Below are 72,089 nucleotides of genomic sequence, written 5' to 3'. Positions count from 1 at the left end.
GATCACATAACTATAGAGATAATGTGTAGGCCTACTGATTTGTGTGATTTTTGGAACAAATCTGAAGGAGTAATATCAAAAAATGTGTTTTACATAAGTCGGCCTCCTGGTGGCGCTATAAAAAGCAGATGTGAACAATGCAGGGCAAAGGTTTTTCCTTGGCCTCTAGGGAGTGCGCATAAAAAGTTTTACACTGATCAGTGGAGTTATTAGTAAAAACACTAATTACTATTTTGAAGGCATTTCTTCCTCTGCCTAGTGTGTGTAAAATTTCACAGATATCGCACTCTGTGTTAATGATTTGAGGCATTTTGTTTAAACTCTTGCAAACTTTGGAAGCCAATATGAAAAATCTGAAAGACCCGTTTCATTTAATGTCTATAGAGATACTGTGTACTGATTTCCGTGATTTTAGGACGAAATCTGTAGGTGTACTGTCGTAAATTTGTTTTTCACAAATCTGCCTCCTGGTGGTGCTATAACATGCCCATGCAAAAGATTGGGGCAGAGGTTCTGCTCTGGCAACAATGCGGGAGTGTGCGTGAACAGTTTCGCTGCCATCGTGCCAACGGTGCCGGAGATTAGCTGTCCACAAACAGACGGAAGAACATGCACGCGGACGGACAGGGGTGGAATCATAGTCTTAGCCATGCCTTTCGGCCTGGCGGAGACAATAAAGTGAAATAGCAAGGTATGTACATTAGTGATAGCACAGCTTGTGAGCTGAGCTAGTGAGCTCCACCATGCTCCACCTCGACTACATCCCTGGCTAATGTGGCTGCATGTGAGTGAGTTGAGTTCAATGATTGGTATTTTACAGCTGCCATTCACCATGTTTCTTGTCACTGTTGTCATGTCTTTCGATCTGCTGGAAAGAGGCTCTGGGGAGACTGTTGATACATTTGAAAACATGTGAGGATATTGAGGATATAAGGGACAGTGAACCACATAGTCTACTTCGCCCCAAGTGAGTGACACTCACAGCCATGATCTGGCATCCCTCACATTTAACACAAACGTGAAAATATTAATTCTACTACTCTACTACTATTTGAGACAGGCTGTTAATTCGAAAAAAAATGCGGTCAGACCCCTGGCCGATATATGAGACCCGGCAGCAGTTTGCCACCGGGCTACTAATTGGTAATATATGGTAGGTAGGTAGGTAGGTAGGTAGGTAGGTAGGTAGGTAGGTACGTAGGTAGGTACGTAGGTAGATAGATAGATAGATAGATAGATAGATAGATAGATAGATAGATAGATAGATAGATAGATAGATAGATGTAAAAAATGCATTCAAATGGACCTGTAAAGGTCCTTGTGTACACTCTCAGAGTTACAGACCCATAACTCCTCAAGGACCCCTGGGTGTCCCCAGACCCCACTGTGAAAACCACTTTTCATGTGGCCAACTGACACAGCATTACTTCAGCTATTATCATATCCCTTGCTATACCCTAATAGAATTAACTGTTATTGGAAGAAAAACAAATCGAATCTAAATCTTTAGGTCACTCTCACAAAAAACTGCAAGCAGTAAGATCTTCTGTATTTGTCTTAAAATAAACACCAACAATGATGATATAATACTGTCCAATACTAGCAGTAAGAGTTCAGTGGCGTTTTCTCCAGTGGGCTCAGGATTGTTTTATCAGCCGTGTGAAATCAAACACGTATACAGTACACTTTAGCAGACATGTTAATTGCTCTGACTATAACGAGGAACAAAAGTTGTCCAAAAATAGCCTAGTTACAGCATAATGTCAGTTACGTAGTCTGTCAGCTGACTGAAATATTTGCCATATGCTGCAAGGCAAATGAGCAATTTTATATATTTTCAGCAACTTATTCCCAATCCCAAAACTACCAAAATGTATGGTAGTTGTAGCATTGTGAGCATGGAGGGTTGACAATTTCTCAAAATATTTGCCAATTTTTGCCTAATGGTCACATTTATTGTGTATTATGACATGCCCAGGATAGGGACGCCAGGGTTCATGTGGTCAATTAATACATGAATACCTTGTATTAATCTCATTAACATGTGGTAATACAACATGTGTCATTCTACAGTTGTCATGTTGTAAATGGTAACCCACTATAGTGCGGGGCCTTAAGGTAGAAAATGTCCAAAAATGTCCAAAAATGGCCTAACAAAACAATGTTTTAGTGATGAGTCAACACTTTTCACAAGTTTTATGGGCATTTTGTGGGACCATTTTTAGCCCAAGGAATGTTTTCTGTGCAAAACAAATGCTTGCAATGGATTCAGAATCATGACAAACCCCTAGTTAGACCCCTCACATCCTACTTTTTTTCTGTGTATTTTCCTCCTGTATAGAACGTCGATGGGAGCCCAACTTGATTTGGCTGCTGTGGTGACCCCGAAGGTTGCAAACTCGGGCACCCTAGCTAAATCAGTAGAGCAAGCCCTGGGCTACATCTGTGCAAAATTTGGCGCTTTTAAACTGATTTGCAGGAAATTACCTTTTTTTTCCCCTTAATGCCTCACACTACTAGCTTGACAGTCATTCTTATTTGGAAGCATTTACCACCACAACTATCCCCCCCTTTTTGTTTTACTCTTGTGATTAACTACTTACATTTCACTGCTCATACACATATGAGTCTGCCGCCTCGTCTGCCGCGCCGATACGCTGCTGTTCTATTTTTCCAGTGTTGGCGCGTGGTGAACATGTTCTCCCATGGTTCTCCCCACCGGGGGAAATGGATGTGCTGTGTGGCAGCGTGCCGCATCCAGTTGGGGTTACCGCGCGGCACTTCACTGCGTCGATAGCGCGACGCGGCGCTGCGCAGCCGCCCGCGTCCAGTGTGTGCTCCCCTGATACCTGTTTGTTTTGGGTTAAAGCATAGGTAACTTAAAATAAACCACTGTACTTTTGGCTTTTAAACTGACGTTGGCTGGATATGTTTGGGGACTGTCTGGGAAGGAGGGAGTCCATTATTGAGTTGCGCCTGGTAACCTCTAGGCTGGGTCGTACAAGTCTTTGAATCATTGAACGAGAGAGTACAAACGTAATGCAATGTGAGAGACAAATCTAACCAAATGCTACACGGTTGGGGTTGAAGGATTGTGCACCCATTCTCTCTGTATACTGTATCACTGCAATCTGAATACAAACCTCTTACTCCAGAAATGTCTCATTTAAAATTCAGATGTTGACCTATGATATCAAGGCATTTATTAACATTTGAAAAAAGAATCCCAATATCAGCCTAGGATAAATTTCGTACACTTCCTTTTTATAGCATCAAGGCTCTTTTAGTGACAGTCAGGTGTCACATTTGCCACAGATTATGTTTGCTTTGGTTGGTAGTGTTGAGAGGAGGGACAATTTACTGATGTTAATGATGGGATCAATGAGTAGGCGTGGTATTTCCGTCTTTGCAAATTACGATTGCATGCATAATATTTGCATCTGTTATTCAAACATGACAGATTTCTCTATACCCGAAGTGGAGTTCAAGTAAACCCAAACCCACTGCACTAGTAGAATATTGGATAGTCCTTTTTATTTTTCTCCCTTTACTTATACTGAATTAAATAATTTTGTATTCTGAATATGATTTTCAGACTTCTGATATATTTTTGTTTGTTTCTGGACTGAAAGGGGAATTTAGTTTGTGATAACATTATTACTAGAAAAAAATTGTTCCTCGGAGCATATGTTCTCCACCAGGCCAGGTAGTAGACGTTAATATAGCCATCAGGACAAAATATGAAAAATCAGACAGGTCTGCCTTGATGACATGACTATAAAGATAATGTGTACCGATTTGCGCGTCAAAATCTGCAGAAGTAATATATATATATATATACTAGTGGCACTATAAAAGGCTGATATGAAAAATCTGGGGCAAAGGTTTTTCATTGGCCTCTAGTGAGTGAGCACACAGCATTTCATGCCGATCAGTCCATTGCAAGGTACAAACTTGAATAGACCTGTTATAACAATAATGCAGGTTTGAAATATCCCACGCAGTGGAAGTGAGTGATGCCTTAGGCTGCTCAACAGCGCCACTTGAGGCCGCACTCGTATACATATGGACCAGAGGCAGATTAATGCACATACTTTACGTGCTGAAGCACAGGGCACTATGCTTGGGGGGGCACCAAACTGGGGAGAAAGTGAAAGCAGACTATCGCCGCAAAAGTGCCAAAATCTATAGCAAAGGCTGCTGAAGGAGCGCTAAAACGTCCTCGAAGCATCTATTTTCCGCGCTGCACCATGAATCTATTGATAAATATGTCCTCATTATGTCCATGCGTGGGTAGTACCCACTGGGTACGCTCACACTGACACTCTGCTAATCATTCAAGCCACCTCTGCATTAACTCCCTTCTCCACCCCAAACATCTCCTGAGATTATTTGTACATGGATGCTGTGCAGGCTATTTCTGAATTTGTGCTATTGTTTCATATTTTTTCATTATTTGAGTGAGTTGATTGAGCTCCCAGTAGACTCAAGAAACAAGATCAAGACGGATTTACTGTATTTGTCACTTAAGTTATGCAGGCACAAGGTACAAGTGTGGGTAACTCATACAGAAAGTTTGCTAAGTTTGCTAACATAGAACACTAAAATATAATAAAAAATCAAACCAAGTTTGAAGTGAGCAGTGTGCGTGCGTGCGTGTGTGTGTGCATGCGTGCGTGCGTGCGTGCGTGCGTGCGTGGTGTGTACTGTGAAGCAGTTCATTTCAGCGTTTTTTGCAGCTCATGCTACGGACATGGTAACATAGATAGCACTCTAACCTAACGCGGAATCGCGGACCTGTTTGTGTAGGCAGATGGGCGGGCGCGGTGAGTCTCTCCGCAAGTCTCCAGCCAATAGCATGTGTTCTCCTCCCCCCTCTGCTCAGCGCAGAGAACGCTGCTGCGTCATGACGTCAACACATTCGGTGTGACGTTCTCTGCACTCTGATTGGTTAGGGAAATTCTACACTTCCTCCAACAGTGATCATAACGCGATCGCCCAGGCTTCTTTTTCTTCCGATCGCCTAAAGAAGTCTGGGTTTCCGAGGCTGCATAGATAGTAACATACGAACAAAGTAACTCTGAGGAGACAGTGTGACCACTGCTCTAAAATAGGAACTTTTCTATGTACATTGTGCAAGTAACATTTTTGAGAAGCTTCTCAAGGATTCTCAAAGTTGTTTTTATTAGTTTTTTGAACATATCCTTGTTCAGAGCTCTAACAACCGCAGGGGGGAAAACAATCTTTCCAAGCCTTTGAGCCCTAGGCTACACCATCACAAACAGATCGTTACTGGGATGTGGTTTGTTCTTCATAATAATTTTTGCCCTACGCAAGCACCTGTTGTCTTATGCATCCTGCATAGTTGGGAGAGAGCTCTCCCTGTGGTGCGCTCAACTGACCTAATCACCTTTCACAGCACTCTTTCCATTGCATATATGGCCCTTGTCAGGATGCTGGGTTGTAGCAGAGTAGAAAGGTTTCAGGACTATCTCCAAGACCTTGAATTTCCTCAGCTGCCTAAGGTGGTACAGCCGTACGTTTGCCACAGTCTGTACGTGCATTCTCCAAGATGATGTGCACCACGAGAATCTCAAGCATGCAGCTGCTAAGATTCATGAGGGACCATACACAGCTAGAGCCTGACAAACACAAGTATAACCATTTTTTGCAAATACATAAATCCTCTGATGTATACATCTCTCTGACTGAACTGTAATAAATATATTTTGCGGGGCTCAAAGGATGGCAGTGTAATGTTAATCTATTTATTAAATTAAAGCCTTGGTCAAATTCTCTATTTTCGCATAGTCTTTGTGAATAAAAAAGGCCAGGAGCGAGTGATAAACGAATGATCACCCAGCATTTTTCATTGCACGACATTATCCAACCAATTGCCTGGTGTATTAGCCTGAGCCATAAGGTGATCTATATACCACTTCCATATACTGCTGTAAAGGCAGTCGATAGAATTCCTTGCTAGTATTCAGAAGGCAAAACAATTAGGCTCTGAATAATTTCTATATGGTCAGAGAGCATGTGATCATGATCACCACAATTCTTTGATTTATGATAGATATCAATTTAGCCACTCGTTCACCACAAAACATGCAAATTCATATGCATTTTCTCTGAGGATGATTGCCCCTAAGCATGCATTTCTGATTAGCATACACTTTCCATAAACTAACATAAAACATTTGGATGGAAATGCTTAAAACTAGTGCAAGACTGGTCGCCCAAGGGCAATTTCATCCATCGTGAGCATTCAGCTGCTCTTCCTATTCCCTTCTGACAAATGTGAATAGAAAAACAAACAGATGATGATAGTACGCTGAAAGTAGAGCGTCTGACTCTGCCAGACTTTGTGAACATTGAAATTAACTAATGTCTGTGGTTGCTCACCATGAATGCTGACCTTGTTTTGTGTTCTGTATCACAGTAGCTATAATGCAGCCCTGCTCCCATGGGTTGAAAACAAGTGAAAATACCTCGCTGTCTCACAGCAGGGACTCTGTGGGTTGCCTCCAATACAGCCATGGCTGCACTGTACTTATTTTTCTGTTGAACAAAATCACATGCGCTTTGCCTATTATAGTGTGGTTGCTTAACCCTGGTTTTTGACATTATCGAAACGAAGCGGATAAAAGCGCCAAACTTTTTTTGAGGCTTCTTTAGGATCTAACAATGGATTTTAGCCTTGGGTACCAAACTTTATTTTGAAGTTTACCCATAAAATTATCCATATCAAGTTGGGCTCCCATCGACTTTCTATACAGGAGGAAAATACCCAGAAAAATATCTGCTTCAAGTGTGAGGGGTCTAACTAGGGGTTTGTCATGATTCTGAATCCATTGCAAGCATTTGTTTTGCACAAAAAACTTTCCTTGGGCTAGAAATGGCCCCCCAAAACACCTAAAAAACTGTGAAAAATTATGACTCATCACTAAACCATCGTTTTGTGGGGCCATTTCTAGCCCAATGAAGTTTTTTTGTGCAAAACAAATGCTTGCAATGGATTCAGAATAATGACAAATCCCTAGTTAGACCCCTCACATCCTACTTAAAGTTATACTATGTAACTTTTTTATAAAACATATCTTAAAATTGTCCTAACTATTAAATCGCTAAAGTTTTAGAACCCCCACTCCGTTAATTTCAGCCCCAAAAGCCTTTTCTTTATATGTTTTCTACTTAGCCTTGACAGGGGCGGGATTTCCCGGCAAAATGACGTCATCTGCATCATCCGTATACGTTGTGTATACGTTGGCCAATCACATTGCAAATCATACACACATGATACACTACCGGCCAATCACAGCGCAGATCATACACTGCCGGGCTCTCTGGTGGGTTTAGGAAACACGCCTTCAGGAAGTACACTGCAGTGTTTACACTTGGAGTCTAGCATGTAACTCCCCAACCGCTGCTCGTAGAGGGACACGGGAGACCTCATTGAAATCGTCTCGGCGAGGCGAGGCGGACGCGGTGGTCTGACGGCCCGGTCCGCGGCGAAAAACGGACGAAAAAAGCAGACGCGACCGCGGTTTACTCTACCGCTACTGACCACTAGTTGAGCAACTTACACAGTATAGCTTTAAAGCAGTTTTCTTTTCTGGGTATTTTCCTACTGTATAGAAAGTCGACGGGAGCCCAACTTGATATGGATAATTCTATGGGTAAACTTCAAAATAAAGTTTGGTACCCAGGCCAAAATCCATCGTTAGGTCCTAAAGAAGCCTCAAAAAAGGTTTGGTGCTTTTATCCACTTCGTTTCGATAGTTTTGTTAAGCCAACCCACTATTAGTGCATGTGTGGTATTGAAGCAACCACCGATCCCAACCGTTTTTGAGCTGAATACAGTTTCACACATTTTATACAGCAGACCCAGAACATGCGTTGAATATGTTTCTCTCTCTTCTTTTTTTTCTTTTTTTTCTACTCACTAATATTTCATGCATTTTCGTATACTAATTATGTATTCACAGTCTGCCTGCTGGGAAAATACCAGCACACATAATTGTTTCATTCTCTTGGCCACTTCAGTTAATATAGGCCCTGGAGGAAAATGTTCGGACCAAGGCAACGAACAGTGAAAAGTCATTTTGTGGATGAGCTCTTTGAAAGCAATGTAATGCACCATTGCCGTATACAGTCCTGTACAGGGTTTATCCTTAATTGCTATCAGCTGCTGTTGACACTGAGGGGAGATGAGAGTTTCACTTTGTTACTGTCAGGATAAGTGGAGCAGCAAATAGCTGAGCCTACAGAATAGAAAACCAATTCCTGCATAATGATATAACAAAACAGATTGTCACTTCGCTGAGAAGGAACAACAGCCTGCTGGTAAACAGAGTAGGGACAATAGGTTGGCAGTGCCTATGCACTGATTAATTGCAATATGATGCACAGGCATAATGCTGGGAATTAATTCATTATTCCTTAATTATGAGTGTTCTCGGTGTTTCACAAAGCAATGTGTAATTTCTTTCAATTTACCAATAGATATAGATTATATCATACATCATATCATACATAATAGTGCGTATGTATACAGTATAGTCTTGCTTGGCAGCTTAGCCTTGATTACTGAATGCTCGCTTACTGAGGTGTTGTTACAGCAGTATATTAATGGAAATAAATTGTATTTAATTTATGACTTCTCCCACTCAGAGTCACTTTGGGGAAATCTAATGTCTGCCTTCTGTCAATAAATATAGACGGTCTAATTTTCTGGTTGGATATAACGCATACTTTTGGGGTTAGGAGGATATCAATAGTTAATTACAGTCTGGCAACAGAGATTGGAGATAGCTCCAGCTAATTTCTCTGTGCAGCAGTGGCCAACAAGTCAAATGTCCCATCCCAGGAGCGCAGAGATAAAATCTCTGAGCATGCTTCAGACCTTTTCATAGTATTTCCATCTCTCCAATTTGACCTTTAATATTTTGACATTCAATCGCACCGAGAAGGACGGGCAAAGCCAATAACGTTGAGCTCATCCCCTCCACAGAGAGACTGACATCACCCAGTTCCAATCATGCAGATCACAGTGGAGAGCTGCAGCCTAGCTCATCTCATCTACCGCTGCCTGACTGTTCTATAGCAGCAGCAAAGCAACGGAAACTCTCAGGTGATAAAATGATTTGTGAGCTGAGCTGAGGCTGCCACAGATGCAAGTTAATGGGGATAAGGGAATGAAGCAGGTGCCACCAGATGTTGGAGAGAGCAGCGTCTGCTTCTCTCTCCGTCCTGTCAGAGCTACAACTGGCGAAGGAATTGCCACTACACTCACGGAAAGGTCCTTCAGGAACTTTATTTAATGGGTTCGGGTGTAGCAAGCAATCATCGTACGGATTTCAGCACAAAGCCTTATTCAGCGTTATACAATACCAGAACGGGAGGGTCTCTTATATATTCTATAAGATCCATAAGGCACCTTAACCATATGAATCAAAAGGAATTGTTGTTATGCACATCCATATCAACACTGGCGAAGGACAAAAAATACGTATCAAGAATAAAAGAAGTCCACACAGATAGCTGCTGCTCCGATAAAACTTTAAATTACAACGTTGTTGTTTTTTTTACAACAAGGGTTCATGTTTTAGATTGTAATAAGAGAAAAGAAAAGATGAGTGTTAAAATGTTTTCATTTACTGCTTTCTATAGTTTTAGCCATTTAGATTTCAGTGGGTGGGGGCATGTGTACAAGCGGCTAAATATGTATTTTTAGACTCAACAAGGCAGCGATTTCTTTATTACGATTTACAGTAACACTACCAGCCCCCATAAGTCACATTTGCCAGATTGTGTTGCATCTTGGGAATGGGCTTATTGTGCCTAAAAATACATATTTAGCCACTTGTACGCATGCCCCCACCCACAGAAATCAAAATCATTAAAGTGGATAAAATGATAGAAAGCAGTAAATGAAAACATTTTAACACTCATCTTTTCTTTTCTCTAATTACTTTCCTTTAATGTACACCTTTTGACAAGCGAATGGTCTTTCGCAGCCAGGTACTCTGGTACTGAGAAAGACCATTTGCTGGACAAAACGTTGTGAGTTGCACGTTACAGTTTACTCTGAGCAGCTGTCATATGCCACATGAACCCTAGCATCCCCATTCTGGACATGGCATAGTAGGTGAACATACAACAAAACCAATTGAACATTCAGTGAAAATAGTTGATATACAAGCTCACAACAGATCGCAACACGATTAAATTCTATTGATATATAATTATGACTACAAAAAAGAATGAAGAAAAGTGACTGTAGTGTATAACAATAATATAGTATATAGAATTTATTTTAAAAATATCTCCACACTACCCCAATTTTCCAATGAGATAAAATCGTCACAATGATACGGCAATTTCATGTAGGCTACAGTAAATATAACTTGCAGATGCACAGCCTATATCCAGCCTCGCTTGGAGAGAACAACACCCCATCCCTTAGGGTGTAAAATCTAATGGTCAGTGGAAAGCTGCAGTTTTGGGGTATGCACTCAGATATGCATGTACTGTATAGTAAATGCCCCAACATTATACATAATATTATTACTTTAATTGCGACCGTCAGGTCGCAAGTTACTATGAAAAGCTCCACCGGCTGTCCGTCTGTCTGTCCGTCACGTCACACATTAGGCCCTACTCTTATCTCCGGCACCGTTGGCCCTATCAATGCCAAACTTTGCACACACACTCCTTGGCTGGCAAACCACAACCTCTGCCTCTGATTTCTCACATGGCCCTCTTCTAGCGCCACCATCAGGCCGATTTTTGCAAAACACATTTTTGGACACTGCTCCTACAGATTTTCCCCCAAAACACGCAAAGTGGTACACAGTCATGTCATCAACATGGATCTGTCCCATTTCCCATATTCCCTCCTGATTGGCTACGATTGCCTTCTAAAGTTTGTGTATGTGACGTGATGGTCGCTTATCTCCCGATTAGGGAGTCTTACTGGTGTTCAGATATCATGATATTAAGCTTACTCATTTACCAGCATAACACAACCCACATAGTCAAAATAGACACATGATGTCTATACAGAATTTTATCACCATCAACTCAGAGAGCTGTTTATACATGGCAATCAAATCAGTGCATTGCAGGATACTTCAACGTATTTTGTTTCAGCCTTCATTTCGTTCTTCAAATGAGTCATTTCCGTCAAGGTCTTAAAGATGAGCTCTCGTTTACATATTCTAATACCAGCAGACCAAGGATCAATTTAAAGTTGTACTATGTAACTTTTTTTATAAAACAAATCTTAAAATTCTCCTAACTATTAAATCACAAAAGTTTTAGAAGATCCGCGCCGTGAATTTCAGCCTGTAAAGCCTTCTCTGTATGTAAACTGAGATCCTTGCCGTGGACCGGATCTCGCGCCAAAATTGCGTCATCACACTACCGGCCAATCAGAGCGAGGGTTATACAACTGCCGGCCAATCACAGCGCATCTTGAAGTGGGGTCGCTATGGCAGCCATATTTGTTGTCGCCCGTTTGTACCATCCCTTCTCTAGGTAATTTCGCCTACCAGGCAGGGTGAAGGAGTCCGTATCTCTGGAATTACTGAACGCACAGGAACAAGGGACCCCTTAAAAGATAGATCTCAGCGAGGTGGAGGCAGACGCGGGGGTCTGAAGGTACGAAAAACGTCCGAAAGACGCGGACGCGACCGCGGTTTGCTATAGGGCTAATGACCACTAGTTGGGCATCTTACACAGTATGGCTTTAACATATCACCATTTCCTATACTAAAGTAAAGTCACTATAGTTTTTTCTAACAGTGGATTCTCTGTAAATCCGGAGACCTCTCGTAATCTGTTTACTTCATGATAAGGTGTTCTTTTTGCACTTTTTTTATGATAAGGTGGAGCCCTGCAGGTCCATGCAAGCCTCTTTCTACAAATATTGTAACACATGTTTAGACACAAACAAAACAGCATCCACTATCAGATGGGAAGCATCTAATGGGAAACGTTTCTCTGAAACAGGTCAAGGTAAAAGCCGTTTAACGTCTACAAAGGTTCTTTTACAGTCAAAGGAGTTGCCAACACTCACAGAAATGTCCTTCAGTTTCTGCATTTAATGGAACGTGGGCAGCAAACAACCAAAGTACACTTTTCAGCACAAAGCCTTTTACAGCTGTATATACAACTGGCCCTGTTCCTGAGCAGTTTAGAGTCTAGCCCAACCACGTACCATAAATGGGAATTGATCTGTACATATGCTATTACGAATACTTAGGTATAACATTTATATTTATTGTAAAGATATATTTTTTACATGATTCTTTCTCTTGTTATTTTATATATTTCCCTTTTATGCCCATATATGAAGATCCCTGATGTCATCGATATATATCACTGGCCAGATGGCCAAGAAATCGAACCGCCAAACTATCTCAAATTGTGATGTAGTAGGCCTATCTGACCCGAGGCCAGATACCATTATACATTTACACCATACCTTCCCCCGAAAACATCACTATTGAACTCCATAATGTTTATGGATATATATTATTATTAATAAAGGATTCTGGCATTCCCGGAAACAAAATCCCTTTTATGCCCATATATGGAGATTGCTGATGTCATTAATGCCAGGCCCTAACTGGTCCAAGTGGTCCAAGAGCCTGCTTTACTCTGATTTAAACCCTACATTCACCCAAAATGTTAAAGACCCAATGAAATTACTATTTTGGGTATTTTATTTTGAAGTTTCAGTTTGAAAAGGAAGCCTGTGTGTTTCTGAACCTATCCGAGGTGACCAGCCCTTCAGGCGATGGGATTTAAAATCTGAGTAATGGGAGTAATGGGAGCCAGCAATGGGAAACAAACAGGTGAATGTAATCAAAGGTTCATTTATATTCAATTTCAAAAGCTCTATCTATGTCATCACTTTTTGAATTTCTGTTCACAGGAAGTAATTAAGAATGGCCTATTTAGGGACCTTTGATATAAATATACACAAAAATTGTTTATTTTCTATTTTCTTGGCATCTAGTGTTAGGTATGGCCATATTATCACTACAGATATGCTCTAAAAGTGTGAAAAACATGTTTTTGATTTCACCCCGTCTTTAATATTAAGTCCATATATGTATTTATATATATTAATAAAGGATAAAATAAATAAAATGTCCATATACTGTATGGGCATTCCCAGATGATGCCCTGTTAGGGTACCCCCTTATGCCCATATATGGAGATCCCCAGGCATCAAACCTAGGCCCTAACTCGCCATGGCCCTGATTGGCTTTACTAGTAATTAACATGTGTTTTATGCCCATACATGGAGATCCCAATGTCCCAATGTCATCAATATTAAGGACATACTGTATGTGGGAATGCCCATATTTGGTAATGCCCATATATGGGCATGTTTTGACATAACATTGTTGACTATCATGCAGGGGTCTCCATATATGGGTAACTGGTCCGATATACATCACTGGCCAGATGGCCAAGGATTCACGCGACCTCACCCTTTAGGGCGAGGTCGCATGTCGCCCTGAGGCGTCTTATTAGTATATTTCGATTTTATTATACAGTATATTAAAATGTCTTTGTTAGATACATCAAGCTTGACATACTGTATTGAGCAGCCCAGGCTGGGCTTAACAGTGTCTGTGTAATGGTGTGTGTGTGTGTGTGTGTGTGTGTGTGTGTGTGTGTGTGTGTGTGTGTGTGTGTGTGTGTGTGTGTGTGTGTGTGTGTGTGTGCTTGTGCGTGCGTGCTTGCGTGCGTGCGTGCATACACACACACAAACGCACATACAAGGGTTTAGTTAGAAGCTGCTCTGCTATTGATTTATTGGTCTCACTTTTGCTTTACATGCTCAGAGTCTCGAGAGTATGTAATCACTTGATGTTGGCTAAGATAAATGAGAAACAACAGGATGCATGTTACATTCTGTACATTCAATCATTCAATTGTTGCACTTCTCTTTAGATTACATGAGCAAACCTTTTTCCCATGCAAACTCAAAATATTAGTGACAATAGATTGTAATCTCTTGGGTGGACCCGAAAAGAATTGCCAGGAGTCATGACTTTGTGCTACAAAAGAAGTTATCAGGAAAATAGCTTTTAGAATGGCATCACTATTTAGTGGAGAACTGTATCAAGATTTGCTCAAGGAATTTTACAGAGACCAATGAGTGTAATTAAGATATCAAATTGTGTCATTATTTTTTCCATTATCCTGATTTTGGACTATGAATGACTGCAATGCTACAGTACATTCAGATATACTGGCCTAATAATATAGTACTTTGAATTGTCTTTGCTGTAATACACATATAAACTGGATACCAATGAAATGCCCCACAAAAGTTCATACAAAATAGATGAAACAATACAACAAATCTGACAAAAAAAAAAAAAAAGTTTATTAGCAAATGTACATTTTAGTAGGTCCAAGCTGGCATGTCAAATAAGATTTAGCTATTAGTCAGGATTTTGATTTAGGGGTTTTCATTCTGTTGATATTAGGGTGAACACATCTCACATTTCTCCATATATAATAGCACCATATATGAGTCACAACATTCCAAGGCATTTACTAACTAATGATTCATTACCAACGTCAGTCACATTTTGTAATGTTGAGTATGATCAACACGGCCTCGGGTCAAGGAGCCAACTGCCATGGAAAATTACTACAAGCTGATGTCATTGGATTTTAATCAAGTTAATGTAACATATCTGTTTAACCTTGAAGATATTGCATTGACCCACTTGGGCTACTTTTGATTGTTTTTAAGTGCAAGTGATTTTTATTCCAAAGTGATTTTCAAAGCTTTTTCCCCCGTTGGGATGCAATCATATCTGTGGAGATATGTGGCCTCATCAAATGCTGGTGCCTTTGATAGTTGTGTGCAGATGAAAGTGTTTAAAATAATAGTTTGTTTGCCAGTGGCATGATGTATGATACAGCTTTCTTCACAGCACTGAAGCTGAGCAAGATGTCAGCTTTGGTCCAGTGGTCACAGGTCAGACCACCTCAGGGCAGGGGTCAGTACTACTGGATAGTGGATACTATTCGCCAGAAAGAAAACAAGACCATAAAGGCCCTACAGTATTTTGGGGGAACAGGTAAACTGTGAAGTGCAGTCAACCACATCACATGGCGGGTGGGGAGAGGAGATGGACTTTTGGCATTTTCTGGACTGGAGAAGGGCGGAGCACCCGATGGGAAGTGGCATGGGTGGTTGGTTAGGCTGAATATATTATCAGTGGGTGCGCTTGCAGGTGGATTCATGACCAATCAAATGATCACTTTTCATTATCTTTAATTACCTTTAATGCACTTAGTGACATCTGCTCAGAGGTGGTCTGCCCAGCTGTCATTTGTTGTGGGTTGGTATACGCTCTGAGGATGCTTCATGCACACTGGACTATGAAAGGCGAAAGTATGCAGACAGTGTGCTGGACTCTCCATTTATCTACAGCTTGTGTCTTCATTTAAACAATGCCTACTATAAGAACCATAAGAGATTGTTCGATGAAGTTCAGCAAATAGCCAAACAGAACCTGGCAGTATGTGTAATAATCTATCTACAGTAGTTGACAGTATTGTGGGTGGGGGCTGATTTAAGCAGTCACACCTGACTTGAGTCAAACTAATTGGGCTCTGGACTGGGTGTAACTGCGCACCTGTTGTGCATCAATCTAATTGATGCACAACAGTTGCGCTGTCACACAAAACCCAGAGCCCAATTAGTGTGATTAAAGCCAGGTGTGACAGCCTAAATCAGCCTCCAGCACATTGACCAACCAGTTTTATGAAATGAATAATGGATATTATGTCTTCAATATTCTCCACATGTCATGACACACACAACCGTTTTGTTGGATAGAGCATTTACTGATTGTCACTTGTGGGTTTTGGAGAGCTCTGTTTGGCTGCGCCTCCACCAACATAGCTAGATTAAGTATTATATTGATATGTATTGATAAATATTATATTTTAGCCTGAGAGTGGCACTAGAAGATCATGTGGCTACTCAAATAGTCAGGGTTCATCTTCCTGGGAGTTTGAATGCACTAGGTTTCAACATGGACATTTAGGTGGTGCTCACGGACAATAGGGATCATCCTCTAGGGATCATAAAGGTGCACAGAAAGGTCCACGGCAATGAATCAGTAGTTTTTGAGCTATGTTGTTTATTGTACCCAAAGTGAGGAACAGATTGGAGGACAGAAGGACTGACCGACCGACTGGCTGATACACCCACTGACTGACCAACATAGCCATCCTTACAGTCCAAAATCCTTTGGCTAAGTGAGTGGTTTTCAACCACCATTGAGACCACCATTTGATGAGATTTAGGGCGAGTTCAAAAATACAGCACTGCTCAGCACTGGCCAATACAAACTAATACATGAGTTTTTGAACGCGCCCATAGACTCTCAGACCCACAAGTCCATGCTATATTGATGTTGGTGTGGGAGAGACAACAGGCAAACATTGATCAAAATAACAATCCCTCTATACACTCTCTAATCGTGTAGACGTCTTCTTAATAATGCAGATGTTTAACAATAATTTTACTCTTGAGACTGTAAAATGAGACCAAATGGACCCGTAATGTTTCATTTTACACTCTCAAGAGTTAAATATCTATAAGGGTCCATTTGGTATATACCAGTAAGCTACCTAATCTGGAGATAAGCGACCGCCAGGTCGCAGCGTGATTTTAGGGCAAAATGTCCAAAAATGTGTTTGAATAAATCGGCCTGATGGTGGCGCTATATGGGACAGATCCATGCTGATGACATACTGTGTACCGATTTGCGTGATTTTAGGGCAAACATTTTAGGAGCTGTGTCCATAAATGTGTTTTGCAAGAATCGGCCTCATGGTGGCGCTAGAAGTGGGTCATGTAAGAATTGAATTGGTGGAGGTTGTGGTTTGGCAGGCAAGGAGTGTGTATGCATAATTTGGCATGGATTTGCGGAGATATGAGCAGGGCAAAAGTGTGACGTGTGACAGAGAGACTGACGGACTGACGGACAGCTGGTCGAGGTTTTGATAGTAACTGCGACCTGACGGTCGGAATAATATAAAGTTCATTTTCAAATGTATCATCATTGTACTTTAGAGCATGTGTGTGTTTAACATACTATAATTATTCATCCACATCAAAGCAGGAAAATGGACACCAGGCCAGCCATGCCCTTTAGTCAGTGTCCTCCTCCTCCTCCTCCTCCTCCTCCTCCTCCCCAACACACATATGGGTTTCCTCTGTTGTGCATGGCTGGTCAGCTACCGCTGCCTCAGCAACATGGATCCTTCTGTTGAGACGTCTTCATGGCCCGTGGGCTATGAGAACAAGACAGCAAAGCTGCAAGGCAGCAGAGGCACATTACTCCCACTAACATGTACAACAGGCTGTGGCACATCACCACCGTTGATCCCATATAGAGGTGTTGAAAAGCCTAGATTAAAAAGTGTGCAAACTTCATCACATCTGCCAGGTCCTTTAGCTATAACAAGGAGAAAGTGAAGGTGGCGTGGGAAGGTGGCGTGGGTTGAAAACAAATGCATAATCATAGCAGCCATTTGAATTAAGTCCTCAAGAACACTTTTTGGCTTGGGAGAATCCACTGCCAACAGTCCTCAGTTCTTCATGGCGGGCGGGCAGACGTAGCAAGCTAGTGGGATGACACAGTATTTTAAAAGACTGGTAGATTACTGTAGGCCACAACAAATAAATGAATTAATCTTCAAAGCAAAATAAAGAAAGAGAGGAATTGAATGTCAGCCTGGCCACCACAACAATCCACCACACACACATGCATAAGCAAGACACCTGCAAGTGTTCCTTATTGCCCCCGGACCAAATCCAACATGTTATAATTCATTAAATTAGTATTCTAATAAAAGTGCCACAATGTTATCACTACCAAACCACCAATGGGATTGTACAACTGGGATTGGAGTAACAGGTGGAAGCAATTTGTTAAAGGAGCCAAGTAGGACCATATTATCCTCCAACTAGGTTGACCAAAAACCCTCTAGGGAATAGTTTTCACAATCACTCACCCATTAAGTGCCTTTAGTTGCTAATCCCATTTTTCTCAAAGACCTTATTTAGGAAAGTCTTGTGTAAAACCCAGACACTGAGCAAAGAGCATCCTAGGGGTGTCATGAGAGACTAGTAGTATCATAACGCAATACAATACACAATACTAAGTTCACAGTAACGACACAATATGATATTTTATTGTTTTTTGTTAATTCATAAACATTGCCCATCCTCTTCTGTTTGCTGTGTTGGAATTAAAGACGGGGTGCCGTGAAAATTGGCCTGAGGGGGGTGGCGCAGTTCTGCCCGTTGTGTGCACCCCAGCCTCCGAGATCCTGGACAGGGCTGAAATTCTTGCCGTCACTGTACAATAGCAGGGTTGTCACGATACACTGTGTTTTCGGTGCAAGCACAACGCACGTAACACAACATTGTCTGCACGGCACTGCATGTCTGTCCCGTCGGCAGTAGAGATGAGACGTTCGGGAACGATTCGGTTCTCTTGAACGGCTCTTTTAAAAGAACGATGCGATCCGGTTCGCAGTCGCGAGACACAGAGTACTGACTGAGTAGTGAGTCAGTGTCGCGAACAGATTCAAAATCAACGGATCATCCACTTGGGGAGGCACAACTCATGCTGGGGAGGCACAGCTAATGCACGATCCAGCTAGTAGCAGTGTGAATGGAAGTGTTGCGACTAGTCGTCAACAGACAAACACAGCGCATAAACGGCATGGATTACACTGACACAAACACACTGGAACAATTCAGAAGCACCTACGGTAATTAGAAAATATAACTAGTACACTTGTGTATGTTAATCTGACATTAGTAGATTATTTACTTCTTGGACATGCATTTGTGGCAGGTTATTTAATATGGGATTTTGACAGCTTGCTTCTTCTGGTTTGGACCTGAAGGGCGGGGAGGGCAAATGCAAGTAGAGTGTCGTAGCTGACGTCAGCGACGACAGCAATTCAGGACAGCCTGTTCTGAGAACCCGTGAAAAGCTTTTAACCTCTGCCTTCCCTTTAACAGAGAAAGACACAATGGTCAGAAATGGGACTTTGTGAGGATAGAAGGTGCTAGTGGGACCCCAAAAAAAGGTTTTAAAATAGGAAAAGTGGAAATTCATGGTGTATCACCTTTAAAATTAAGCAATAAGCCACAAGAGGCATGTGGTTACCTGGTATGTTATAACGGCTGAGAGGATTGGAGACACTTGGCTTCACCTCGTGTCTCACCACGCCTCTCAGCCGTTATAAAATACAGGTAACCACATGCCTCGCGTGGCTTATTGCTTTTCTAAAACGGTTACAATATGGCAACATGAAAAATGATAGACATGTACCAATTAAAACTGTTCTATTTCACTAATTCACTACAAGGTGTGCAAGAAAGTAGTTCCCAGCTACAAGAAAGTAGTTCCCAGCTTTTTTGCCAACAACACAGGTGCAGACTAGAAGCAGTGCTCTTCCGAGCACAGGTCTCCACCAGGCCAGGCGTCCTGGTGGTGCTACTGTATAATAGGCCAATGTAAAAAGGGTGGCATATGTTCGTCACCTTAGATCTTTCATGGCAATCGGACACTGCATGCATGATTTGAAGCATTGTGTTCCAGAAATGTGTTTTGCTAAAGTCTACCTGCTGGTGTCGCTATAACAGCCCAATGTGAAAAAGGTAGCATTTGTTCCTTGACCTAGTGGGAATATGTGTGGCAAATGTCACGGTAATCGCAAGCTGCGTTGATGATTTGAGGCATTTTGTTCAAAAACGGAGCAATCCTGCAAACTTTGGAAGCTAATATTAGCCAATCAGGATGGAATATGAAATATCAGACAGATCCGACTTGATCACATGACTATAAAGATATTGTGTACCGATTTGCGTGATTTTTGGATAAAATCTCAAGGAGTAATATCCAAAAATGTGTTTTACATAAGTCGGCCCAAAGGTGGCGCTATAAAAGGCTGATGTGAAAAATGCAGGGCAAAGGTTTATCCTTAGCCTCTAGGGAGTGCGCTTACAAAGTTTGAAACTGATTGGTGGAGTTATAGGTAAAACCACAAATGGGCCTGTTATAGCGCCACCATGAGGCTGATTTAAAAAATTTGAAGTGGCATTTCTTCTTCGACCTAGTGGGAATGTGTGTGCGCGATTTCATGATAATTGCACTTTGCGTTTGGGATTTGAGGCATTTTGTTCCAAACGGCTCAATCCTACAAACTTTGGAAGCCAATCTTAGCCAATCAGGATGGAATATGAAAAATCGGACAGATCCGTGTCGATCACATGACTGTCGAGATACTGCCTACCGATTTGTAGGATTTTTGGACAAAATCTGTAAGAGTAGTGCACAGAAATGTGTCTTGCGAACATCGGCCACTAGGTGGCGCTAGAAAAGGCCCATTTGAAAAATTTAGGGCAGAGGTTCTAGATTGGCATCCAGGGAATGTGTGTGCTCACTTTGGCAGCGACCGGGCCAACGGCGACTGAGATTAGCTGCACACAAACTGCGAGGACACACACACGGACGGACGCACGGACACACGGACGGACGGAGGGGAAAACATACTCTCCCCCATGCCTTCGGCTGGTGGAGACAATAATTGGTGCACTGTGGAACATTGTGGAAAGAAATAACGCACCTGGGTTTTATATAAACTGATAGTGTGGGGATTTAAGGGGAGCAAATGCTAATTTCGTGCAAATTTGTCTTAAAGCGCAACATTTTGCAGAGATGTAGCCCAGGGCTTGCTCTAATGATTTAGCTAGGGCGCCCGAGCCGATGACCTTCTGGGTCGCCACAGCGGCCAAATCAAGTTGGGCTCCCATTGACTTTCTATACAGGAGGAAAATACCCAGAAAAACATTTTTTTTCTGGGTATTCAAGTAGGATCTGAGGGGTCTAACTAGGGGTTTGTCATGATGCTGAATCCATTGTAGGCATTTGTTTTGCACAAAAAACATTCCTTGGGCTAGAAATGGCCTCAGAAAATTCTACTGCTTGGTACTTTACAGATGGTTCCATAAAAACGAGAGAAAAAAACTAAAAAAAAGGAATAGCATTGGAATGCTGCAGCATGCTTCGCTCAGTCACACTGCTGTGCGGTGTAAGTTAAACAAGCTACAACCTGATATTCTTCTTCTACTACTCAAGAAGGAAGTTGAACCAAAATACAGGAAATACAAAGATAAGAGTCAACCACTGTAAGCCCAGGGTTATAGATAGAGAGAGAGAGAGAGAGAGAGAGAGAGAGAGAGAGAGAGAGAGAGAGAGAGAGAGAGAGAGAGAGAGTAGCGTCACGCTCTGATCTCACAGCAAAGCGGGATGTTGCCTCCTGTGGTTCCAAACATTGGAACTTCTACGCATGCCATTATGTAAGCCTACTCAATACTGACACCTGTTGGTGAATCTACTATCTGTAAGGGAAAATAAATAACACCAATTGGTTCTCAAACATTTTCATTTCAAGGACCCCTACATTTATATGCATATAGGCAGAGATTATGTTTTCACCCAGGTCTGTCTGTCTATCTGTCTGTCTGTCTGTCTGTCTGTCTGTCTGTCTGTCTGTCTGTCTGTCTGTCTGTCTGTCTGCCACTAATCTAGGACACAGCTGAACTGATTGGTGACAGATTATGCATGCACACTCCCAATAGTCCAAGGAAGACAAATCACCCTCATAGTGTTGCTATAACAGGCCGCTTTAGGTTTTGGCCCATATAACTCTTGACCCGTAGATTATACACTCAAAAAACATTTCCCCAGATTGGATCATGAGGCCCCATACATGCCATGCCCATTTCCACCAAACTAGATTTTCTGGGTTTTAATCATTTTATTCAATCTGTGTAACCATTAAATGCTCAAAACAAAGTCATAATATGAGAGAAGATTCTTTTGGAACTGTCTAACCTAAACCCCACCCCTGGGTCTGTAGAATGGTTTGCACTTATTTGTTAATTGAAGATAAATTAGAGGAGCAAGAATAAATCTTCATCGTATGTCTATTATGCAAGATGCTGATGGAAGCAGGTCTGTGTTTGTTAACAATATCCCCATGGAGCTGGCAAAGCCAAGAAAGATGCAGTGAAGAGAACTGGGGGTAAAAAAATGATGGAAAGGAACTGCAGACTTCGGTGCATTTCGGAACAATATCTTTTTTTTTACACACTGCTGTAACTATGACTTCAAAAAGTGATATCCTGCTTTATTTTTGATTGTTGTAATGAAGTAGTAGATAGGGGGAGAAAGGAATACTGCAGAAGGTTTCTCTTACACACACAAAAAACCAACTGTCATACAAAGGGAAAACAAAATAAATATATCACTAATTCTGCGACAGTGGAATCAGACTAATCAAGGGATCATAGGGATGTATATAGTGAACGTACAGTGCAGTGTAACCCAGAATAGAATAAAGTGAGTAGTCTGAGGCAGATCTGTTTGTAAATGCGTTGATGATCGCTGTCACCCTTCCATTTACACATGCCACTCATCTGTCTGTTCAATCAAGTAGAAAACCACTGGCCATGCATTGTCATTCATGATCTGTCCCTTTTCTGTCTGTTTCTCCAGCTGCAAAAGCTCAAGGCTACCACATGTGTTTAGAATGAAACTTGGAAAGCGTGCTTCTTCAATGACTTTGCCCCTGTTGCTTTCTCTCTGTTGTTTAATGAATAAACGACTCAATTATTGATGATCTGCGGGTCCATTCATTATTAAAATGTGCCTCTAGTTGAAAGCAGTGCTGGGGTTAATGTGAGGGATATATCGGTTGGGAAGGAAAAACATCTCATGCTTAATTGTGGTGATTAGCAACAACTGCCCACCAATTTATATTGTGATGTCAGAGGGACAGCATGTGAAGGAAAAGCACAAAGTGTGTGTGTGTGTGTGTGTGTGTGTGTGTGTGTGTGTGTGTGTGTGTGTGTGTGTGTGTGTGTGTGTGTGTGTGTGTGTGTGTGTGTGTGTGTGTGTGTGTGTGTGTGTGTGTGTGTGTGCAAACTATGTGTGTGTGTGCATGTGTGTCTGTAGTTCATGTAGATTGCTGCGTCGACGAGGACCTGAGGGAGTGTGGTACCCTGCGTCGAGTCAGATGCGTGGTTCAAACATATGCCCATGTGGGCATATATGGAGATTGGATTGCAGTAGCAGTACTAGTACTACAGAACTTGTACGTTGCACCGCTGATCCGACCAATATGTCTGAGTCATAATGACAGGGGCCTTGTCAGAGTAAACCCATCTGTCTGTGTCCCTTTTGTGCACATACTGTATATGGAGTTCTCTATCGTATCTCTCCACCCAACATAAGGCGCTTTTCCACTGCAAGGTGGAACCAGAACTTTCAGGAACCAGAACCTATTTTTTTGGTTCTGGTTTTGTTTCCATTGCAAACGGCCCGGTTCCATACAAGGTTCCTGGAACCTCCTGGAACCTTTTTTCGGTCCTGCTCCTGAGGTAGAACTAAACTTGAGTTCTGGGAACCTATGGGCGGGGCTAGCAGCGCTACTGCTCTTGATTGGTTGAGCCGCTTGAGCGGAGACTACGCCAGGGAGAACTGGGAGAAATCTCTCACAACACAACCCCGTCATTTTTAAAATACTATTCTGACAGGCAGAAACACTATGGACGCGACGCCAGACGACAGCCACGACACATAAGTGAATGTGATGATACAGGCTCTTATTTGTGTCTGGGCGGGAGAAGAAAATATCCAGGAGTTAGAAGTATCCGTTCTAAATGAAGGAGTTTCAAACAAATTCCGTCGCCGTCGTCTTTCTGAAATGGGCGTTGAGTGCACAAGCAGACAGACACGGTGCCAAGCAAAAATAAAGAAAATGTACGTCAATAGACAGACAACAAACTACGGTGGAGATACGCATTTCTACATTCGCTGGCGTCCATTGGTGACTCCCGAGTCGCGAGGCAGCGTGTGTGTGTGTGTGTGTGTGTGTGTGTGTGTGTGTGTGTGTGCGCGTGCGTGCGCGCCGCGTGTGTGTGTGTGTGAGAGAGGGAGACGCTTTTTTTCCCTCCCTAGAGCAAAGGCAGCGTACCGACCAAACGCTCAGTAGCCTACAGTATAGCAGCTTGTTTGAACGTTCTATTGTTTTTTTATTTTTTTATATTCAGAAAGTAGTAACTAATAATATACGTATTTACATACAGCTGTTATTTTAAATTTTAGATTCCCGAATGTGCTGCTGTTAAAATGACCAGCTGGAGCTTCCCGGTTGGGTCTGGTTATATGGAAACAAAAGCAGAACTTGGTTCTGGAACTTCACAGGTTCTTGAAAGTTCTTGGTTCTGGAAAGTTCTGGTTCTGGTTCTGGCTTGGCCCTACAGTGGAAATGCCCCTATATTTTACATATGTATGACCCCATCTCGCTTATTGTGACTCCAGGGGTCACCTGACCCTGGCACGCACAGGTATATAAGGCCCAGGTGTGCGTGATCTCACAGATCTACACCGAGCAGTCCAAGACATGGGTCTTGACGGAAATGTAACCTATGTTCTATGAGTGAAGAGACTATCTCTCCACCGGTAGGTCGCTCAGAAGCAGCGTTGTCGATCAAGTTATTTAAAGGTGACACTGGAGTGTCTTAAAGAAATATCCACGTCAGAAGCGAGGTGGGGTCATTCCCCATACATATGTAAAATATGTTGGGTGGAGAGATAGTCTCTTCACTTAGAGAACATAGGTTACAACGTAACCACACAATCTCTGTATCTGTCTGTCTGTCTATCTGTGTCCCTTTCATGCCCATATGAAGATATCTGTTTTGTTTATGGTTATGTCTGTGTCATAGTGATGGACCCATGGGCGTATCAGTTTTTTTATTATTATTATATGTCTGAGTCATAATGACGGGCTAGTAGCTGCCAGCCTTTCCTCCCATTAGCCTATTTTAATATAGGATTTGTATTCACTTCAACATAGTGCAAAAGTGAATTAGTACTTATAGGCATTAACTAGCCTATAGTTTGCAAAGTCATTTTGGAATAAAATACACATTGTTCTATGTCACAGTGCAATGCCAGTACAATACCGGAGCAGTAATGTTTAGGGGCATATCACACACGCATACACATGCATGCACGCACATACGTACGCACACACACACACAACTCAACACACACACACACACACACACACACACACACACACACACACACACACACACACACACACACACACACACACACACACACACACGTAAAGACATTTGGGCATTATATTACTGGCAATATTTTGAATAGAAGGCTGGCAGGTTGGTGTGGAGTAATACTTTACACTGATATGTATTTTTCCATCAGAATAATCTATACACTATAGCATACGCAGTATTGCACACGACAGGCTTGGGACACAATGACAGGTAATGAGATTAACTGCCACCGTATGCAACAATTCATATTCACTGGGTCGCCATGTTCAGTCAGAGAGCAGATGGAGAGAGACAAAGACATTTGCAGACTGCAACCAACCGCCATGAGGCAATGGCAACCACAGAAAGAACAACCTGCCTCAGAATGGTGGATTTGGAGGGTGGATTTATCATGCTCTTGACTTGAAATACACAAGTCCCTTTGATTGCTTCAGCCCCCCCTGACATGAGCTTTCAATCAGGCTGTTTCAGAGCAATTCCCCAGCTGGGCTTTTGTCATCTATATTTTCACAATTGTTTGGACTCTAAGGAGGTCTCAGAGGCTGATCGTTTTCACCTTGCCTGACCTCTTTTTTTTTGTCTCAGATGGCAGAGACCAGGAGACATTCCAATACCTGGTCAAATAATCATATGCTGAACTCAATTACATAAATTGAGAGCTAACCTCATTGCTATTTAGTTGAAGGACCCATTTGGTTGGACCCATTTGGTTACCTTCTTACAGTGTAGGCTACTACATATACTGCGTCTATTGTTACTTATCCTTGTTATTGGCTACAGAATGCTCCTCCAGTGTTACACTATATCACGATGAATTTATGTTTTATGCCATCATAATGCAGCCACCATTAATAAATAAATGTACAGCCCTTTAACTTTTGATTAATGATGTTGTGCAGGTGCCCTCTTTTTATTTTGACTCAGTTTCATGTCTTCATTATATAACCCAGTTTGACGATTTCATTAATTTACTAATTTATTTATGGGCCTAAGCTGAGGGAGCAGGAGGTAAGAAAAAACTAAACAGAACAAAGACAACTGCATGGGGGGAAAGAATTGAAATGGGAAGAGGCATTGAGTCAGCAGAGGCATGTTTAAGTTAGATAAGGTGAAACCAATTGACAGTCACTGCTCCATCCTGGTGGCAGCAGACATTTTATTGGCAGTAGTAAAGCCTGCACGAAAATATCCAACCTACAAGCTCACAACGCGTCATATCCGCAATGCGTCGTGAGTTTGTAGGTCTACTATTTGCAGCTACTACACTGTCGTGGGACTGAGCATAAATTAGGCATAAGGCAGTAGATAGTCTTCCCAACCCTGAGAATGAGCCAGAGAACTGCAACAGCTGGAGAAAATGCTATTAGTCATTGAAGTCATTGAAAATGGATGTCTCTTGAGTTGTGAACCTCTTACATGAAATGCTGTTTTTCCAAATTCCCAATACAGGAAGGTGCAGGCTCTTCATCTTTCTAATGGCACCCTCTTCTGCCCTGCTTCTTAGAACTTACAGAGGTGATTAACACATTATGAGTCAGAGAGACTCTGCAGTAACTTAAGACAAAGTGTTCCATTCTATGCTTTTCCTAAAGTATTATAGTCTGTGTGTGAAATTCATTGTGACAGGCAAGGACAAGAGTTTTGATGAAAATTTTGAGCGTGTGATTTCAGAGGTGTCCTCAAGGAGCTATTAAAAAAAGAAGCTAATTAGCATTTGCTCGTTCTCTGTGGATGTCACGCACAGGCAGAGAGAGATAGAGGCCTCAAGTAAGCTGGGGCAACATCTCCTGCTTTTGTGAGAAGGCTAGGAGTGTGTGTGTGGGTGTGGGTGGGGGTGGGGGGGTATTGGTGGTTCTGGGGTTGGGCTACACAAAATCTGTCACGCAAACCCTCAAATAGCCCTGAGAATGAGTTCCCTAGAGACATTCCATCTCCGCCATTTGTCCCTTGATCAGCGTACTCGGGCATCCGGGCACATGGTTGAAGGGGGATTGACAGCTTACAGCTTGCTCTCAGGCCGGCTGAGTGGCCGTTTTAAACAGCCTTATTGGGTGTCTTTGAAGCACACACAGTCTCACGGGGAACCGGCAAGCGACTTCCCGCCACGACCGCAGACTCAGATTTGCTTGCGTCTCTCACAGAGATACCCACGACTAATTAGATGTGACGGACAGATGAAAACGAGTTAAAATGTAATATACTCATAATCATGACAGCGAAAAGTGAATACTATGGTAGATTTCACACGTTACAGTGGATTCAGTCACATTTTAGAAACATGAATTGAGGACACCAACGGGCCTGTGACGTCACCCACCACCAGGGGTGTCACAAGGGGGGGGGGAGTGGGACTGAGTTACTAGGGCCCAAGGTGGAGGGGCCTTAATTATTTTATACTTTAGCTATTGAAAAATAGCAGATATACAAGCTCACGGCAAGCTTGTAGATCTGCAAGCTTGTAGATCTGCTATTTTTGAAGTCTTGAAAATGTGTGTAAATCTTTGAATATATGTATTTTTTAAACAAACATTTGTAACTCAAATTTTGCTTCTGAGGGTCCCTGGAACTAAATATTTTGAGATGGGGGTCCCATGGCCAAATACATATCATGTTGGGGGTCCTTCACATGAAAAGGTTTTAGCACCACTGACATAGACCTTAGAAGGATTTGAAATATTCAAAGACAAATTTTCATGATTTTTCAAAAATAGCAGATCTACAAGCTTGCAGCACGCTGTGAGCTTGTTTATCTGCTATTGATCAATAGTTAAAGCACAAAATAATGCGTCCCCAGTCTGAATTGGTTAAACCCCCTCCCCCTATGAAGAACATTCATGGGGGGCCCGCAGTGAATCCTTGTACCCAGGGCCCAGAATTTGGTGCGACACCCCTGCCCACCACTGTAGTTGCCCGGGGCTGCTCTCCATTCCGACATGCTGCAATTCCGACATTGACTTCAAATTGTCTGAGTGGCGTCACGTCCATAGAAGTTAGGGTTCCATAGAGGTTAGGGTTAGGGTTAGGGTTTGGTATAGGGTTAGTGTCGGAATGGGGGGGTGCAACCGTAGTTGCCACAGCACTTGCCTAGCCTCGACGACCTTGCAGGCTTATGCAAAGGCTAAAATGTAATTTAGATAGCATGTTGTGTAGACCAGGGGTTACCAAACTTTTTTGTTTCAGGGCACCCCATACATTATAATTTTCACTCCCAGCACCTTCTATTTATAGCATATCGTTGGGTGGAAACCTTGTATGTCCAAAACCGTTAGTTTTGTATTTATCATCTATAAAATGTACTAGACTAGTGAAAACAGCAGATCTACAAGCACACAACGCCTCGCATCGCGAGGCGTTGTCTTCACTAGTTTTGTGCAACAGTCTTGTATGATGAAGCAGGGCTTTGCTTTACCAAAAGACGTACAAATTTGAAACTTTGACGGTTTCTGCCCGACAGTGACGATATTTTAGTGATTATGTTGCGAGGAAAACGTTGAGATAATAGCCATTTTGGTTAGAACTGACTAAAAATAACTTTGTACTTCAAGTTTAAAATGATACTAAATATTTTTTCAAGTGTCCAAATAAATTCCAAATATTATCAAATTATCTTGCGGCACCCCTGGACTGCCGTCACGGCACCCCAGGGTGCCCCGTCACCCACTTTGAAAACCCCTGCTATAGTGTGCATAGTTGTACAGATTGTAGATCTTTTTGGATATTCTACTGTTAGTTTAGACTGACGATAGGTTCTTGATTTACTTGCTCCTAGATTACTATTTCTATGCATTTGATGTATTACCTTGTGTTTTCCTTGCTTACTGTAAATCGCTCTGGATTTTAATGCTTAAAAGGTATTTTATACATCCCTATAGCCGTTCTACAAGAGCCAAGGAGATGCTTTCTGGGCTACGTTGGTATGTTATGTTAGTGATTAACAGTAGCTAATGATGATGCCTTATTTTACACAGATTGTCCCTCGATCTCTGTCTCTGACCCCGTTCCCCCACTGTCTCACTCTTTTGTTCTCTCTCTCTTTCTCTCTCTCTCCCCCCCCCCTCTCTATCTATTCCTCCGCTTCTTTCTTATTCTGCAGTGCAGCAGAAATTATAATATGGCGAGGGTCGGAGTTCTGAGATAGTTGACAGCTGTTACAAGGGAAACATATCAAATCCGTGTCGAGGAGTGCAATGTAGCCTATCTCTGAATTTAATTTCGTATCATAATTCAGCTCTGGCTTTGTTCATTAAGTATTGAAAGCCATTCCTGTCAGGATCTTTGTATTTCCATAAGCTCATTAGTGACTGGCTGCATAGCCCATCATCTGGACTGGGTGTAATTGGAACCATTCTTACACTCTCAGAGTTACATTTTCACTGAGGATTTTGTTGTGTACAATTACTGTACAAGTGAATAAGGCAGCATATACACAAAACACGTTCACGAATAACAGCTTTGAGCAGTCGCACACAGTCAAGTTCTGAGATAATGATATACTAAATGTGGTTACTTTGCATGCAAAAGATTTTTTTTTCTCACATCATTATTATTTAGTTTTGCCAGCCGAGCAATTATTATCCAAATGTGCACCGTTACACCATAGAACTGCATTATCATGAAGACCAAAATGAGAGCAAGCAAGGGCATTTCCATTCCTCTTAGTCCACTTAGAGAACATGACCCGGGGAAGTGTTTAAATGAGGCACAGTAGAGCCAAGACCTACAGAGGATTTTAACTAGTCGATCCCAATGAGTGATTGGTGTGGGTGGTCTGGGTGACACTAAAGGTCTGCCTGGGAATTTAACCCTGATTAAATGGTTAACAACACGCGATAAGAGGTCTACATTATGGTATCTCTGGCAACCAAGGAATGGGATCATCAATCTTTTTCAAATCTATACATTATTCCCAAGAATGACTGTTTGTTACTTATATAACTCAGGCACGACCCAAATCCATCATGATCATTTGTGTATTAGGTTTTAAGAACACATACTGTACTTAGAAGATCTATAGCAGAGTATAACATGTTTATATGTTTGCCCCTGTATTGCTATATACCTTCATGCTTCCACAAGTAGTAACATTTGGAGGCCCACTAGGGAAAACATGTGCCTGTTTCCATTGTCTAAAGCTTTTTTAAATTTTTAATTATTTCCTCTCTGCTACTGTAGTACTGTAGATAAGAACCCGTTGACTTTTCATGAGGGAAAATCCCTGTGAACAAGCTTAAAGTGAATAAACTATTACTATACAGTAGTTAACATTAAATTATTAAATTAAAATGTTTTACCAGCATGCCATAATACACTGATGGTGATATTGAGACCTTTACGGTGTACATCAATGTAAAGTTCAAGTTATTCGTGTCCCTGTTCTGGGCATGTCATTAATAAATAAATTATGGATCTCTAAATCCATAGTTAAAATAAGAAGAGACGAGCCAAAGGACTATATTTAAATTGCTGTATTGAGGAGAGACAGACAAGGTAGACAGACAGTTCTAAATCTCTCCCCACCCTAACGGTAGGTCGAGCATTCTCTCTCTCCCAAAATGGAAGTTTAACATGTATATAAAGAGTACAGTTATGACAGTAAGAAGTCGTGGAACTTATTGATTCGTTCCCATATCATAACAAGGAAGTAACAGGAAGAAAGTGACACGTAGTGTTGGTAATTTTCCACCACTCGTGACTTATATCATAGTATCACAGTATATCAAAACATGATTACAGTCGGGGCAACCAAAGTTACTATGACCCGTAATCTATTAGCCTGAGCTTTACAGTATCCACAAAATGTGGTCTCTATACTGTGAGTTCAGTTCATAATATATAATCCTTATAGGGTCATATGAGCTTCATACACCAATAACATAATTATGTATCATAATTTATCCTAACAATCTATCCTTTTAATTTTTGTATGAGGTTCATATGACCTCCATATTAAACATTTTATCAGGGTAATAATAATAATAATATGAAGACTTTAATAATATTTAGAAATTCAAATTTTCAAAAGAGAACTGTAATAAATCCTTAAAGTTAAAGAAACTTGACACCAAATAAAAATATTTCATCGTTTTTTACAGATGAAATGAAGACAGAATTAAAATTGAATAAACAGATAAAAATAAAGAATGAAAAATGAAAACCTGTAATAAAAGATGAATTAAAAAAAAGTCCATAAGTCCAGTGATCGGATGACGATGGTGATGATGATGATGATGATGACGATGATGGGGCATTGTAGAGACGTGAGGGAGGAGGACGCAGGATGCAGTTGATGTGGGGTCGTTCTTCTGGGTCTGGGTAGTCTTCTTTCTTCTCAGGTAGTTTCCTATACGGGGCAGAGGACTTGGCCAGTTTACTGTTCAAACAATTTAGTTCATCATGATAGTGTTTGTACTACACATGGCATCAACAACAGTGCAACTTAGACTCACCGACCAGGCACGATTTCTCGTGCCAATGCGGTGGGTTGGCATGCACTGCTGGCTGGCCTGGCCTCAGGTTGTGGTTCGTCTGCAACACCCCATCTCAGTCAGGTGGTTCTCAGTCGACCCGATTCCTCCTTCTTCCCCACACTGCCTTCCTCCTCTCTCCGTCAAGCCCATGTAAATAGAAATATTTCAAATTAAGTTTCAAATAAATCTTAAATCGATGAAAAACCAAATTAAATTAAAATCAAATTAAAATTAAAATATATTAAACAATTAAAATATATTAAACACTCCCCTTCTTGTTACAACTTATAGTTGTGACATAAAAGTTAAATCAAATAATTTAAATTGTTTAAATCAATGAAAAGGGCTTCAATTCATGCACTACAGTACAGTACAGTGGGCACTAATTTGGTTGTTATGGTAACCGGGGACGTGACGTTCCCAACCAAGGGATTGTGGGTAATGGAGTTTTAACAGTAAATGTATTCATAACAAGACAGGATAGAACCAAAACAAAATACCATAGACAGAAAACAATTAGAATGTTGACGAAAAATAGGAGAAAGGAACGTCTAAACAGAGACATGTTCCCAAAACAATTCTCTCACACACAGACCATCTGACCTTGAAGGCTCCAGGTGGTTTCTCACATACACGGTGACACACACGCACACACACAAGTGCACGCACGCACGCACTCTCATACCGGGTCAGAGACACAGAGTTTGGGGGGGGGGGGGGGGGGGGGGGGTTGACTTCCCCAAAAATCCGTGCACACCCTCACACATACAGTAGCCTACGGCAAACTCATTCTCACAGAGAACTCATCAAATAAATGAAATTATACTCAAACACAGCCAGAAGCCTCTGGTAGTTTTTAAAACTTAACGTTACAACATATTATATTAATTTAGGCTAGTTCCTGACTCCCCTGCCTGCATCGCGACTGCAGCAAGGGAGTGAGGGACAGATAAGAGTAAACAGGAATTATCAATACTGTAAACGACCCATAGTCCTATGGATGGCTCTAAAGTCTTAAAGTTACAATAGTTTAAATTAATTTAGGCATCAATAATTTTAGTTAGTTATTCTTAATCTTAAATCTTAACTTTAATTTCTCAGAGACATTTTAAAATGTCTTAAAAGTACTTAATATTACAGAAAACAGAACTGGTCAGTAACATAGTCTTAAAGATAAAATATTGTTCCTCACTTTCCGATGGCTTGGCGCAAAGCCATGAAACTGAGAGACCCAAATAAACACAGTATTATCGGTACATAAACAGATAACAGTAACAAACTGACAAATACTGACCATTTCATATGGTCCAGTTACAAATACAAATAACATCCAACTGTACTGGGTATACAGAGATTCTGCCTGGGTCTACAGTGGGGATAACTGTACTGGGTCTACAGAAAAACTGCCTGGGTCAACAGTGGGTATTAAACAAATAATGACCCTTCATAGGGTCCAGACAAACAAATAATGACAAAAACAACTGTACCGAAAAAAGTTAAAGTTTGAAAATATTTGACTCTGCTTCCTCATGGCAATGAGAGGGAGAGAAACCAAACAGGAGAGATCAAAAATAGAATAGGGAGTTTGTACACACACCCTTAAACTTTCAAAGAAGAAACAAAAGAGTTTTACGACCATCTGTATCTATAGCAGATAAGGGTTAATTTACGACGCGTGTCAAACCAAAACGTTATTAGGAGCTATCGGACTCCTCCAGACGGAGGGAGAACATCATTCTCAAATCATATCAATTATCATAACATTAACATCGTTAATTCAAAATTCAAAGACACGACACGTTACAGGGATTTAGTAAATATGTACTTATCTTAATCAACTTAGGAATTTGCCGATGCGCAGAAATCCAGGAGGCGCAGCCGGGCGGTGGTGCATCGGTGGAAAATCCAGCCTTTCGTCACGGTCCGGTGCTGCTCCTGGATGTCTACGCGGTTCCACATTAATCCAAAACTCATAACACTGTTGTCAAATAAAATCCTTTGTCTGAAAATACAGCAATTAGAGATAAAATCCTGGCTGGTACTTTTTCATACGTGTTGCTACATTGTTCCACCGGGGGAGAGAGTGAACCATGGCTAAACAGCCTGAACACTCCGTCCCTCAGTCGGCCAATGTTGACAAACTGTATCCGGCTCGAAGGACCAATTAATAAATAAATTATGGATCTCTAAATCCATAGTTAAAATAAGAAGAGACGAGCCAAAGGACTATATTTAAATTGCTGTATTGAGGAGAGACAGACAAGGTAGACAGACAGTTCTAAATCTCTCCCCACCCTAACGGTAGGTCGAGCATTCTCTCTCTCCCAAAATGGAAGTTTAACATGTATATAAAGAGTACAGTTATGACAGTAAGAAGTCGTGGAACTTATTGATTCGTTCCCATATCATAACAAGGAAGTAACAGGAAGAAAGTGACACGTAGTGTTGGTAATTTTCCACCACTCGTGACTTATATCATAGTATCACAGTATATCAAAACATGATTACAGTCGGGGCAACCAAAGTTACTATGACCCGTAATCTATTAGCCTGAGCTTTACAGTATCCACAAAATGTGGTCTCTATACTGTGAGTTCAGTTCATAATATATAATCCTTATAGGGTCATATGAGCTTCATACACCAATAACATAATTATGTATCATAATTTATCCTAACAGTCATAGTAGGTGAACTTTTGGTGAATATAGGCGAGTGAACATTTGGGTAAAACAACAAACTCACAACTCGTCACGTTGGGGTGCGTTCTGAGCTTGTACTGTAGACTGGCTATTTTCAGCAAAGAGATTTGGTGCATTGGGAAAAAGGATGGAGCCTATAGATCCCTGGGGGGGCTCCGGTCAACAAAGTGTATCAGGTTTAAGTGGTTAATGGTTCTGCTAAGTTGCTGCAGCGTACAAGCTGTCCATTTCGTTCTCTCTTTGTAGCTTGCAAGGTATGCATTTTGTTTTTCTCTTTCTTTCCCGCTCTCTGTTTTTTTTAAAGACCAATATAATATTGCATTTATTTTGTGTGCACTAAACTATGTAACACTAAACTATGTTACATTATAGCATCCATAACAAATGATTAAAGGATCATATGTTCCATGACCGCACTGTATATCTATCTGCCTTCAGTGTAGCGTGTAGCTACATACTTCACTGAAGCTTTGCTGAATAGTAGGACGAGCTCAAGGAGGTTATTTAACACCAGCCATACAGTCCCATAAAAACGGTTGCTCTGGTGTACTGTAGTAACTAATCTCATTACAGTTCATTCAGCCCCTTGGTTCATATAGCTACACCCACCCACGCCAGAGTGGGCTATCTCAAGAGATTTTGCTGAGAGAATTAGAGAGAGAGAGGGGGGCAATTAGCTGTGCTTACTCACTCTTCTCTCTTTACTCTGTAAAGCCCTACTCCTGAGCACACACTGCAGCTGAGATCACATGACATAATGTGAGAGATCGTGAAAGTGTGCGGGTGCATCTGATTCTGCTAAAAAAAAATAATCCCTTTGATGTTTCAGCCTAGTTTTCTCTGCAGTATTGAGCACCTCGAAAGAGAGCGTCGTCTTCAAGACAATGTCTTTCATTCGGTGTGGTCCTTCCGCTGTCATATTTCATTTTTATTTATTTTGTCGTGTCCTTGCGAAGACTTACTGTAGGAGTAAGACCCTTGTGTCCCCACTGCTTTGACAGTAGTGGCTGGAGGGATGGAACATTGATCGCAGCTTGAATGTTTGAAATGGAAAAGATCAATCAAAAGCAAAAGGGTTATCAGATTGTATGGAATCTAATAATATCACTCCCACGAGGAGGGCTCCCTGCCCCAGTGTAGACATTGATCCGATCCCCTTTCTCAAGTTGCTGTTTCAATTAGACAGCTCTTATCAATGATATGGAATAACACACGCTGAGATACATCAGTATTTTTATATTTATTTTTCTGCCGTCCATTATTACATATTGTTGAGCGGGCCTCCTGGCAGGTTCACAAGATCAGTTCGCCCTGGCATAATCTCAATGAGACTACTCCTGGTAAAATATATTTAAAAAATAAAATAATGCTGGTATTGGAAATGGCAAGTGAGAACTTCCTGCTGAAAAGACCTCCGTCCATTTAGTCAGTTAGTCAGTGAGTGATGGGGAGCCTTATGACGGTTGACAGTTACAGCTAATGTATTGTATCAGCTGCAGTTCTGCTTTAAAGGTGTAATAAATATGTTGTTGCTTTTTAACGTATTTCTATTAGTCTTGCCGTAGCCAGATGATTATTAGATCAGAACGTCTGGAACACAATTGAAAAGTGATTAAGGACAGGGGAAAAGAAAATGGTAATGTGCTTGCCATTGCAAAGTTTCCCTTTCCCATTCTTAATGTGTGGCATTTTGCGCAAAACAGCCTCCCCCACAGACTTTGGTAGCCAATCATAGAGAAATGAGAAATGGGACAGATCCGGCTTGATCACACGACAATAGACATAATGTGTAACGATTGGTCCAAAGGTGCCAGAGATTAGCTGATCACAGACAGACAGACAGACAGACATACATGCGAATGGACATACAATACACTGACAGACAGTGATGGGTGAAAACATAGTCTCCGTCAGGTCAAAGACAAAAATCTGTGACATTATGAAATAGGCGGATCCTTAGACCAACTCTGGACTTTAGCTACAGACCAGCCTCTCAGAGGCTTATACTGGGATTTTCTGTGTCAAAACCCGGATATGCTGACTTGTGAGTCAGATCTGTTGCTGGAACTGATGACTTAAACTAAAGGCATCTGTCTGGCTGACCATGTGAGACTATACACTACAGCACTGGTTCCCAAGCACTAGGTCGGGACCCATTTGTGGGTTGCGGACACATTTTCATGGGTCCCTTAATTTTTGTTTCCTACATTTAGTTTTTCATGAATAAATAGTAATCCATACATCAGAAAACACATCGCGTTGTGAGCTTGTAGATCTGCTGTTTTCACTAGTTTAACAACTAATTTCTCTTTTGGGTCTCGAGCTAAAAGGTTTGGGAACCACTGCACTACTGTACAGTTCATAGACATTCATTTATGACCGTGTGCAATACTTTGTGCATTCCTCAAAAGACCATACCATAGTATACATTATATCCATGGGAAAGCTCAAATGTATGTATATATTGTTGTTTTTGATTGTCTCATTTGATGATTGGTATTGATGGTTGTTGTTGTTTTATTTGTTTTTCTACTTTTATTTAGTCTTGGAAAGTTGGCACCATTAAAACATATTTAGCTTCAATGTATTCCTCAAAAGTTAAATACAATTAAATTAAATTAAAATATCCTTTGACAAGACACAGGTTATAATGAGGATTGAACCTGGGACTGTCACGCCTACCCTTCCCCATGTTTCCAAATATCCATAATATAATATGAATTCAGTGTTGCATGTAGTTAACCTTATTCTCATGAGGTTATCCCCATTTAAAATATGACCTTCATTTCTTTTCATGGCAATGGGATGAGTAACAAACAGGCTGGCTCAAATTACAAGCTTGCTGCTTTTGGCATAAGCTAAAAGTAAAAGAACCCTAGTCAACAATGATTGGTAATGACATTGAAAATGTAATGAATAAATAGAAAATGGTTTTCAATGACATTTTGCAAATTGATTATACAGTATCAATATGCATGTCCATGCACCATCCATTGGTGGTTGTTACCACGCCTCGACTTTGAATAATGTGCATTTGTTGACATTAGGCATATTTCTGTATTTCAATTTTATTCTCCTGACGACAAAGATGGTCTTTATAGAGACCTGCCAACCCTTTGATTTATTGTTAATCTACCGTACTTACTTGTATACTGTTATTCTGAATCACCAAACCATGGTACAAAAAGAAAAAGGTTCTCTCATTATTATGTATATTATATTATTTGCCTTCTTGGCTGAAAGACCTGGCTTGGCAATAGTGTCACGCATCCCCATCATCCATCCTCACCTCCTGCTGCTTATATCATTCCACTGCCATGGGAGGAGATGCAGGGGAGAAGCTATCAGCTTGGTAGAGCTGGTTAAAATAGACCATGACTATCAGTTTTAAGGGAAAACAGGCTTTGCATCAGTCTGTTAGCTGATCCTGTCTTTCATGTGAGCACGACACGCCTTATCATCGCCTGTCCCGTGTCAGCCACTGTGATAGACTATCGCCACAAAGTAACACCACAAGAAGAATGTTACAAGAGTTAATTTATCGCTTCGTTTCCTACTTCTGTCACTCAATTTAATTCATTGGCCCATTTCTCAGAGAGTTGAGGTGGCAGGGTTGAGACTGAAAGGTCATGTATTTATTTAAGGAGGCGCTAAAGCAATTACCGTTTTAAGCAGTTGGAGGGCCGACGCGTCAGTTGATTGAATTATCACAGCAGAAGCCACATCACTTGCATAACACACACACACACACACACACACACACACACACACACACACACACACACACACACACACACACACACACACACACACACACACACACACACACACACACACACACCTGCACACATGCACTGCATGTGAGAGGGTGTGCTAATCATTCATGCCATCCTTCGTGAGCTGAGCTGAGACATGAGCTGATAAAGTTGACGTGTTGGTCAAAACACTTTCCCCGAACATCAAACTATGAGACATATGTGTGTACATGTGTGCGTCATCTATTATCACATGCCTGGGTGTTGGCTCTGATCTCAGAATGCTGAACTTGAAGAAGCAGACATAGTCTACTAGTGTAGAGAGGCGCAGTCCTGTAATGTCTGATTAAATATGGAAGTGGAACAATGAGAGGCAGCCCCATGTCTCACAGTTTTTTTCAGGGTCACTGCACTTCCGAGAAGGAACAGCAAACGCAGGTGCACCTCTGGGGGTTCTGCCGTACAGTGTTATGGGCCTGAGGGAGCGTGGTGAGGCCCATTCAATCTGTAATATACACAGAGGCATATGTATGCCCGCATTGTTCATCCAGATACTACTCTTCTGTGTTGTAATGCTGACATATCAGAGCATTGTTTGTCACTGTCCAATTTCCCCAGCCTCTGCTTAAAAGAGGCATCCATTCCCCTTCCCCATGCAGTTGGCACTCATGCATTTTTCATGAAGGGCCACGGGAGTTCCTTTAAAAAGACTACATTCCATATAGTCACCATCATAGTTTGGTTTCTGTGCCTGTGATACAGTATGTAGTAGACAGGCCCCCTGATAAAGCTAGGCTACAGAAGATGAATACGCTTGGCAGAACTAGAACCTTTCAAAAATAGGGCAAATTAATTAAAACAACTACATCGAGACCCCCCACCCAACCCCCATCAGTACTGTGCAAAAACCTCCTATCTGAGATTCTTACTTTTTTCTTTTCTTTTGAATAGAAAGACCTCATTCACCTCTATTGATTTGTTTTATTACAATCATCATGTGTATTTTTTTGCTAGCATATTTTGTGTGTTGTGACTCCTGAAAAGTAGCCGTCTTTTTTACATACAGCATATTTTTTACATACAGCATATAAAGTAGCCTATTCTGCAGGGAGAATTGTCAACTATGGGAGTTTCACGGAAGATCGTCCCTTAACAAAAAAGCATTTTCCCTCTTAGCAGTTCATTTAAAATAAACGGCCCGCTGTCACTGCGGTCTTGTATCGTTTCGGAGCAGAAGCTATAGTTCACAGAATACTATCAATCCCTGAAATACAGAGACCTAAGCTTCTCTCGGGCTGCTCAGAGACTGCAGAACTGAATGGCACATATAGTCAGCAGAAGAATGTGAGGATAGTGCAATGGGGAGTGAAGCCATTCAGTCAGTGACAGAGAGAAAAAGAGATAGAGAGAGCCCCGTCAACCACTTGATGAAAATGACTTGGAAATTGAAAGGGGACATTTTAAATGGACAAAGCAATATTTCAGGGTACAGGTAGGCCAGCAGCAAATATCCATCCAGAAGTAAGTGTGTGTGTGTGTGTGTGTGTGTGTGTGTGTGTGTGTGTGTGTGTGTGTGTGTGTGTGTGTGCGTGTGCGTGTGCGTGTGCGTGTGCGTGTGTGTGTGTGGAACCAGTTGACTAAATATCAGAAGATTTTAGTCGACTAAATCTGCAGTTGATTTTGTCAACTAAAATGTATCTTGGCGGGCCTTGATGGCTTCGTAATGGCTATAATTTTACACGTGGTTGCATGTTTAAAATACCCGGTCTACAAGCTTATAGCTTTCTTTTAGTTCTACTGGATCTCTTCTCCACTAGTCTTTGTTGACGAACTTGTCAACATTTTTGGTCATGGTTTTAGTCGACAAAATCAACAGTGTAGAGAACATGCGTGAGAGCATGTGTGTCAGGAGCGGTGTGGCAGGAGAAGTGCAGGAGATCTTTCATTGTTCTTCTGGTCATCATCCAAACTCTGGTCTAGCAGGTTATGATAGCTCACTGTAAGGAAGGGGATGGTTAATTAACTTCATCGTGTTCGCCTCTAAGCTCTGTCTTTAAAAAAGAAATAATAATCAAAATGTCAGAAATACAATTATATGGTACACTTATTCCTTGACAATTCAATTATCATCAAACAGAGAAACGCATACTTTCACACGCTATGCATCTCCAATGGCTCGATGGCCGTGGACGTTAAATGTTCTATTGGGTCCGACGCACATCTAATTAGAACACTTAAGTACCATTTCAAAAATAGCTAAAACTAGAAAGGTGCAATTCTGGTAAATTGCAAGTGTGGTTGCACTGACGCAAGTCACAAGGAATCCACTGGTAAATTAATTCTGTCTTACCATTTATATTATATATTGTGATGCCAAGTGAAGCATGACCAATCCTGTCTGATTGGACATTATATTAACTTCAGTTAACTATTTTCAACCCAGATAACAGTGTGTTGCCTATAACAACCACTCTAATAACCTATCTATAAGCTCAGCTTGTCGATATGCTAGTTTTTACATTTTTGGAGGTACTTCACATCTGAGAGATGCCTGAAATAGGCACACCAGTGTTAAAGAGGTTACAAGCTTTACCCCGTCAGCATAACATTTGAATTAAAAAAAAGTTTGCTCCTGACTTTTTATATTCATATGTACTGTGTTCAAAGCATTCAGACTCTGAGGGCTCAGGGCTGTAGGGGACTGATAGCATTACCGCCAGATCATTTTCATGAACAGCAGAAGTAGTCTGCCTCGACCGGGACTAAAGGAGAATCTTCTTCCTCAGCACCACATCAGAGCAATATTTGATTTACTGTGGCATGAATCTGCAAAAAACTGATAAACATGTTCCCTCCTAGCCATGCAGGCAGGGGCGTGGGTGGTGTGGTGGGAGGGTCCAGGCACGTGCACACATAGACATCAAAGGGGGCTTGAGCCCCTGCCCTTTTACCCGTCTGTAAAAAGTGCCTTCTCCAGACCATGCATGCAGTTTTTACTATGGAGAAAGAAATGCAAATGCCCTCTTTCCATGCCATACCTGAAGGCAGCATTCAAGAGAATTGCCTTGTCCAAACTCTTCTGAACTTGAATGCATCATCTTAGGTTGAAAGAATTGCCCTCTCTGTGTAGAAATCCATGCCGTTACGCCACATCTCCAGTATTGACTTGATTATGCTTAGCCAGTGTGGTTTCACACACCGAAAATAGCCGACCTCCGACGCGTTGTGAGCTTGAAGGTCCGCTATTGTCGGTGTTTCCACCAAAAGGCCATTTTGGACATTTCAGCCCCTGCCTCTCTAACATTCTCTGCACGTCCCCGATGGTGATTGAGCAAACTGGGTAACAACTCTGGGTAAACATGTTCAACTCAGCTGCCTCTCAGACTTGCCGATGTTCCATATGATGTCTGTGAAGCTTTCCATCTGTGGCTTACATTTCAATGTGTACCAAATACAATTTCTTCTGGATATTCAGCATAAAAATGTTTGTAATGGGTTTATTTAGGCCTAATCCCTAACAGGCCAAGGACACATTTAATGAAATAATTATGGATTTGACTTCATGTTGCATCAGTAATTGAATTATCAAAGAGAGTTTTTAACAGATTCAGTTTTTATTTTATTTTATTATTATTATTATTGCATAGCATTTTGCATTTTTCATCATTTAATGGAATTATGCTATAATAGATATGGATACAGAGCCACTCTATCATTTTAATGTTCTATATATGTGCCTAAGCCCATACATAATTCAACCGACATCGAAAGTGTGTTTAGAAGGGTAAGCAATAACTGCAAAATGATGTAATTTTCTCCGCCATGCCGAAGACTTGTCCGAGACTATGTTTTGTCCTCTTTCATTCCGTCCGTCGGTCTGTCCGTGGATAGCTAATATCTAGCACTGTTGGACGAATCGCCGTGAAACTGTGCACACACACTCCCTGGAGGCCAGAGCAGAACCTCTGCCCCACATCGGCCTAGCATACTTTAGCACCACCAGGAGGCCGGTTTATACAAAACAATTTTTCTCTCCTATACAGATTTTGTCCATACATCACGCAAAACGGTACACATTACCTCTATAGTCATGTGATCAAGACAGATCTGTGCAATTTTTCATATTCCACCCTGATTGGCCAAGATTGGCTTCCAAAGTTTGCAGGAGTGATCCGTTTTGACCAACATTTTTCTTGTTCAGTGCTTCGGCAGAACTTTGTTCGGCTGTTCTTGCACCTCCGAAGAAAGTTTGGCCACTGTGATTGGAAGGTTTGACCAGTGTGATTGGTCAGAAGTTGTCCAGACATTCAAGGTGGGCGTGATATATTTTGTTTTGTTTCCATATTCTGCACTAGGCTTCATTCCACCAGCAGTGAAAGCAGCAATAGTTTTGAAGAAACGTTGGCTGATGAGGTTAGCTACTAGTCTCACAAGCCAACCTCTAGGAGGTATAAACACCTGTTTGTTATCACTCTCTGACTCACGCCCACTCCCACTTGGCCACTCCCAAAACATATTGCAGCTTTGTCAATTTTGTGAGAATGTGTTTGAACACAAACACTCCTACAAGGCCTACAAGGCCAAAGTGCAGTATATGCAAATAATTAAACTGACAAAAAAATACAATAAAAAAGGCTTTAAAGTGTTTAATTTGTCCAGCCAAATGTGTTATGGGTATAAATGTGATATCGCACTAATTGTATGTTCAAGTGAGGCCTGATTTGACCAATTGGGACATTACGTAAAAACTGCAGCTATACTGCGTTAAGTGTAAGTGTAAGTAAGGCATGGAAGACATTTCATATGTTAGTTCTGGAAATAATATCTGACCTCTTGCACAGAACATTTATTATGAACAAGCATACGTAAAGGAGAGAATGTGAGGCAGAGTTTTCCTCTTTACATCAAACTCTCCTTGAATAGCAGATCAAGATGAAAAATGTAATGTAAGATGTAAATCCCTGAGATTTCTATGAGAGTGGGAGAGTATTATAAGCTACAGTGTATGCAATATTATCTAAAAGTAAAATTGTAGTTCTGACAAAGTCGAGGTTCTCTGAAGAAATTTAAAGTGCACTTTCTGACTTTAAAGTATTATTGTACTTCAAGAACAAATATGTAACTTTTAAATGATATTTGACAAAATATGTTAACTTTTGAATTATATGAAATAGCAAGACTTGTATTTAAAGTGTCTCCCGGGTGAGCCCAATACAAGGCTTTGGATCAGCTTCTATTCCAATGCTAAAACACAAGGAGGGCTTCACTCTTGTCTGTTGTTGTAGACGTTATTTAAGTTGCTAGAACAAACCTTTCAAAATGTTCAGTTTGCAGGACCTATAATTTTTCAGTTCACATACAAGTATCATTCATTCAAAGGTTCCCATGCATGCCCACCATCGCAGAAACTAGAAATTTTAATACTCAACGCTGGCCGGCAGAGGCGTCAATCGGGTATGCCAAGGCAGCTGCCATACCTTGGCTACAAGGTGTACTTCTGAAAATAAATTCATCATGCCTGCTGCTAAGGTATTGCAACATGACTGGTGTGTGCAAGACACCAGTCATGTTGCCATACCTTAGCTTTTGCTAAACTGACGCCACTGCTGGCCGGGCGCTCCAATAAGCCTCCAAATGCAATTATGAGAGAAGATGATCAGTCCTGTCTGTCAGCCCTCTCTTGGTTCATTCACTTCAGAAGTGCTGTCATGGCGGTTTCCAAGGGACAGTTTCCTTTTTTAGCAATGAGGGAACAAGGCTTCAGAGCGGCCAGAGAGATGGGAGGGATTGTGGCCAAATTCTTTGTTATGATGTTGGGCCTTCACTTTGTTGTCCATTGTCGGATTCCAATAGCAGTCAAAGCAGGCAAATGAGGAGGAGACCCACCAGTCCAGGATTACCTTGAGCATGAAGCATTTACAATGGTGCTTGACATTTTGTGAACCCTTTAGAATTTTCTATATTTCTGCATAAATATGAGAGGCAAATGAGAAGCACTAGTCCGGGGTGACCTACATGACCTAAAACATCAGATTTTTACATGAGTAGCAAAGGTAAGATTAGAATTATATTTGACTTTACAAAAAAAGATCAATATGTATAATAAACAATATGGGTTATCAACTCATTCCTCTTACAGTCAAGATTGCAAACATTAGCTGACATTGTGGATTACAAAACAGCACAAATAATGTTCAAAACTAATAATATGCACTACCAGCTAACATAGAGAAATTGTTTGGTGCACAATGCAATTTTAAAGTACAGTATAGGCGCAGAGCCGGAAAAGGGTTTTTGTATTTCCAATTCAGGGGTGAGACTATGGAATGGTTTTACGGTGGAGTTAAAGAGACATGCAAACAAGAAACAGTTTGAAATGAAGCACAAAGACATGATACTCATGGTACAGCGCTGAAGAATATAATGGATTTCACTATACAGTAGGTGTAGGCCTTACTGTTATTAGGTAATATTTTCTAGGTTTATTTTCTTTCTTTTTGCGTGCGTGCGTGTATGTATGTATGTTGTGTATGTGTAGGTATAAATAAATATCACAGATAGATAAGTATTTATTATAGATAGAAATTTACTAGCACGGAAGCTGTTGATATTTAATATTGATGCCGAAGGGGTGGGAGCAATAAGTTATGCTTCTTCTCACTCCTTTTTCGGTTTTAGCATTTTTTTATTCTGAAGTATTTGTTTTAATTTGTTAAATTGTTTTTAAAATTGCCTTATTCGAAAGGTGAAATTAGAGTAATTGAAAACAGACTAAAACAATGCTGATGCCAGTCTATCATCCATCCATCCAGGCTAGCCTCAGTGGAACTACAGTATGCATCTGTATGGGTTCATGAGTAGTACTGCAACACATTCTAGAAGTGAGATTAAGGGGAGGTGAATGTATACTGTACAGTGTACAGTATATATTACAGTATACTGTCCCCTCAGGAAGGCGCTTCCGTGCCATAGGGACCAAGACCACTCGTTACCTGAATAGCTTTTTCCCAAGGGCCGTTTCCCTCCTGAATAAGGACCTCTCCACCACTCTATGTCGTTCGGTTGTATCTTTTTAGCTAGTTTTTATTCTACTGATGTTTTTAAAGACTCTAATGATGTTTCACGTACACTGTCGTTTTTATTATGGGTTGTCCTGAGTGTCTTGTGTTCTGTCTGGGTTTTTTATCTGTTGAGCTGTGCTGCAACACCACAATTAATTCCTGTGTGTCCTTGTGATGCATTTGGCAATAAAGTGTTTCTGATTCTGATTCTGATACAGTAAGTGACAGTATGGTTACTGAATAATGGGGAGTAACATGTCATATATTTACATGAAGGGTGAGTAATGGGGCGAATTAGTATTCAGAAAGCTTCCACCTTTATACAATGGTTATTGTGATACTTGAAACCTGATTAATAACACAGTCGTTCATGTCTGTTATAATGAATATGAGCTTCACTGCAATCCCTGTGTGCTGCGATGAATAATGACTTATGTCTTGTGTCAGCTTTCACACAGAGTTGATGTATCATCTGTGTAAAAAGAAAGTGAATTAGAGATCATGGAACCGGGTGTAGGCCTAAATGAATGATTATTATTTGAATTATTAAGGGACATTTTGATAAGTAGATGATAACTCAAATTGCTCAATTTGCAAATCAACATATGCGTGCATATTCCCCCTCATTCAGAAATGCAAACATTGTTCGGAAAAATTATTACGTTACTGAAAAATACTGCACTGAAACGACACATGGGTCACACTCTCTTCGATGTATAAAGATGGTGTAGCTCCTATGTGAATCTTGGACTTCAGAATGACTTTTATTTGTCACTTACATACATACAGAAAATGAAATATTGTTCCCCCTCAATCACTTCATGTTGCAGTGATGTGCAGAGAATGCTAGAGAGGCAGGGGCTGAAATATCTAAAAGGGCCTTTTTGGTGAAAATATCGAAAATAGCAGACCTCCAAGCTCACAACGCGAGGTCGGCTATTTTCAGTACTTGATACCACACTAAACTAAGCATAAAAAAAGGCAATGTGGCATACAGCATGGATTTCTACACAGAGAGGGCAATTGTTTCAACATAAGATGCTGCATTCAAGTTCAGGAGAGTTTGGAAAAGGCGATACTTTTGAATGCTGCCTTCAGGTATGGCATGGAAAGAGGGGCATTTGCATTTCTTTCATCATTGTAAAAACTGCATTCATGGTCTTGAGAGGGCACTTTTTACAGACGGGTAAAAAGGAAGGGGCTCAAGCCCCCTTTGATGTCTATGTGTGCACGTACCTATATGTGGCCAGGTCAGTTGGCATGATGTGTGTATGACATATGATTCCAAATGCAGCCAAGGTTTCAGTCTGATCTGAGCCCCATTGAATTCTATTGTAAAATGTAAAGATAAATATATATTTTTCAAAGGGGGGAAATAATCTGCAGAGGTACTTCTTTGGCCTACTCAGGGTGCACAAGAAATGGTGCTGATTGGTCCAGAGGTTTTCAAGAGTAGCTCTGGACAACACAAACAAACAGACACAGATTCTCTTATAGCCTGCAAGCCTCCTATAGAGTCATACTGTAATAACACAAAGCAACGTGAAGTATATTGGATGTATGAGTTTGATCATATTGAATCCAGCAACATAAGATAATTTTTTTCTTTGGCATGTTTTAGTAATGGTCACATTCATACAACTTTGGCCATTTAAATCTGTACATATAGCAGCACTCACTAGGGTTGGGACCCGTTTGGATTTAACCGATTCCGATTCTTTAACGGTTCCCCCTTATCGATTCCGGGTAAGACCGGTTCCAATAACGGTTCCAAATATATCATTTTTTGTATTTTCTGATTACTTACTTATACTTATAATATACAAGTACATAAACACAACTGCAAGAAGACAAATGCAGCTTTATTGTAATTATTGCACATTACAATTATGACTGAGGTAGGCAGATCTTTAAGTACACAACACACTGCACTGTTAGGGTTGCACATTTAGGCTGTCTGATATTAAGGCTGAGAACCTGAGATCATGACTCAGTCATGATCTTTTGCAAGAAAATTAGCACATCTGCTTTTTCTGGGAGAATCCTGCACTGCTCCTCGTTAATAGTTATTTCATCTTAACCACAATACTGTATAATGGAATGCATGCAAATATGCACAGTTAAGGGTGGGTGTTCAACAGTGGAGAATGCATGGGGATTTAACAGCACGATGACAAGTAGTCATCCTCCCAGCTGCTGCCAGCTTGAAAGGAGTGAATTGCTGACTGTTGCTAGTTCTAGTTGATGTTATTCATAAAACATCAGACACACGTTGCGTCTTTCATTAGCGTTCTTATAACAGGAACACCATGAACAGAACAGCAGTAGGCAGTAGGCTACAACTACAAGCTGAGTGAAATGGACAGTATAGCAGCTCCGTAGCAGCTAGCTACTGTTGTGCTCCGAGATGAGGTCCTACGGGGATATCACCGGGCTACAGTAGAATGCCTCCACGCCGAGGTAGATCACCCTTTTCCCAAAATTGTATCCAAAAAGTAATGGTAGTTCCATGCTCCCAGAGTATGATTTTCCATCCCACGGTACATAAAACATGCACTACGGCATGAAACAACCGCTGAAATCGCTAGTTTGGTCAGCCAGTGTAATGTTTTCCCATTCAACCGGAACTCCAGGCGGCTGTTGTCAGTACTGCTCCTTATTCTGCTACAATGGGAAGGGAGCAGTACTGGCACCTGCCGCCGGGGGCTTTTCCGAATTTAATGAGACAACATAAGCGACTTAAACCGTTTCCCAACGCCGTAGTGCATGTTTTATGTACCGTCGGATGGAAAATCATACTCTGGGTGCGTGGAACTACTTTTTTGGATACAATTTTGGGAAAAGGGTGATCTACCTCGGCGTGGAGGCATTCTACTGCAGCCCGGTGATATCCCCGTAGGACCTCATCTCGGAGCACAACAGTATGCAGCGGACAGGGCTACTAGCTAGGCTACTGAAGAAAGTGAAAGTGGAGACTCTCTATACATTGACGATTAACCTTTGTGTTAGGTTTCCTTAAAGTCGATGTGCTGCGCACCTTTGCACGAAAGGATTGCACTTGTGAGGAGTTTTGTCTCCTCGATGTGCTGCCGTGCTAATGTTAGCTCTGTCTGCCTCGAAGGACGCTAGCGGTCTGATCCCAGATCAGCGGCGCCGGACGCACAGCCTGCTCTGAGTGGACGTATCCACCTCACTCACACGTAGCGAGACGTCACCACACTCACAATCGCTTGCAATGCACACAGCTGGGCCAAATGAACGCTCATGAGAAAATCCAGGTACCGTTATAGGAACCGGTCATAAAAATATGATAGAACCGGCTCCGTTTCTTCAATTTCTGAACTGGGTACCCGAAAGAACCAGTTCCGGTTCCCAACCCTAGTACTCACAGTTTATTTTAGTAATTGTTTCTATAGAGACCAATTTAAAAAAAAATGTTTTCATTCGCTTAATTTGTCATTTTAGTATCTGTGAATGGATACATACTATTATTACTGCCATAATTGTTTGTTACTGTATTTCACTTAATTGGCCAAGGCTATAAATATGGACTCTGGACTTGCACAGGTGACACTGAAATGTCAGCTCCTGTTCATTAAGCCTGAATGTAAAAGCAATAAATAGTATTTTCTGCCTGTGTTCTTAATGAGTGCTCCAATTTTTACATGGATTAAGGGTCGATCGAATCAATCAAAATGAGACACGTGTCAGGAAAACCATTGTTTTGAAATATAAAAGTTTACATGTTCTCAACTTTTCAATGTAAGGCGTGGAGTCACATCACTCTTCAAAGTGCTCTGTTGATGATTGCAGTGGCAGCTAAAAACAATACTTTGTGTGGACAGTTTGCCAAGACATTTCTGAAACATCTGCACATGCAGCTTCGCCTTAGTCCAACATTGGACGTTTTCCTTGAAGCACTGCTCTGAAAACATAGAACTGTTTCTATTCACTATCAGTCAATGTCCAAGCTTCCAAGAAAGTCGTCTGTGCAGTATACCGAATAAACATTTCATGAACATGTCAGCAGAATTTCATTTCTGTGTATGGCCAGCTCCTCCATTCCGCGCTCCTCCTCTCCTCCCTACAATGGATTGGGTGGCAAGCACTGAAAGGATGTGATAACATCTGAGGTACACATCTCGATGACCTTCCGTATTTGTTTCCGAACTTGGGTCAGTGAGAGAACAGAGGCTATTTGACAGAGCCTCGACCTCGGCCTCAGCAAAGAATTTACACATCTTCTGTCTGAGTATAAGACAAAATGCTATGTGAAGTTAGCTCATCGCTCAGAGACCAGATGCAATAAATAAATACACTATCATCAACCATATCACAAACAAGAAAACACTGTTTGAGATTTAAAAGGTCTTCTTTGTACCTTTGATGGTGAAATGTGACACCACTAGTGCTGCATATTTCACTGTTATGCCGTCATGATGACTTTCAATACGGTTTCTTTGCTAACATTGCTAAAATTTTTCTAGCTATACTATACATATATATTATAATGGCCACCACAGTCAGAAGCTTATTTCTCATTAGGAAAGCAATGACTACCCCCTGTCAACTCCCTTTTGTTGACAAAATCAAATCAAATCATTTGATTTTCAAGAGTGCTCATGAACTGAATACATACACTGTATTGAGACATTGGCATCTGAAAGTACTGTAAGTGTAAACATGGAGCCTATTTGTATAAGGACATCGCTGTCTCATTTTGAGATAAAAGTTAACATTCACTTTCTTTAAGCAGTTATGCCGATTACTATCCATCCTGAATCATGTTACAAACCTTGGAGGAACTTGTTGTTTGTGAGCCACTTGTAAGGATGATACTGTGTTGTCAGATGGTTGTCGGAAGGACAAAGAAACATTACCAGGAGCTCTTTTTGTCTACTTTTGCCAACATTATCCTCTCTTCTTTTCTTTTTAAGGACCATACTGACTACCATTGTCTATTGTCTCAACAGTGATTAAACTGCTACTGAATATAAAATGTTCTGTAGCAGTATAAATTGTATAATATATGTGTATATAAAATGTTTTGTATTAATAATAATAAGGAAGCAAGTAAGTAAACTTGTAAGTGTACAAATAATTCTAGTCGAGTAAATAGTACCAGTAAGGCTCCCTAATCGGGAGATAAGCGACCGTAGGTCACTTATCTCCACAAATAGGGCAAAAATGTGTTTTGGCAAAATCTTCCTGATCCATGTTGATGACATGAGTGTAGACATACTGTGTAGTGATTTTCGTGATTTTAGGGCAAAATCTGTAGGAGCAGTGTCCAAAAATGTGTTTTTAAAAATCGGCCTGGAGGTGGCGCTATATGGGAGAGATTCATGTTGATGGGATGAGTGTAGACATACTGTGTACCGATTTGCGTGATTTTAGGGCAAAAATTGTAGGAGCAGTGTCCAAAAATGTGTTTTGCAAGAATCAGCCTCATGGTGGTGCTAGAAGAGGGCCATGTGAGAAATGAGGGGTGGGGTCTCCGCGCCGGCAAGGCGGACGAATAGGTACCGGCCCCGGCTGTCCCGGTCGCTCCTAGCCGGAGTTACGGCATTTTATGTGAGCTGCAGTGTAGGGGGTCCTCCACTGGGGGCGCCACCACTTTTGCATCCGTTCTGGAGCACCAGGAGTCGGTGGTCCCCGGGAATTCCCCGTGAGCAGCCCCGTTGGGGTGGTCATTTGGTCAGTTTAGCACATTTGGTCATTTTTTACATCTGGGGGTCCCCCAGGGACCTGGGGGTCCCTGGAGCTCCGGGGGTCCTTGGAGGTTGTAGTTTGGCAGGTAAGGAGTGTGTGTGCAAAATGTGGCATGGATCGGGGCAACGGTTGCGGAGATATGAGCAGGGCAAGAGTGTGACGTGTGAGGTGTGACAGACAGACTGACGGACTGACGGACTGACGGACTGACACTTTGTGCAGGGTTTGATAGTAAATGCGACCTACGGTCGCAACAATATAAATTATAGAGAAAATAGAAACACTCAAGTGAAGTCAAATTTGAAATTGTATCAAGTACAGCAGGGGTAGGCAATAGGCGGCCCGCGGGCCAAAACTGGCCCCTTGGAAATTATTTCTGGCCCCCCAGATTATTTTGAGAATTATGTTTTTATTTTTATTATTATTATTATTATTTTATTTGTTATACGATACTGGACTGACAGTCCCACATACGCTATCGTAGCTATAATGTCCAAACAGAGAACGCATTCCCACATGCTTTTAATATTCAACATAATCATGCCGATTGAATAGGCAGAGGGAGCAGCGCAGCAGCCGTGTGTACAGTAGTGACTGAAGCTCCTTTGAATTGAATTGAAATTGACTGAGTGGCGGTGCTGCTGCTTGCTGCTGCTGTGAGCTTTTACCTGTGGTCAGAGTGCGTGGAATCTAACTTTGGAGGTGCCATCCATGCTTCATCTTCTTGGTGCTGTCTAAAATTCTTTCCTTTCAAGCAGCCAACAATGTCACAGCAAAGCTGTTGCGCTTCTAAAGGGGCTTTGCATTGACGAGTCCAGGTAGGATAAACAGCGCATTCATTTTCTGTCCATATTCCTCTATAAACGCCCCTTTCCACTTGTTTCCTCTTCTTTATGCTTTTGGTTCATGTGTCATTTCTCTAGCTTGTCTATTTGAAGCAGATAAGGCTGATGTTTAGCGTTCTAGCAGTCTTTCTTCTTTCTGCCAAGCAGCTGCGATCACTTCACTATAACGACCAATTTGTCAACGTGCAGCGGTGTTGCGCAACTTGCGCACAGTATATTGAATCTACAAACTCACAACGTGCTGCACAGAATTGTGAGATGTGCATGAATCATGATTCATGATTATATTTATGTGATGTTGTAGCCTCCGACTGGCAGCAGAGAAGAAGGAAATAATAATTATTAACGTGAAAATATGTAGGTTAATCATTACAATTATTAAAGGCTTCACTACATCAGTCCATCAATATTTGCAAATAAAAAGGGGGGAAAACCGCTCGTTATTCCACATATAGAAGCTATATTCTTTTCTTTTTATCACAGATGCTTATATGTCTTGTAAGGCAGTCTGTCTTGGAGTTCCAGTAACATTGTTTAACTATGAATTTCTTAAATTAGCCTTTCATTATATGTTCTGGCCCCCCATCTCAAGTTTAGAAAAAAATTGTCCCGAGGCCAAATCTAATTGCCGACCCCTGAAGTACAGAACTTGAGTAAATGTACTTAGATACTTTATGCCGCTGCTCACATGTGTCTGTCTGTGCGTGTTAACTCAGCAGAGCGTGGCGATGCCGCGGCTGAGGCTGAGGCCTGTATCGACTGCATGGACTTTATTGGACCAGAGACGGTTTCCATGGGAGAAAGGGGCTCCCTGATCTCTTCATCATCCTGAGTGCACTAGACATGTGTGTAATGGTCTCTCTCATGCCTCACTGCAGACTGTCTCCAGTCTGGCTAAAAATCTCCACACAGTATTAGACAGAGCCATCGTGGCGGGGGTTGACAAACACTCTTCAGCGATTCCCGACAGGCCCAGTGGCCTTTTCGGCAAACAGACAAGCTGGACACACACACACACTCCCACAAACGAACGTACAAACACATGCAGGCACGCACGCACACGCACGCACACACACACACACACACACACACACACACACACACACACACACACACACACACACACACACACACAAGGGCAAAGTCGAAGGCGCTTAAGCAGGTCACACATACAAACATACAAGCTCAAATCCCACACTGCTCCGCACAAGAAAAGAAACAATGATGGATTATGCACAGGCAAAGTGGGCATTTGTCTGTCCACGGCCCTGTAGCCAATGGGTGGCCCCCTGGCCTTAAGATTGTTACTGTATAATAAATTGATTAGCTAAAGTAATACATAACATGTATTACTTTTACTCACCAATTTATTACAATATTGTAATATTAGAGTAAATGCCGTTGTGGAAAAAGTAGTAGTATTATGAAAATGTTTGAATGTTATGTAAATTAACCAATTAAATCACGCTCCATGACATAGCCCTCAACCATAGAGAAAACCTACAGGGATGCCCCCTTAGACAGCTGCTGCAGGGACAGTTCACAAACACAAGCACAGCTATACCAGATTAAAAACCCATCGGACTTAATCAGATTATAAGAAAACTAAAAGAAAGCTATGTGCCGTTTCAAGTCTTAAAGGGGAAGACCACCCATTTTCAATATTGAACTCCCCTTTAAGTATTTACTGCTCTTTTACTGAAAATCCCATTCCATTTTCTATTGAAAAGCAGAATTCCCTTTCATAGGTAGATTTAAACCAGAAAGTCAGAGAAGGTCATGAAAATAGCAAAAATAGCTGATCTACAAGCTCAATGTTCTACAAATCCCCTGAAAATCTACTGTCTTGCCAATGGCAGGACGTGTGAAGTTTTGAAATGGCACATCTCTACCTGACATACTGGAAAGAGACAACCAAAAAGCAAAGAGAAATGGAATGTTATCTAGCCCTACATATACATTGGCAGAATACCAATGTTTTTATTACAGTATGTTTTGACACTTGCTTTGTCAATGTAAATGTATGTTTTCTCATGCCAATAAAGCTCATTTGAATTTAATTGAGACATCCTGTACAGTACTTTACAACGGGTGTCAATCTCACCACTGTCAACATGGAGAAGCATGCATTTAGCAGGTTGGCTAAACGTCAATTTGCTGCATTGATTCACTTAAGATCTTTCATTAGACCTGATGGACTGAACATGCCTCCATCAAAATGTCTCAAAACAATGCTCGATTGTGGATCACAGTCAACATTTCCCAACATACTGTATACATTGCAGAGACTGGATGATGCTTCCCGTCAGAAAACAGGTGAATGGTCCCTTTCCCAAATGTCTAGGATTAAAAATGAACTGAGAAGATGACTCAGAGACACCTGAACACGCTGTCACTCGTGGCCATTGAATCGGATCTTGTCAGGGAGTGGGTTGTGGAGCTGGACTTGATCAAAGAAGGCCAGAAGGTACAATATTTACCCTTCTGCCCTGCTGTAAGAATGTCTATCTATTTACTATTCAGATATGAAAACCCTGGGATTTTCACTGAAGTTGTATTTAAATTAAGGCATGTCTTTAACCCATAAATATGTAACTTAGAGAACTAACTATATGTATTTGGTCTCCTGAGTAGGCCAATGTGGTCTTGTTTTTTGTTGAAGGGAGATAGATGTGCGGGAATATTTTTACGGTAAAACAGTAAGATGTTTTTTGTGCTCCTCAGACTAAAAAAAAACAACCTCGAAATGCACACATGAAAACAAACACGCACTATCATACTCAAACTCAAAGTCATACATAACTACAATCCCCCAGTCCCTCTCACACAGAAAGACAGCTCATAAGTGAAGACACACACTAAACAACACACATACAGACCATAGACTGTAGAAAAATATGGACGATGCGAAGCCATTGGTTTCTATGCAGCGCAAATGGCCCTTTTCTACCCCTTGGAATGGGTGTCGCCATCATAGAATTGTAAAGGCATCAGAGATGCTATTGGCTGCCAACAGTCACGTGCAACCACAGATATACATGGGAGAATGTGGTCGGAGCCTCCCGAAATACAGCACACGAAGAAGAACACAGCCGGCTGGTATCAGTTTAGTCTGCCACGCCCCCCCCGCAACTTTATCATTTATTTTAAAATAAATTGGACCAAATTTCGACAAAACGAATATGATGGTGATTGAAAGGCAATTTTTAACTAGCGATAGGAACCATACAGTATTCATGAAAATGTTAATTAAGGTTAGAAAACGAAAGGGGGAAATGAATGGGATCCAATGGAGAACAATTCTTTTTGCGATCGGCCAGGGGGGGGGGGGAAACAGCGCAACTAGCGGCCAATCATAGGAAGTTTTACTTCCGTATTGGAGTCATTTTAAATCGGCAGAACTATGCCCCTGATACAGACATAGAGTATACTGTATGTGCAAGCGAATACTATGCGACATATGCGAACACACAGAGAGAAACAGACTGGCACAAGAAGTGCTTGTACTCAAATACTGTACACAAGTAGGCTACACTTGTTTTTATTTATTTTTTATTTTGTATTTATGAATTTTACTTTCCTTGAGTATTTCAAATGTTTGACAATTCGATACACCACCACATCTCAGAGGTAAATATTTGACTTTTTGACTATATGATTTGACAACATTAGTTATAGTTAGGCTACTTTTCAAAAAGTATATTATGAATACAAAACCCCTATTCTGAAAATAGATTATTAGAAAACAGTAAATCTAGAAGCTCAAAAAGTGTTATTTTCAAAAGATTTTGACGAATTTTGAAATATCTTCCAAAAAGTGTATGAGTACATTTATGTAGGCCTACTTTTACTTTAAACTTGCAGATATTTTCGAATACAGGACTTTCACTTGCCATAGAGTAGTACATTGCTACTTAGTAGTATTGCTACTTTTTACTTAACAATCTGAGTACATCTTCCACCACTTCTGAGAATCTCGGTTTGTTTGACTTGTGTTTCACTTCCTGTGTTTGACATTTGTTGAATTTAGCACCAGAGTGGCTATCATAGGTCAAACCAAAATTGCTTGTTTTGTATGATGTCTTGAAAGTATGTCAATGCAATAATCACTCATTCACCCCTGCATCGTTCCTTCAGGCAGCTTTTTTTTTTAAACCTCCAGAAAGGTTATGAAAGGTCCAGTTTTCATGAGGCGGGAGACACCACAGAGAAATGTGCTGTAATGGTATATAGCCTCTCCCCCCTCCCAGGACAATCTGGCATTCAGAGCATCTTGACAATCGATCTGTCAGCTCTGCCAAGCTGCTTGATAAGAAGTGTTCAGACTCCTTGCAGACAGTGATTATGTTTGTAGAGACAGTCTGGCATTTCCCAATGTCCAACACCAGTTCATAACACTAGTGATCTGTAAGCAGCGTGTAATCACCCGTACAGCTGTTGTGGGGGTGATAAGGAACCACCAAAGACTGGCTCCGACCATCAAAGATCAATAAATCATCTTGTCCAATAATAAACCACATCGACCTTTTTGTCTGTCAGCAGATACTGTGGCGGTGGTGGTGAGGGGCCCAATATGGTGCCTTCATGACATATTGTCATCTGTGATGACTAGCTCAACTTTATATCATGATTTACCATTGACATAGAGAGTCCAACCTTGCTCGATGTGGCACTGTGTCCTCCAGAGGTGATGACAAGTGGCCCAGTGTGAAGTTCCTTTGTTTCAAGATCACTTAGCCATGCGTTATCATGCAATCAATTAGCTTACTGATCTGTAAACGTGAGCTTGATAGCATTTAATCAGGCATGTATGATTCCGTAAAGAATCAATACACTATCAGTCCGATTAGCAGTTGTCAAAGACCATATAGCTGCAGGCGAGATGTCAACACACTCTAGTCTGAGTCCTGCTCCTGTATGTAAGGGATAATACAATCCTCTGCTTTGTGTCAGCCCTAGTCACCCTGTCGATGTTTATGTGACGGAATGTATTGGAAATAATAATATATATATAAATAAAACAGGATGCCGCAGGAGAAGTGGAGGGCCTGCTTTCTCCCTGGAGGGATTTATTTTCCAATAATGACCGCCTGACTGTATATAGAGTCACGACTTCTTGGTCAGGGTAACATTTCATCTCTCAGTGTGAAACCAGTTGAGTACCAATGCTCTCATGAATAACAGACAAAGACTCAGTAATAATGTGGTACTGCCATATGCCAGTGTCCATTAGAGAACCAATATGTACCAATAAGTGTGAGTAATATTGCATGAGATAAAGTGACTGAAATTGTTGAATGAGATGACCTAACCTTTGAAAACAATATTGTTGACACTGTGTTGTGCCATCTGGGAATAGTCTGTTTTCATGTGGCATGCTTTGATGTTTTTTAATGAAACCATGTGTCCAATAGAATGTCATATTTCTCCTTTACATGTTAATAAACACACACGCATAATATGAGCAAACCACCAAGCAGCATCAAACACATAAACACATGCACACACGCAAAACACATACATGTGCATGAGCACACACATTTTAATCTACAAATGTGTCTGGCATTAAAATAACCTGACAGATGGTAAACTGTCTTTTGAATGGAGGTTCACAGAAGCTTGAAGATACAGTTTGGGACCGTGTCTAATTGCTTGACTGTAGCTTATTACTTGTACTAGATGACATGATAATACATCTAGGTAAAATATAATTACAGAGGAACAGGGACTTGCAGAGAATGTTAGAGAGGCAGCGGCTGAAATTTCTAAATGGCCCTTTGATGTATACTGTATGTGTGCACGTGCCTGCAGAGGGATACCAAATGACAGTTGAGCAACATCCTTTAGACAAAGCCAGCATCTGCTTTGAGCGCCATTTTGTTAAAGGAGTAGTTCACCCAAAAAATGTGATTTTTTTCATTTTAGTCGCATTCCGAAACCAATAATTTGATGACCGATGGAGTCTCCAGTAGGAGACTTGCAGAGTCTGCTATTGATTCTCCTACTGACTGATGACACAGTCATCAAATGATTGGCTTAGGAATGCGACAAAAACACTCCTTGAATTCAAGGCTTCATAATACTAGGGTGTGTAATTGATTGTTGGGCTTAACTACTCCTTTAAGGCCCTGGTATGTCCCTATTTTGGGCAAAAGTCTTTAAATAATAATAATATACAAGCAGTAAATTAAAACATTTTAACACTCATCTTTTCTTTTCTCTAATTACAATCTAAATTCTAAAATAACATTCTGGTTATGAAAGTATTTTCAGTTTTTGTGATATTTTGTGAATTGTGCATTTACCTATGACAACTGTTCAGAATAAATATGTGTCTTGTGGCCTTGTTTGTTAACAGAACAAAATATTATTCAGACAAATGACTCATCGTGAGTCAACACTTGACGTCTAATGTGTCATAACAGACTTTGCCTTTACAATAGATTGAATAGGCCTACTTCAACCTTGAACATTTCATTTGTAAGCCTTTCATTTTACATTCACGAAGGGTAAGCAGTTTAATTATTTATTTAATAATGATGATAATGATGATAATGATAATAATAAAGAGTGTTAACACTCTAATCTCTCAAGAAAAGACAGATGCAGTATGAAGAATTATGATCGAGTCTTCCATGTTAAACTGAATTGCAGGGTGTTGGACTGTATGCATTTCTAGTGCTTTTTATAGCCATCCGACTCCAATGTGCTTTACAAAGAGCCAGGAGGAGATGGGGATCAAACTGAGAACCTTCCGGTTGCCAGGCGGCTGCTCTACCTCCTGAGGCACTGCCACATCTGTTTAGTAGTGAAGACTTAAGCTTACATATACTGAAAGAATGAGAGAAAGCTCATCTGAATCACTCATCATTTGTAATTTACTTCTTAAGTTATGAGCCGGTTATACATCAAAAGGCACATACAAAATGGTTGATTTTATTTTACACCAAAATATAATTAATATTATATTAATTACATGCATATAATGTGCAGTGGTGTGATATGGCTTTTAGAAGTGGTTCCCCTCTAAATTCATGACGTCACATGCGAGCGCACGTGCACGCGCATTTGTGCACGCCTGCCTGCCGCTCGGTGCTAATACTGTATAACACAACATTTTTAATCTAATTATATTTCTTATTTAGTTACATTGTTAATTTGTTGTTTTTATTTTAGTTTCAATTAATGTATTTTCCTTTAGGTTTTATATAAAATAACTTTACATAGACTTTATAGACTCACCCACACACAGTAAAGTCTGCTAGCTCCTTTCGGAACCCCTCCCGAGTCCCTCCGCTATGCAGCTCTGACAGAATGAGTGATTTAAACTCATGATATGAAGAGTGAGGAGCTGCATAGCGGAGGGAGAGGTTCTGAAAGGAGCTACAAGTCTGCAAAGAATGCTAGGCGAGCGTAGGCTATATGCTGGCTGGCGGCCGCATATACAAGTGTAAATGAGCCTGCCTACCAGAGTATTGTTATGCAAAGCAGACAGGTAGGGGATTGAAGTGTTGACCGAGCCGTCGAGCCGCCACACAACTTGACGACGTGCGTGCACGCGCGTGGTCGTGCGTGCATGTCGGGCGCGCGTGCGTACAGCTTGATAATAAGTGTGGGCTCGCCGAGCCCAACCGAGCCCACGGCATCTCACCCCTGACAATGTGTAACAATCAGGCCGCTGGCCTGGTGGTCAAGGCGCATACCACATACTAGGCTATGATGCCTGCTGGCGTCGCCGGGTCGATTCCCGATCCGGATGACCTTTGCCACATGTCATTCCCCATCTCTCTCCCCATTTCCTGTCAGTCTACTGTCCTATCAATACAGGCATAATAAAAAAGAAAAAAAAGCCCAAAAACAAATCTAAAAAGAAAAAAAACAAACAATCAGCCACGTGCACACATAGACATCAAAGGGGGCTTGAGTCCCTGCCCTTTATCCGTCTGTGAAAAAGTGCCCTCTCCAGACCATAAATGCAGTTTTACTATGGTGAAAGAAATGCAAATGCCCCCTCTTTCCATGCAATACCTGAAGGCAGCATTCAAGAGAATTGCCTTGTCCAACTTTTCCTGAACTTGAATGCAGGATCTTATGTTGAAAGAATTGTCCTATCTAAATCCATGCCGTTACGCCACATTTCCAGTATTCACTTGATTATTATGCTTAGTTCAGTGTGGTATCACACAGCAAAAATAGCCGACCTCCAAGCTCACAACGCGTTGCGTGTGCTTGGAGGTCGGCTATTTTTAACATTTCCACCAAAAGGCCCTTTTAGAAGTTTCAGCCCCTACCTCTCTAACATTCTCTGCATGTCCCTGGTAACAATTATTTAACCGTGCGGTAGCACTTTATAATGAAGTACCTCAATAAAGGCTAATTAACAGCTAATAAGGCACTTATTAACAATTAATTGACAGCTAATAAGGCACATTAACAATTAATTAATGCTTATTCAAACGTTATTAAACCGTAATTAACTAGTTAATTATAATGAATTAATGAGATCTTTCAGAGAGATTATGAGATCAATTAACACTAACAAATCCTTAATAAAATCTTTATTATAACAATATAAACAACAACAAGTCATTAATTAAGCCTTTATTAACACTTTATTAGGCAATTTGCAGCCACCTATTCTAAAGTGGGAACACATCGGTTACACCCGCCAATCCGACATGTCTCCTTTCCGACATGTCTCCATTCCGACACTAACCCTATCTCTAACCCTTACCCTAAACTTAACCTCTATGGAAGTGTCGCCACTCCAAAATTGACTTCTTATTGTCGGAATGGAGAGTGACACCCAAACACATCGTATAAACGTTAACAAATCCTTCATAGTCTTTATTCACAATCGCCATTGTTTATAAGGACCTTATTAAGCATTTGTTAACGTTTATAAGAAGTGATCCCACTTTAGAATAGGTGGCTGCAAAATGTTTAATTTAAGTGTTAATAAATGCTTTATTAGGGTTTTATTGATGTGAATAACACATAGCTTGATTGTTTATAAGGACCTTATTAAGGATTTGTTAACGTTTATACGAAGTGTTCCCACTTTAGAATAGGTGGCTGCAAAATGCTTAATTAAAGTGTTAATAAATGCTTTATTATGCCTTTTTTAATTTTAATACCACTGCTCCATTGTTTATAAAGTGCCTAATTAAAGTGTTATTGCTTTATTAAGGATTTGTTGATGTTAATAATACACTGTTAAATTGTGTTTAAAGACTTTATGAAGGATTTGTTAACGTTTATACGATGTGTTTGGGTGTCGCTCTCCATTCCGACAATAAGAAGTCAATTTCGGAGTGGCGACACTTCCATAGAGGTTAAGTTTAGGGTAAGGGTTAGAGATAGGGTTAGTGTCGGAATGGAGACATGTCGGAAAGGAGACATGTCGGAGTGGCGGGGTGTAACCGATGTGTTCCCACTTTAGAATAGGTGGCTGCAAATTGCCTAATAAAGTGTTAATAAAGGCTTAATTAATGACTTGTTGTTATTTATACTGTTATAATAAAGATTTTATTAAGGATTTGTTAGTGTTAATTGATCTCATAATACGTGCATAGTAAAGGGTTTATAAATGCACTATTAGGACTCAACGGATATTACGTTTCCCATAAGGGGACTAATAATTATTAATTAAGTCTTATTCTTTTCAAATCTTTTTTATTAAAGCACAGTATCACATTGAGGCAGGTACATAAACAGTGATGACACCTCAAGTCCCATTCCCATCACAATAATCATTGGTACAAAATAGTACAAGATCTGAGGCCATCACGGTACGTATAAGTTCAGTATAAAAATAAGAAAAACCCTGCCAATAAAGGATAATAAAAGAAAACATTTTCTCCCTTTCATATTCCCAATTTAGTGTTAAGCCAATTCCCCCATTCCCATAATTAAGTCTTATTAACCATTTATACATCTAAATAGTATTATAATACATTTATAACTATTAATTAAGATAGAACAAGAAACTTATAAGCACATAACGATTAAGTATCTCATAAATACACTACCCCCTTATTATTGCTTTATTAAGATGTATAAGCACATATTAAGGTTAATAAGTATCTTATAAGTATTTAATTCGTTGTTAATTAATTATAATTAACTAGTTAATTACGGTTTAATAACGTTTGAATAAGAGTTAATTAATTGTTAATGTGCCTCATTAGCTGTTAATTAATTGTTAATAAGTGCCTTATTAGCTGTTAATTAGCCTTTATTGAGGTACTTCATTATAAAGTGCTACCAAACGTGCCTGCCAACCACCGAGGAGGTTGTGGGTTTGAATCCACCATGGTGCTTCTGGCTTTGCCGAGCGTCAATTGTGTTTGTGTAGACTCTACACTGGCCCATGTTTGAGGGAGGGAAGCCGGGCTGGGATGGTGATAATTGTCACTGCATGTAACATACGGGCTGGGGCAGCACCGGTCAGCAGGGAGTGTTGGGCGGGAGGATTAGGACGAAGGCTCTAAGTACTCCTGGTGGGGGCTCCTCACTGGCAGGTGCGTGAGTAGGACACAACAACAGTGACAACACAGAAATGTGTGTGGGGATGAATCAATTGGCATAACGACTAAATATATGCGTGCGTGCGTGCGTGCGTGCGTGCGTGCGTGCGTGCGTGCGTGCGTACGCACGTGCGTAGGCAACATAAACAATTCAAACATTCATCATTACTATGAATGCATCAGGTAACCACCACTGTACAAAATAGAGTTATTACATATTATATTATATTTATATATTTATATGTTTTTGTTTCATGTCACTGTGTTTAACCTTGGCTTTGTAATGGGTATTTATTATGACAGTACTATATATTCACTCTGTAAATACTGGCAGCTCACAAACCACATTGAGAATTTGAGCTGTTGAGCTTCCCAAAAGAATTCCAAATACACTGAATACATTTAAAGCTAAAGCTGTTGCCAAAATATAAGTAACTACTAGTGAAGGCAGTGCATCAATTACCTTCGCTTGTATCTGATACGGTATGTTAGCTATCCTACTTGCACACAATTCCATTTTGATATTTTTTTGTAGATTAGAACTGGCTATATTGAGTATTTCCATATTTCTGTTTTCACACTACACAAAGCAACCAAGCATTGGTGTGTGTTGGTTGGGTTGGTGTTGAGTACTGCATACAATTCAAAATGCAGCACACACATTGTACACCATGTGCTCTCTCTCTCTCTCTAATAATTCAGTGAGCAGTCATACTGTAAGTTTAACAACTCTGAGTTGCAACTTGTTGAAGCAATAAGCCACAAAGAGGCATGTGGTTACCTGGTATTTTATAAAGGCTGAGAGGCGTGGTCTCCAACCCTCTCAGGTAAAAAAAATACAAGTAACCACATGCCTCGTGTGGCTTGTTGCTTTTCTAAAACGGTTACAATATGACAACATGAAAAATCATAGATGTACCAATTACAACTGTTCTATTTAGCTAATAATTCACTACAAGGTCTGCAAGAAAGTAGTTCCCAGCTACAAGAAAGTAGTTCCCAGCTTTTTGGCCAACAACACAGGTGCAGATAATTGGTGCACTGTGGAACACTGTGGAAAGAAATAACGCACCTGAAGGTTTGATATAAATTCAAGGTGTGGATTATATAGTCTCATATACCACAGCAATTAAAGGGAAACCAGCCAATCAGAATCAAGGAATGGAACTAGCCATTTAGAATGTTGTTCTTATATGGATTTGAATGAATAACTATTACAATACCATCACACAACTAGATGGTTCCAAACTACTCGACACACCACACCACACTGGCTAACAGCATAAGACGCTGTCGCATGGTTATCACAGAACATTCCTGGGTGGCCCTGGGAGCTCATCAAATAGAGCACCTCAGATCACATAAACACAGACCTTGCAGTGATGTCCCTATAGGGTGTGTGTGTGTGTGTGTGTGTGTGTGTGTGTGTGTGTGTGTGTGTGTGTGTGTGTGTGTGCGTGCGTGCGTGCGTGCGTGCGTGCGTGCGTGCGTGCGTGCGTGCGTGCGTGCGTGCGTGCGTGCGTGCGTGCGTGCGTGCGTGTGTGTGTGTGGCCCGTGGCCACAAGCTTGAAACACACTGTTATATATCGGCACCTTTCTCTAAGAAAAATGTTCATATATTTTCAAACCTTTTCAAAAATAGTGGAAATAGCCGATCTACAAGCTCACAACGCGTTGCGATGCGACGCATTGTGAGCTTGTAGATTGGCTATTTCCACTATCAATGCTCTTTTTTAAATATGAAGTTATCAAATATGACATAATTTCTTTGTATATTTACCGGTAGGTTATGTGTCATATCTGCCATGTGCAACTTCAAAGCCAACAAGACAAACATAAATAACACAATTAAATTGTTAATCACAATTATTTGAGTGACAATTTATCGTCATGTAAAATGTCATAATCGTGATTCGTGACAGCCCTAGGTGCTACTTCATCAAATTCTTCTTATTGGCTTAGAGTCTAGACAGAGTGTTGTAGGAATAGCCACTGTGTACATGAGCAGCATGAAGAGGCATTAATGCCATAGCTTTCTGCAGTCAAACAGTTTTTCCTAATGTTTGACTGTCTCATAACCAGATCGATACGTATCAGTTGGCTGAACTGGAGCATTTCTTTCATTTAATAATAATGCGAGGAAAGAAAAATAAAAGGTGCTGCAGATGACAGATGATGAATGACTTAATTGTGAGGTACTGTAACATGTGAGTCAGTAATTTGTACAACTGTCGCTGAGTTATGGGAAAATATCACCTACCTGTGTTTGGCTTGACAAGCATCGTGATTTTGTCTGGGTCCCCACCAACCCTATTTTTGCTATGATGTACTGTATGTCTGTAGAAATGTACCTGTTGCAGATTTTGGAATGCATGGCAAATGTGTGAAAACAAACCCAATGATGATCCGCAAATTCTGATGAGCGGAGGCGAAAAGCACAGTGACAGTTTGTTAACTCTGAATGACAGAGACAGCGAAAAGCACAGTGTGACAAACGCACACTCTCTGAGGCAAATAAACCCATTGCACTTTGTGTTTGACAATTTCTTTATCTCTGCTATTGCTTTCCAATAGCTGATATCACAAAGTAGTAAATAACAAGACTAGGTCAAAACCTAGCATATTGGCTGGACATTCTGGAGAGATTTTAATTTGAAAGGACGGCTACAGGAATCAGCAACATTTGGCTGTTGTAACATTGATGATGCAACTTCATCAGTCAGTAATGTTGGCAGAGGTGGAAAAAGCACACACATTTTGTACTTAAGTAAAAGTATCAATACTGCACTGTAGATGTACTCTGTTACAAGTAAATGTCCAAAATTCAAAATGTACTTGAGTAAAAGTATGAAAGTATTGGCACCAAAATGTACTTAAAAGTACCAAAAGTAAAATTACAAAATGTTTGAAAATAGCAGATCTACAAGCTCACAACGCGTCGCATCGTTGTGAGCTTGTAGATCGGCTATTTTCAAAAAGCCTAGGTATGAAATAGGGCTAAAGTCGTTCATGTATGTTTTATAATATTATAATTCTATATAAGTTATTATAAGTTACTAGTCTACAAAGTAACTAGTAACTAAAGTTTTCAAATAATTGTAGTGGAGTAAAAGTACAATATTTGGATCCGAGATGTAGTGGAGTAAGTAAAAGTATTGGAAATTGGTAATACTCAAGTAGGGTGCCCTCACACCAAAATACCTATGAGAGTGGAATCCGCGTTCCGCCAATGCATTTCAATGAGAAGCGTTTTTTGCAGAAATCCTCTGCTGGCATGAAACCGATTCACTCTCATTGAAATGCATTGGCGGAACGCGGATTCCACTCTCATAGGTACTTTGGTGTGAGGGCACCCTAAATTACAGATACCTAAAAAATGTACTTAAGTACAGTACTTAAGTAAATGTACTTAGTTACTTTACACCACTGAATGTTGGTGATATGTACGGTACCTGACCATGGCTGTACATGTAGCACCAGTTTGGTCATTAGACTACATCGCACAGCCTGAAAGGATGCTCTGCGATTGGCTAGTTTGTTGTCAGCCAATGGCAACCAATGGTGTGACTTCATCAGCCAGTAAGAGACATTCGCATTTTAAGGCCTCGACCCACTGATGCGGTCCAGCCAAAACTCTTTATAGTCCTCCACCAAGGATTTCTATATGCTGTGGTGGGATCACCCAAACGAATTGCTATTGCTATATCTTTTAATATATACATTCAGTAGAAAACACATTTCTTGTGGACAGATATGGCATCTGCATCGACGGCCAATCGGCCATCCATTTGTGGCTTTGACCTGCAAATGGATGGGCCCTGCAGTTTCAGATGGTGCATGCAAATTACATATTGGTGTGGAAAATTGTCTGCCATAAAGAACACGACTCTGTCTGCACCGAGAAACATTTGTTATTTATTAAATGTCGGCAGACTGTCCAGGAAATGCAGTTTCCTTGCCATTTCATACACACCTTGTGTATCATCGGGGGACGCCACGGCAGTCACCATGGAGCACCATGGTAGTACCTAGGAGCACCTTCAGCTAGGGCCATGCTAACCCAATAGGTGATTTACGATATTATCGCGATAATCAAAATATCCCCAACATCCATTATCCTGAGGCGGAACATTTGCCAAAAAAATTGCCGATCTACAAGCTCACAGCGTTGTGAGCTTGTAGATCGGCTATTTTTTGGCAAAGAGATTTGGTAGAGAGTGAAAAAAAGAGTACGTATATTATAAGTACGTTTTACCAATAGAGGGTTTAAGTGGTACCGGATATGCAGCTCGGCAAATAAAAGTTGAATTGATCCCAGTGCATGACGGAGGATCATTTCACGATATATTAAATCTCCACGATACAATTATTGTGAGTGTCTTTTATCACGATAAACAATAATATCGCGTATCGTCCCATCCCTAGTCACCATTCTCCATTGAACTCGATACTGTCGCCCTATTACGTTGAAAGGTCCCTCGCTATATCATACAACAACCAAGGACTTATATATCATGTTTTGTGTTAATGTGAAGACAGAGCAAAGATATCACAGGAGTTTCCTCATGAGAGCCATTTTACTTGAAATAGTTACAGCTAGAGTGCATTTCCTAATGTTGACATTGAACGGAATTCCTCCCCTTCTCAAACACCAGCATGGGTAGATCATTTTAATATGTTTACTCAGTGTTGCTTGCCAAATATAAGCTGTGACAGCGTGCATATCAGTTATTTTTGACAAGCTACGTTCATGGGAAAGAGTTGCATATACTGAATGTAATTGTGTTTGATGCCTGGCCTTCATTGTTGAATGTTGCAGAGCACTTTAAGCATAGCCTAAGCCTAGTTTATTGGGTTTGGTGAGTTTGTGTCATACTGTCCAAGGTAAGGGATGTTGTTGTTAGGGTAGTTCTTTACAATGTATGCGGTGATATTAACATTGTGTGAATGTATTCGAGTAAATAGGCTACTCAAACACTTTGGTGGTTTAGGTCAACTGACTACGGTACGGACTAGTAGATTGCCTGCCACGGTCTGTTTGAACTGCTATATTAAGAGTAATGAACCATGGTGACACATATGATACCTGGATGGGCCAAACTGACCAGTTACTGTACACTTAAAGGGATATTCCACTTTCAAAAAACTTTTGGTCATTTTATTGTCTAATCAGGCTTTTATGAACACCCTGAACAGTTTTTAATTTGCTTGATTCAATATTTAGATATTTGATGTAAATGTTACCAGGCCCTCCCCTCCCCACACACACCCATTGTAACTTCAAACTTCATTTTAACCATGATAGATTCATTAAAAACACCCATTATTTTTAAGTGGAATATCCCTTTAAAGTGCTGGTCATTAAAGGTCTCTGATTTTAAATAAAGATAGGAAGGAAATAGGCCATATTAGGACATCAACATGGTTGCTGTAGTTTCGATTCTGTCTGCCTTGATAGGGAAAGACAGAGAGTAGCCCATATAAGCAGCCAGGAATTACATGGAGGGGTGATTTCTTACTAGCTTAGCTTGGCAAATACCTAGAACTCATGCTGTAAAATGTACTTAGTGCTGAATAAATAGTATGTAATGTTTCTTCTTCAAGTGCTCATCTCTTCAAGAGAGTTCCACAACATTGTGTTTGAGAGAATGGTCCATAATGGTCTTCATATGTGTCTACATATTTGGATATGGTTCATGGGTTGCTGGCCCTGCCTTCAGCTACAGACTCATCACTGTACTTTGGCATAAGACTGAGCGTCTGTCCTTTCTGCCAGTAGCCATCAGGCTACATAACCAAACCTGATATGCTCAGCTCTGTTCTTGGATTAATTACTGAATTAATGACTCGGAATTAAAGAACGGCTCCTGCACATTTGCACATGTGGACTACAGGCATGTACTCTAAATAAACGACCAGGACACCTGCCTGTAAATGGTTTACTACAGTGGTTTTCAACCTTTTTCATATATACCGTAAGGGTCCATTTGGTTTCATTTGGTTTCACTTTACACTCTCAAGAGTTAAAGATCTATAAGGGTCCATTTGGTTACCTCCTGGAACCCCCCATAGGACCACTGGTGGTCCCTGGACCACTGGTTGAAAAGTAAAAACCAACGTTTTACTACATTGTTTCTGCTGATTGAATCTATAGTTTTGGGGTATTTGCAAATTTTACTGGTGTGACTTCTTTTTTTTTCTGTATAAAATATTTAATGGTTTATTCATTTAAAACAATAGTTACATAGGGCAATTATAATGTATTAAGGCAAAAATGGGTTATTATAGCCATGGATCCTTTAAACAAATTAATTTCATAATAATGTAAATCAACAGGGCTCGGATTGGGCTGAAACCTTGCCCAAATTTTGAGTCATACATCATGTCATAGACAACTGATGTCATAGATGACGATATATAGATATCACAGGCTGGTTTATTGATACGTTTATATTAAACCGTTCAAATTAATTGTATGCATCAATGCTCTACATAGGCATTGTTTATTGCCACTGTTTGTTGTAGCATCTACCATTGCCTGTACTCGTAGGATTATGGCAATACTATTTACATTGCAATTACTGTAATCTAAATTCCAATTATTATATTAATCAAACCATACAAACAAATAAACAAACACAGTTGAATATGTGAGGGTCCTCTGCTGGAGACGTTTGATGCCTCAGTCTCAGTGAAGAGATGGAAGGAAGAGGGACAGAGCCAGGAGACCAGAAATGAGTAATGTAATCCTGTGTTCTGCTACTACAGTACATCATTTCAATGATGTTGTGGAAAAGATCCACAAGCCAAATAACATGACATTAAGAAGGTGATCTTACTCCAGAGAGTCACAGTCACAGGTTATTTGGAAATGGGAGAAAAACAAGACGCAGGATCTTTAACATCATGATGTACTGCTTCTTGTGTTTCTCACTCCCTGTGCTCTTCTATGGCTTGTTCTGTTGTGACTGTGAGTGATCAGAGATCTCCACATACTGATATGTCAGGAGACATCTAAATTCAATTCAAGCAGTGGGATTGTTAGCCCATCAGCTCTCACTTCTGGACCGGAGAGTGAAAGCCCGATAATCCAGGGTGCATAACATTGGATGCAGTGTTCATTTTGTCGATTAAGACTAAAAGACTACAAGATTTTGATATTTTGTCAATAAGACTAGACTAGACTAAACTAGTTTCAGAGGACTGTGTGTGTGTGTATGTGTGTGTGTGTGTGTGTGTGTGTGTGTGTGTGTGTGTGTGTGTGTGTGTGTGTGTGTGTTTGTGTGTGTGTGTGTGTGTGTGTGTGTGTGTGTGTGTGTGTGTGTGTGTGTGTGTGTGCGTGCGTGCGTGCGTGCGTGCGTGCGTGCGTGCGTGTGACTTAAGACTATTATGTGTGTTATTCAAAAGACTAAGACTAAATCTAAGACTAATGGTTGTAAAAGATAACACTGGTATGTAACTGTGCAAAGAAATTAAAGCCAAATAGCCTTTTATCTTTACATTTGAGAATGGTACTTATCTGTTCTTTTCAAATCTTCTTGGTTTTGCACAGTAGAGTAGCAGACAGCGCCAGATATGATTGATACTGTTACTATATTATTTGCAGAGCAGAGATTGTGTACCTGGCAGTGGCACTGTGGCATACTAGGCATGTGTTTTGTTTATTCATTTTTTGAGAACTCAGAATTGCACTGTTTTTTCTAATCTTTTTGAAGCGGTGAAAACCGCTTCCTATGAGTGGCTTTGTGTGTCCCATGCCCAGGCCCCATATATGGTGATCTCAGTCCAGAATGAACAGGGTTTTTCAAAAACACAATGTATGTCACCTCATGTCCATATATGGTCACTCCAGGCCAGAATGAACAGGTTTTTTCTGTCCCGTACGTCCAGAATATCAGTCCAGAATGAATAGGCTTTTTCAAAAAGCAAAATGTGTGTCCCATGTCCATATATGGCCATTTCAGTTCAGAATGAACAGGTTTTATCTGTCCTGTACGTCCAGAATATGTGTGTAGTGTCCCTCCCGGTCTGATGAATGGATACTTTGAGGATTGGTCAAGCTTCACATGATAACTCGGCCCTCCATTCTTTATTATATTCATTCAGAATATATAAAGAATGTAGAATTCAGAATATATAAAGAATGAATAGATCACAGAGTCCATAACTGTATAGATGTATAGATCACAGAGTTCATAACTCTAGAACACATAGAATAAAAGTTCACCGCTTCACTTCGAACCGAGGTTTGATTTTTTTTATTTTGACCGAGTAACAGACAGTAGAAGACAATGACTTGTTCAGAGTTACGTAGTTATATTTAGCCTAAAAGACGAAGACTAAAAAACTAAGACTAATCCCAAAAGACTAAGACGCTGACTAAAATATTTTGATATTCAGTCCACTAGACTAGACTAAAACAATTTCAGAAGACAGGACTAAAACTAAATAGTGCGTTATTTACTAAGACTAAATCAAAATGTGCTGAAAAGAATAACACTGACTGGATGACAACACTTCTATGACAACTTCAACCACATATTCAACCACGTATATTGGAGACAGATACCTCATTATCCAGATGGGAACAACAAGATTGAAGTCCAAATTTAGGGATATGAGGAAATGAATAGCCCATAAAACAATCCAGTACAAGACCATGTAACAGAAAATTAAATTGACCACATTAGTAAAGGTAAAAGGTTCAGAAGATCCATGGATTATGTCAGAACAAGAGGGTCAAGGATATACCGGTACACCAAAACACTGAATTGAAGGATGGAAAATAAATGAGGTGGAAAACCTAATATCAGCTTGGAACACGCAAGGAAGCCTTAGGGAGAAGGACCTAAGACCACACAAACACAACAGATGCCACAAAGAGAACAGGAGGGACAAGAGAACACAGGTAAGAGATGCTAAAGGACGTGTGGTGGCTAAAAGAAACATGAAGGATGTACAGTAGGCCTATGACATCACAAGGAATCTGGGACATATCCACATACGGTAGCAGTAAACCAATATACAGCCAACTGCTTTCAACCCGAGGTCAAACTCGAAGGATGGATAGAGCATTTATTTCCAAGAGGTCTTAACAGGCCACCACTCGCAGAACAGCCTCATATTATTCCAGGGCACCACTACAAAACAAGTATGACAGGCAGTTAAAAAAAATGAAATAAAGGCTGCAATCAAGCAACAGAAAAACAAAAAAGGCTGCTAGCCCTGATAATATTCCACCTGAAGACCTCAGATACTCTACAGACGTCTGAGGTCTGCTAATTCCTAATGGGGGGGCCTGATTCCAAGAATGTTCTTTCAAGAGCATAGTAGCTCCCGTTGGGTATAATCGGCACTGTGATCCCCCAGCTGGGAGATGATGGTGATCAGGTTCTTAAGGCCAAAGATGTATCCACTGTCCTGGCCCTCATGGACCACGCTGTCCTCACCGTAGTTGGGGCAGGTGGTGTGGGCAAAGTCAATCATGCGCACATCCACCTCAGGGATGATGGCCTCGGACGTGCTCAGGGAAGAGCAGCCGCCGCCGCTATTGCCACTGTTTCCGTCCGCGTAGCTGCCGCCACTACTGGCCATGGAGGAACTACGCAAGCCGAAGACACCACCTTCCTCCTCTTCATCATCACCGTCAGAGGGCTCGTCCTCAGTACCGTCCTCTCCACCGTGGTGCCTGTGTCTAGTGGGTGTTATGGGGGGGTCGCCATCATAGATGATGAGCAGGGAGCTGGAGTAGAAGCGGTAGGACTTGCAGGTCTCCAGAGTGGCCTGCA

At 40.9% G+C, this 72,089-nt stretch overlaps 1 protein-coding gene across 1 annotated transcript in view; it reads right to left on the bottom strand.

Moving 5' to 3' along the window:
* Positions 1-71,619: 71,619 nt before the first annotated feature.
* LOC308287180 (inositol hexakisphosphate kinase 2-like) overlaps positions 71,620-72,089 on the bottom strand; it is a gene marked incomplete at both ends in the record, with an annotated part of 1,395 nt that continues 925 nt past the window's right edge. The window contains one exon of the mRNA XM_080728298.1: positions 71,620-72,089. This exon is cut by the window's right edge and continues 925 nt beyond it. Within this exon, the coding sequence (XP_080584424.1) occupies positions 71,620-72,089 (470 nt within the window).

The sequence above is a fragment of the Nannobrachium achirus genome, assembly GCF_963921795.1.
Source record: "Nannobrachium achirus genome assembly, chromosome: 6".
NCBI classification, from domain to species: domain Eukaryota; kingdom Metazoa; phylum Chordata; class Actinopteri; order Myctophiformes; family Myctophidae; genus Nannobrachium; species Nannobrachium achirus.
The sequence above is the reverse complement of the archived record's forward strand: the minus strand, read 5'-3'. Positions and strand labels throughout refer to the sequence as shown.